The sequence below is a fragment of the Panthera pardus genome, unplaced genomic scaffold (genome assembly GCF_024362965.1).
Source record: "Panthera pardus isolate Hobbes unplaced genomic scaffold, ASM2436296v1 HiC_scaffold_15, whole genome shotgun sequence".
In the NCBI taxonomy this organism is placed as follows: domain Eukaryota; kingdom Metazoa; phylum Chordata; class Mammalia; order Carnivora; family Felidae; genus Panthera; species Panthera pardus.
The window spans coordinates 28,590,190-28,662,278 of record NW_026526710.1 but is presented as its reverse complement, the minus strand read 5'-3'; the positions used below and the strand labels follow the sequence as shown (position 1 = coordinate 28,662,278).

Here is a 72,089-nt window from a genome sequence, read left to right as displayed (position 1 = left end):
CAGATCTGTATCCTTACCGATGTTTTTTTTCTACTTATTCTGTCAATTACTTAGAGAGTATTGAAGTATCCAACTAAAATTTATATTTATATGTTATGTATATTTATATAAATAGAAATGTTTTACTTACAAATCAAATGTATAACTGTTTAACTTATATTTAATTTATAATAATTGAATATATTGTATGTATAAATAAAAATATATAATATAAATCATATAATATATACATATATATTTATAACTTGTTGATTTATTTATTTTTTCTCCTTTCAGTTTGTCAGTTCTTGTTTCACATGTCCTGGAGCTACATTATTAGAGTATCTGTTTATATTTATGATGGTAACCTTTCATCACTGTGCAATATCTCTCTGTGTTTCTGGAAATTCTTGCTTTCTTATCTTTTCTTATTTTTTTCCTTGTCTATTACTTCTGATATTAATAGAAATTTGTCAGCTTTTTGTGTTAAGTGTTTACATGATGTACACTTTTGTATGTTTTTACTCTTAACCACTTCATGTCTCTGTATTTAAAGCCCATCTCTTCTAGAGAGAATGTAGTTGGGTCTTGCTTTTTAAACCAGTTCAAAGGTTTCTGGAATTTCATCGAAATCTTTAGTTCATTTATATTTGCTTATGTGTTTATGTAATTTTATATGAATTTAATTATACATTTAACTGCATGATATGGTCTGCCATATGGTCTATTTCTTTTTTTTTAATTTTTTGATGTTTATTTTTAAGAGAGAGAGAGAGAGTATAAGCAGAGAGGGGCAGAGAGAGAGGTTGACGCATAATCTGAAGCAGGCTCCAGGCTCTGAGCTGTCAACACAGAGCCCGAGGCGGGGCTCGAACCCACAAACTGTGAAATCATGACCTGAGCCGAAGTTGGACACTTAACCTGCTGAGCCATCCAGGCGCCCCCCCATTTTGCTATTTCTTTTCTATTTGTCTCACTTATTTTCTGTGTATCTGTCTCTCCTTTACTGTCCTGTGTGTGTGTGTGTGTGTGTGAAGCAAATTATTTTTATTTATTGGTTTTTTAGCTATATTTCTTTGCATTGTTTTTGGAGGTTTCTCTAGAGACTAAATGAGCTTTTTAAACTTACTGAAATATTTTAAAAGTTAATACTGAATTACTTCTGTTAAAATATAAGAATTTTGCAATGGCATTGTATATTAAATCTGTCCAAAAATAGAGTATTATAAACTTCACTTTAAACATTTAGAAAATAAAAGAAAAAATAGAAAACATGTGTTCTTTTAAATTTATTCTATATATTTTCCATTTCTGGTGCTCTTGATTCCTTCTGTTTATCTAAATTAACTTCTGGTATCATTTATCATTTCTATTCAGACTGGAGGATTTTTTTTTTTTTCTGGTAGTCGGCCAGCAATAAATTCTCTGTTTTTATTTACCTGAAAATGTCTTTATTTTGCCTTCATTTTTGATGGATAGTTTTACTTCATGTAAACTTATTGCTCAACAATTTTCTTCTTTATAACTTTGAACAGACATTCCAAAGTTGTTTTTGGCCTCCATAATTTTTGTTTTTGTTTTGTTTTGTTTTGTTTTTACTTATGTTTTTGTCTTTTATTTTTTATTTTTTTATTTCTAAATTCTTATTTATCTTTATTTAGAGAGACTAAGTTAGTCATATAATTTAATGCAGTCAACTAAAATGTTTTTATTTTCATCTCTTGCCTTCTTGCTTGCTGGCTTTTAAACTGACTTTTTTTTTTTTAAATATATGAAATTTATTGTCAAATTGGTTTCCATACAACACCCAGTGCTCAACCCAAAAGATGCCCTCTTCAATACCCATCACCCACCCTCCCCTCCCTCCCACCACCCATCAACCCTCAGTTTGTTCTCAGTTTTTAACAGTCTCCTATGCTTTGGCTCTCTCCCACTCTAACCTCTTTTTTTTTTTTTTTCCTTCCCCTCCCCCATGGGTTCTTGTTAATTTTCTCAGGTTCCACATAAGAGTGAAAACATATGGTATCTGTCTTTCTCTGTATGACTTATTTCACTTAGCATCACACTCTCCAGTTCCATCCACGTTGCTACAAAGGGCCATATTTCATTCTTTCTCATTGCCACATAGTACTCCATTGTGTATATGAACCACAATTTCTTATCCATTCGTCAGCTGATGGACATTTAGGCTCTTTCCATAATTTGGCTATTGTTGAGAGTGCTGCTATAAACATTGGGGTACAAGTGCCCCGATGCATCAGCACTCCTGTATCCCTTGGGTAAATTCCTAGCAGTGCTATTGCTGGGTCATAGGGTAGATCTATTTTTAATTTTTTGAGGAACCTCCACACTGTTTTCCAGAGTGGCTGCACCAATTTGCATTCCCACCAACAGTGCAAGAGGGTTCCCGTTTCTCCACATTCTCTCCAGCATCTATAGTCTCCTGATTTGTTCATTTTGGCCACTCTGACTGGCGTGAGGTGATATCTGAGTGTGGTTTTGATTTGTATTTCCCTGATGAGGAACGACGTTGAGCATCTTTTCATGTGCCTGTTGGCCATCTGGATGTCTTCTTTAGAGAAGTGTCTATTCATGTTTTCTGCCCATTTCTTCACTGGGTTATTTGTTTTTCGGGTGTGGAGTTTGGTGAGCTCTTTATAGATTTTGGATACTAGCCCTTTGTCCGATACGTCATTTGCAAATATCTTTTCCCATTCCATTGGTTGCCTTTTAGTTTTCTTGGTTGTTTCCTTTGCTGTGCAGAAGCTTTTTATCTTCATAAGGTCCCAGTAGTTCATTTTTGCTTTTAATTCCCTTGCCTTTGGGGATGTGTCAAGTAAGAAATTGCTACGGCTGAGGTTGAAGAGGTCTTTTCCTGCTTTCTCCTCTAGGGTTTTGATGGTTTCCTGTCTCACATTCAGGTCCTTTATCCATTTTGAGTTTATTTTTGTGAATGGTGTGAGAAAGTGGTCTAGTTTCAATCTTCTGCATGTTGCTGTCCAGTTATCCCAGCACCATTTGTTAAAGAGACTGTCTTTTTTCCATTGGATGTTCTTTCCTGCTTTGTCAAAGATGAGTTGGCTATACGTTTGTGGGTCTAGTTCTGGAGTCTGTATTCTATTCCATTGGTCTATGTGTCTGTTTTTGTGCCAATACCATGCTGTCTTGATGATGACAGCTTTGTAGTAGAGGCTAAAGTCTGGGATTGTGATGCCTCCTGCTTTAGTCTTCTTCAAAATTACTTTGGCTATTCGGGGCCTTTTGTGGTTCCATATGAATTTTAGGATTACTTGTTCTAGTTTCGAGAAGAATGCTGGTGCAATTTTGATTGGGATTGCACTGAATGTGTAGATAGCTTTGGGTAGTATTGACATTTTGACAATATTTATTCTTCCAATCCATGAGCACAGAATGTTTTTTCCATTTCTTTATATCTTCTTCAATTTCCTTCATAAGCTTTCTATAGTTTTCAGCATACAGATCTTTTACATCTTTGGTTAGATTTATCCCTAGGTATTTTATGCTTCTTGGTGCAATTGTGAATGGGATCAGTTTCTTTATCTTTCTGTTGCTTCATTATTAGTGTATAAGAATGCAACTGATTTCTGTGTGTTGATTTTGTATCCTGCGACTTTGCTAAATTCATGTATCAGTTCTAGGAGACTTTTGGTGGAGTCTGTCGGGTTTTCCATGTATACTATCATGTCATCTGCAAAAAGTGAAAGCTTGACTTCATCTTTGCCAATTTTGATGCCTTTGATTTCCTTTAGTTGTCTGATTGCTGATGCTAGAACTTCCAACACAATGTTAAACAACAGCGGTGAGAGTGGACATCCCTGTCCTGTTCCTGATCTTAGGGAGAAAGCTCTCAGTTTTTCCCCATTGAGGATGATGTTAGCTGTGGGCTTTTCATAAATGGCTTTTATGATGTTTAACTATGTTCCTTCTATCCCGACTTTCTGAAGCGTTTTTATTAAGAAAGGGTGCTGAATTTTGTCAAATGCCTTTTCTGCATCGATTGAGAGGATCATATGGTTCTTATCTTTTCTCTTATTAATGTGATGTATCACGTTGATTGATTTGCGAATGTTGAACCAGCTCTGCATCTCAGGAATGAATCCCACTTGATCATGGTGAATAATTCTTTTTATATGCTGTTGAATTCAATTTGCTAGTATGTTATTGAGAATTTTTGCATCCATATTCATCAGGGATATTGGCCTGTAGTTCTCTTTTTTTTTACTGGGTCTCTGTCTGGTTTAGGAATCAAAGTAATACTGGCTTCATAGAATGAGTCTGGAAGTTTTCCTTCCCTTTCAATTTTTTGGAATAGCTTGAGAAGAATAGGTATTATCTCTGCTTTAAACGTCTGGTAGAACTCCCCTGGGAAGCCATCTGGTCCTGGACTCTTATTTGTTGGGAGATTTTTGATGACTGATTCAATTTCTTCGCTGGTTATGGGTCTGTTCAAGCTTTCTATTTCCTCCTGATTGAGTTTTGGAAGGGTGTGGGTGTTTAGGAATTTGTCCATTTCTTCCAGGTTATCCAGTTTGTTGGCATATAGTTTTTCATAGTATTTCCTGATAATTGCTTGTATCTCGGAGGGATTGGTTGTAATAACTCCATTTTCATTCATGATATTATCTATTTGGGTCATCTCCCTTTTCTTTTTGAGAAGCTTGGCTAGAGGTTTATCAATTTTGTTTATTTTTTCAAAAAACCAACTCTTGGTTTCGTTGATCTGCTCTACAGTTGTTTTAGATTCTATATTGTTTCTTTCTGCTCTGATCTTTATTATTTCTCTTCTTCTGCTGGAGTTAGGCTGTCTTTGCTGTTCTGCTTCTATTTCCTTTAGGTGTGCTGTTAGATTTTGTATTTGGGATTTTTCTAGTTTCTTGAGATAGGCCTGGATTGCAATGTATTTTCCTCTCAGGACTGCCTTCGCTGCATCCCAAAGCATTTGGATTGTTGTATTTTCATTTTCGTTTGTTTCCATATATTTTTTTAATTTCTTCTCTAATTGCCTGGTTGACCCATTCATTCTTTAGTAGGATGTTCTTTAACCTCCATGCTTTTGGAGGTTTTCCAGACTTTTTCCTGTGGTTGATTTCAAGCTTCATAGCATTGTGGTCTGAAGGTATGCATGGTATGATTTCAATTTTTGTATACTTATCAAGGGCTGTTTTGTGACCCAGTATGTCATCTATATTGGAGAATGTTCCACGTGCACTCGAGAAGACAGTATATTCTGTTGCTTTGGGATGCAGAGTTCTAAATATATCTGTCAAGTCCATCTGGTCCAATGTATCATTCAGGGTCCTTGTTTCTTTATTGACCATGTGTCTAGATGATCTATCCATTTCTGTAAGTGGGGTGTTAAAGTCCCCTGCAATTACCACATTCTTGTCAATAAGGTTGCTTATGTTTGTGAGTAATTGTTTTATATATTTGGGGGCTCCTGTATTCGGCGCATAGACATTTATAATTGTTAGCTCTTCCTGATGGATAGACCCTGTAATTATTATATAATGCCCTTCTTCATCTCTTGTTACAGCCTTTCATTTTAAGTCTGGTTTGTCTGATATAAGTATGGCTATTCCAGCTTTCTTTTGACTTCCAGTAGCATGATAAATAGTTTTCCATCCCCTCACTCTCAATCTGAAGGTGTCCTCAGGTCTAAAATGAGTCTCTTGTAGACAGCAAGTAGCTAGGTCTTGTTTTTTTATCCATTCTGATACCCTATGTCTTTTGGTTGGTGCATTTAGTCCATTTACATTCAGTGTTATTATAGAAAGATATGGGTTTAGAGTCATTGTGATGTCTGTAGGATTCATGCTTGTAGTGATGTCTCTGGTACTTTGTCTCACAGGATCCCCCTTAGGATCTCTCGTAGGGCTGGTTTAGTGGTGATGAATTTCTTCAGTTTTTGTTTGTTTGGGAAGACCTTTATCTCTCCTTCTATTCTAAATGACAGACTTGCTGGACAAAGGATTCTCGGCTGCATAGTTTTTTCCGTTCATCACATTGAAGATTTCCTGCCATTCCTTTCTGGCCTGCCAAGTTTCAGTAGAGAGATCGGTCACGAGTCTTATAGGTCTCCCTTTATATGGTAGAGCACGTTTATCTCTAGCTGCTTTCAGAATTTTCTCTTTATCCTTGTATTTTGCCAGTTTCACTATGATAATGTCGTGCAGAAGATTGATTCAAGTTACGTCTGAAGGGAGTTCTCTGTGCCTCTTGGATTTCAATGCCTTTTTCCTTCCCCAGATCAGGGAAATTCTCAGCTATGATTTCTTCAAGTACACCTTCAGCACCTTTCCCTCTCTCTTCCTCCTCTGGAATACCAATTATGCATATATTATTTCTCTTTAGTGCATCACTTAGTTCTCTAATTTTCCCCTCATACTCCTGGATTTTTTTTTAATCTCTCTTCTTCTCAGCTTCTTCTTTTTCCATATTTTATCTTCTGGTTCACCTATTCTCTCCTCTGCCTCTTCAATCCGAGCTGTGGTCATCTCCATTTTATTTTGCAGCTCATTTATAGCATTTTTTAGCTCCTCCTGCTGTTCATTAGTCCTTTGATCTCTGTAGCAATATTCTCTGCTGTCCTTTATACTGTTTTCAAGCCCAGCGATTAATTTTATGACTATTATTCTAAATTCACTTTCTGTTATATTGTTTGAATAGTTTTTGATCAGTTCGTTAGCTGTTGTTATTTCCTGGACATTTTTCTGAGGGGAATTCTTCTGTTTCATCATTTTGGATAGTCCCTGGAGTGGTGCAGAATGTGGGGCACTTCCCCTGTGCTGTGTTGAATAACTTGCGTTGGTGGGAGGGGCCCCAATCAGACCTGATGTCTACTTCCAGCCCACCGCTGGGGCCACAGTCAGACTGGTGTGTGCCTTCTCTTCCCCTCTCCTAGGGGCGGGATTCACTGTGGGGTGGCGTGGCCCATCTGGGCTACTTGCACACTGCCAGGCTTGTGGTGCTGGGGATCTGGCGTATTAGCTGGGGTGGGTAGGCAAGGTGCACGGGGGCGGGAAGGGCAGGCTCAGCTTGCTTATCCTTCTGAGATCTGCTTCGGGAGGGGCCCTGTGGCACCAGGAGGGAGTCAGACCTGCCAGAGATACGGATCCGCAGAAGCACAGAGTTGGGTGTTTGCGGGGTACAAGCAAGTTCCCTGGCAGGAACTGGTTCCTTTTGGGATTTTGGCTGGGGGATGGGTGAGGGAGATGGCGGTGGCGAGCGCCTTTGTTCCCCGCCAAGCTGAGCTCTGTCGTCTGGGACTCTACAACTCTCCCTCCCGTTGTCCTCCAGCCCTCCCGTTCTCCGAGTAGAGCTGTTAGCTTATAACCTTCCAGATGTCAAGTCCCGCTTGCTGTCGGAACACACTCCGTCCGGCCTCTCCGCTTTGCCAGTCAGACTCGGGGGTTCTGCTTGGCCGGTGGGCCGCCCCTCCAACCCAGCTCCCTCCCGCCAGTCCGTGTAGCACACACCGCCTCGCGCCCCTTCCTCCCCTGTTCTGTGGGCCTCTCATCTGTGCTTGGCTCCAGAGACTCTGTTCGGCTAGTCTTCTGGTGGTTTTCTGGGTTATTTAGGCAGGTGTAGGTGGAATCTAAGTGATCAGCAGGACACGTGGTAAGCCCAGCGTCCTCCTACACCGCCATCTTCCCAGCTCTGTCTGGATTCCTTTTTTAAAAAATAGTTTTTGTGTGATCCTAAGTCTTTGACAAAAGTATTTAAGCGCGACTTCAAAAGGCTCGAGGCTCGGATGGAGACAATCACCAGTGCGGGGCACGGTTGACAGTGTCTCAGGAAGTGAGCTAGTCCAGGGCGGGGCCGGTCCCCGGTGGGGACGCGAGGATCCGGAGGCGGTTCTGAGCTGGGCTGGGCAGAGGCGGAGGGCAGAGTGTTGACTCTTCCTTCTTTGCGCTTTACAGTCTTTGACTCACAGTTTGGTGTTGCAAGGACCCGAGAAAGAGCAGGGCTGGGGGCGGGGGCGGCGGGGGGGGCGCGGAACGGGGAGCAAAGCACTCCTGCCACTGTCACAGACTTGGGAGGCAGTTCTTCCTGGCCACGCAGCCGGCAGGGCTCGGGTGGGGTGAAGGCTTCAGAAGACAAGTTTCCCCTCTTCTCTCACCTCTCACCATCAGGCCAGCTCTCTGCACCCCCAGCGCCGCTGGCCAGTGGAGTGAAGAGGCAGACGAGCCGTTTCTAGAGAGATTCTCGGCTTGGACAACAGCACCTGTTGGGTGTGTTGGACTCTAGCATTGGCCTCTATTCCCCATGAGGCTGGCCGAAAGGGAGCCAGAGCCACGGGAGTGATTCAAACCCACCGTTCCCTGATTCTCCCAGCCATCCCTGGGCTCTACGCGCTTCTCTATGGGGAGATACCTACTGCCTTTCTTTCTTGTTTTGTTTTGGTTTTTTTTCCTGACTCCAATCTACTCTCTACAAAATAGTTTCAAAACTTAAAAAAAAATTAAACATCAAAAAGCAAACCAAAAAACCCAAGAAGCAGTCCTGGCATTTCCCATCAAATCTCCCTAACGTCCTCTTAGGCCCATGGGGCCTGTAGGCCAGGTCTGACATGGCCCCCTGGCCCCAGCTCTGGTACGTTGCCCGGTGGTCTGGGGCTGTCCGCCACTGATGGAGCCACCCCGCTGCTCCTGCCTCAGACCTCCAAGTCTGCTGCCTTGTCCCAGAAATGTTCCTTACCTCTGTCTGGGGCTCCTCACCCTTCGTCTGGGTCGCGGCAAAACCACCACTCCCTTAGAGGCTTTGTGACCGAGCTGGCAGCGTCTCCCCTAGAGGCTCTGTCTCGGTGTCCTGTTAATTTGCTCTCACCCCTCACCAGGTGTGCCGTGTATTTGCTCAGTCTGTGTCCCTAGAGGCGGTGGCCGTCACACGGGATTTCTCAGCCAGCACTCGGCACGCAGCGTGCACGGTATGTGTCTGATGAGGGGGCACCCGGACTCTTGGGTCTCCTGTTGACGTTACAACCTATGCATTCTGCCAGGAGGAAGGCTCCACTCCTGTGTTAGCCGAGTGCTTACAAGCGTTGGCAGCCTTGATTTTTACAGACTGAATCTGCAGCGTCTCAGTCAGGCTTGCAAGGGGTCCGGGCGTTTCTTCCCACTCTGGCCCGCTGGGCTGGGGAGACGGGTGACATCTTCCCATCCCTCTCTGAACGAGCTAGCTCTTCTAGACCATGTCTTCTGGCGGTGCCTTTTCCATATTGAACTCCTCTCTGTCTTCCCTTGACCAGCCAGTTGCTTCTAAAATTTGCTCTCTGTGTCCTCTCCTCTGAATTATTTTAAGGATTCGTTTTGAGACCATTAACTTTGGTGGCCCAGTCACATATCACTCGTTGATAACTGTTTCTGTGACTGTGTGCTTTGTCTATCTTCCCTCCAGTACTACCTTGAGTCGTGCCTGGTACACTAATAAGTATCGGTTGAATGAATTAATCTTTTAAAATGTGGTGGGGAAAATATCCTTATCCCATAAAATGTTCATATTTTGTAATAAGAAATTAATATGGAAGTAACATTCCACAGTTTTGAGTTATTTTGAATGTCCCTTCGATGTACCAGCTCATCTCGATCATGTCGAATTGGCTAACAGCGTTGCTTTGCCATTTCTGTCAAAAAGATCAATGAAAAAGTAGCATTTTGGTTATAGAAATTTGCTTTACAGTCCACCATTATAAGCCGATGGGCAAGTAGTGTATAGCTAACACAATCTGGTAGACAGGGGGAGTGGGATTCGTGAGAAAGCACTGTGGTCTGAGTCAGGAGACCTGTCCCAGACTGAGTTCTGTGGTGAACCAGCTGTGTGACTTTGGACCAAGAACTTAATTTCTCTGGCACTCTCCTGCCTCATGAAGACGAGGGGGTTATATTAGATTCTGTCTAGTTTTAACATTGGGGGGTTTATTTCTGGATCATATCAGCTGCTTCTGAAGGTGACCCTGTGGTAGTGGAAAAATATCTGGACTGAGATCCAGGACCCTTGAGACCGTGGGGTGACAGTAAGACATAGCGGGACCTTAAGCTTAACCTCAGGGACTTAGAAGTACAGAAGTCCATAATGCACAGATAAGACATGAAGTTAGCCCTTGCTAACCTTAAAATTGAGTTTCTGGGCCTTGAGTTTCAACCAGGAGGTAGCAATGATGAGGCCTCCAAAGATTTCGGGGAGATGAGCCATGTGCAGAATGGCACATAGTTAATTAAAACAATCTACAAAAGAAAGGCAGCAGGGAAAAAGAGGAATATAGTATTTTAAATTTAATTCTTTACCCTGTGACAGGCAGCGCCCCAATTTCACAATTAAGTGTATGGCATTAGAGTCGTTACTGGCGCAATTCACTCAGACATGACACTTCTCGACCTGGTTTCCTGTAGAGTAAGGGAGTTGGAATAGCCGGTCCTCAACCTCCCTTTCAGCTCTACTGATCTGTGATTTGATTTTGCATCCCTGAAATCCTAGGTAGCAGATGCATTTTGACCTGATCTTACCCTCTTTGGGATGGCGACTTGATACTCTTTGTTGGTGGCAGGCTCAGTGGAGGGTGAAGGGCCACCGCGCTGCAGAGCTAATGGTTGCATGAATGCTATTGGGCAGAGAGGCTCATCTCTCAGCCTAGGGCCTCCTTTATTGGTGATAGTTCGGAGAGAAATCTTTGTGCATCCAGAGTACTTGTCTGTTACTGATAGAACATACTGGCAGATATGATGCCCCACAGGTTCCCAAGCTTGCTTGGCCACCAATCCCCCTTTCGTGCACAACCAAAAGTGTCCTCATATAAAATCTGTCCTTTCCACGGAAGGACTGACTCCCGATCTTGCCTCCGTTCCTTCCTTCCTTTGGTGAGATGAAAGATGTTTTTTCTTTGCACAGCCAAGCTTGAGGCATGATTTTTGTAATCATGCTCCCCTAATTTACCAAGACAACATTTCTAGTAACAATTCTATTAATAGGAAGGATTAAGGCCATTTATAATAACCGTGGCATGGGGGTACAGTGGGGCCCGGGGGGCACGCATCCACTGAGCACGGGGCTCAGCCACTCCAAAGGCACAAGGACTATTAAATGGGAAGGGGGCGGGTCCCCAAATGGGGGTTGGGCAAAGTGGTTACATCCCTAGTTATACAATTAATGAATCTGATGCCTCTTCTCAAACCCCCCAGGAATGGGGGATGCTCTTGCACCGTAGGTTATAGTTGCTTTGATATTTGAGGAGGAAGGCAGAGGTGCCCAAGGTTCCAGGATGGGCTTAACATCCCATGGTGCCTCATGTGTTCCTTCAGGTGTTTTGTTCTCTCAGCTCCCAAAGTGTTTGTTGAGAAGCAACAAACCGTGGGACAGACATTCTTTGCAAGCGGGGTCAGTGCATTTTCTCATAAATGTTTAAGAACAAGCTTGGTGCCATTTTGTGTCCAAAGACTGCCCAGTGAAGCGGGGAAAGCCTGAGTTCTCGAGTCAGAAGCCTGGGGGTCACATTTAGGCCTCTGTTTTCACATCTGGGTAACTGCTGCTTGGGCATTTCACCTCTCTGTCCCGACTGGTAAGATGGCGGTGGGCCCATCAGTCTCCTCTACCTGAGAGGGTTTTGTGGGGATCAAATGAGATTATGCATGGGAGAATGCTTTCATAAAATCAAATAGTTACATGGATAAAGGTCATATATTTAAGAATTTAAACTAATATATAAATGGTATGCCCCCAAGTGTTTGTGTGAGTGAATGAACTTATCTTAAGTGGTTTAAATGTTTTGTCCACTTTATAAAGCCCACATCTCTGTTCAGTCAAGATATAACACCCTATTTTTGCTGCCTAAATAAGTTAGCACATCATGATTCTGAGCAAGGCGCAGAGTAGCACATGCAGGGGAGGGAGCCCACAGGGATGACTGGGGCCTCTCAAAAGCTTCTCATCTTGGGTCTAGGCACCCCACCAGATCTAAAGCAGATGTGTGATAGGCCAAGGAGTCACTCATGGCTGGGGTCTGGCTGAGATGAGGACACCACTTCTATAAGAGACATGTGAATTCCAGAAACCTCAGTCAATTTCTCCATTTGGAGGGACTATTTAAAAAAGTTGTTTTCTAGAAGCAAAAGATTAACGGGTCATCTTGGTGAGGAGCTCTAAAGGATCCCACGGCACCAGTATGACATGAGGTCGCGTGGTGGCTGGATGGGTCAGAAGTCATCTGTGACTCTGTGAGCTTCCCTGAGATTGGGGCAATCCTGGGGCACATACTTACGCCCGTGGTAGTAAGAGCAGAATCAATATTCCTTGAACTGAACTGAAAAGGACAACCTTTCGTCCTTCATCTTACAATGGTATTAGAGGAATTTTGTGGTCCTAAAACACCTGTATTTTGGGAGCTATAATTTAGAACTAAAACTTATCTACCCCTTTGTTGCCACCTTGCTCCCCATCCTTCTAAAAAACAAAGGGGGTGGGATTCTTAACTTTCTAAGGAAGACATTAACGAAAACATTAGTCTGAATGAAAATCAGATCAGTAGTCAATTTCAGGACAATCCTTCAATGTCTCAAAAGAGAGACAGAATAGATCCCTATTTCAATTGCATGATTCTGTGGGAATGGACTCCCACAGTTCCTACCGCAGGAAAATCATCCCCCTTGGGGTGGGGAAGTGTGTGGGTGCCCAACAACCTAAACCACAGGCAACGTGAGGGGCCTCAGTAGCAATTCATAAGCTGGCACCCCACCTGTCCACCCGAGCAGCAGAGATGAGTTGGTTGATCCACAGAGTATGTTAAGAAAGTGTGAATTGGCTGAAGACATTTAAACGTTGGGGCATTCTACACAAAAATATGTGTTTCTGACTTCCCTTGAAAAATCCAGAAGACCAGGAGGCCTGGGGCATGTATGTGCACAGGCCAAAAATGGACCTCTTTGCTGGGTGATGGCTGCCATGGGTAATGGCTGGACCCCTTTCCGTCTCCTGCCTGGCCCCGCAGTGATTTGAACTTGTGACTCTTGCTGCTAGGGTCTTTGACGGAGGAAGGGAGGGGTAAACTAAGGGTAAGTCATTAGAGATGTTGAAAGCTAAGCTTTCATGGTGAACAATCCAAGCAAGAAGCAATAATTAGGTATTTCAGGGCAGGAAACCTAAACTTTATAAACTTGACTTTTTTCGTTGATTTTCCAAGTGTATTCATATTATTAAAGTCCTTTAGAAAATTAGCAGCGTTTACAGATGGGCTGAGGGTGGGAAAAAAAAAAAAAAAGACCGAATGTGCTGAGTTGGAGGGGAGGAGGAAAGTTGCCCTTTCACTGTGGCCTTGCAAGGCTCCGCACTCTTGGTTTGTAACTGTTCCATGGGTCCTTGGAGAGTTTATATATTCTCTATCTGTAGAAGGTTGTGTTCCATAAATAACGGACACATCAAACTTCTGAGCTGCCTTGTTCAAATCTTATTTTTATTGCACTTGGTCTGTAGGTTTCTAAAAGAGCTGTAGGATCATCTCCCACTATGGCTGGGACTTTGGTTTTATCAATTTCTCCCTGCAATCATGTTTCTATATTTTGAAGGGGATATGATTAGGTCCAACTTATTACTATGTCGTTTGGCTCTGTATGTTTATCTCTACCAAAAATGATAAAATTACTGATCAAAAGGGTACATAAATTTCCTCCATCTGGCGATCGTCCCTAACTGACAGGACTTGGCACTAGTTAGCTATTTGTTGCTGATGTACATGCTTTCATTTTACCCTAACGCTATCGTTGTAAGGCCATAGACATATTGGTATTCCCGATTTACTCCAGCATACATGGATCCCGCACCGGAACCTCAAAGTCTGGGCTCTTTCCTAGGCCCATGCTGTCTCAAAAAAGGCATGCCGACATCTGAGGCCAAAACAATCGGGCAAAATCCGTTCCCCTCGGAAGCTGTTTTGACGGATCTCTGTGGGGCAAAAACTTGTACTAGCAATTAGCTGTTCCGGCTGTGTCTTGCCAGATTGCACAGCACCTGCCTGCTCTTTCATTTACCTGGACCCCGTTAGCACCTGGGAGCACACAGTGGCCCTCAGCCACACCGTCGTGATGAGGGAGAAAGGAATACGAGCTATGTAGTGGAGATGTTTTCCTAGCTTGTAAACCTTCCTCCTTCTAATTCCTTCCCTGAAATATGCATTCCCTTTGCTGGAGCACATTTCCCAGGTTATTCTCACGAGGGGTCCCATACATCAGCCCTGAGTCTGTTGATTCATGTTTATACCTCTGCCTCGTGAAGCTTTTGGCCCGATCCTGTGTTGGTGTTTCTGTGGAGCCTGCCTGACTCCGGTGCGTTCTCTCTGCCAGACCCCAGTGTGGGGAGGCAGCCTGGTGGCACGGTTAGGCTCCCAAGCCGACTGCTGTCTGCAAGCGTCTTTGTTCTGTCTGTTCTGCAGACAGGCTTTACTTTTAGTATATCAACTTACATCAGACGTTTTTTCTTTGTTTTCTGGCATTATTATGTTTTTTGTTTTTGTTTTTTCCCCTATTTAAAAAAAAAAAAATGTTTCCTGGGTTTCTTGTCCCAAGTGCAATGCAGGACAAAAGCTGGTTATTAACTGCTGCGGGCTCAGGGCAGGGCTGAACAATGTGAGGCACAGCCATCTGCAAGGTTCATGAATATCTCACTGCCTTGCATCAGTCTGGGTGCCACGAAGCAGCATAACTCATACCTGAATATTGCTGGTGTGCAGTTCCCTAATGCATCATTAGTGTTTTAGGATGGTCTGGCCCATGGAGCCTACGTTCCATATGTGCTGGCAACCTCAGAGGTCAGGCTCTGGGCAGCCCTTCCGCACCAGGGGAGGGGAGAACATGCTGCACAGAGCAGCCCAGCTGAGCTGTCCGCTAGCCAAAGGCACTGGGAGTTCAGGGAGGTTACCTCAGAACTTTCCATAGCTCAATCCACCTCGGTGTTTGCACGAAGCCTTCCTACACGGAGATGGAAGGAACAACATTCACGGACGTAAAATGTTTTCAGAAAGGACTTCGCTGCGATTGAATTCGTACCAAAAACATAAAAAGATGAATGCGTTATGAAAACAGCTAATAGATGAACACTGATTTTATTTAGGAAGATTTTAAGCAGTGATATTTCCACACTTGGAAGTATAGACATTTATGATTTGGCTTGGCTTTAGGCTTGCAAAAAGCCATCATGGTCCCTAAGTTTGTGTATTTGGTTGAATACTCCATCCTGTAGACAAGTCAGGGCGGGACTGTATTCTGCCCTGGTCCAGGTACTCTGGACATCACTCCGGGTGATGTCCTTCCCTGGTGACTCTAAGCCTTTTTTTACTCTCACCCTCTATTTCCTATTCATCTGCCCTCCATATATCAAAACGGATGCCTGGAGATGATCCACCCCTTGGCATAACTTCAAGACAATATGTCACCTTTCCTGGTGGGACTTGCGTATATGAATTCTCCCTAGCTGAAGATAGAAAAATTTATGCTTTCTTTTCAAAATCATCTCTCCTGTAATCCAAGGGGGAGGAGGCTGATTTCATGTGAGGTGTGAGAGCCTGCTTAGTATTACTGAATCTACTCCAAGTGGGAGACTCATGGCCTTTTCTAGTTATCTTTGAGGCCACGCTTAGGGCCACCAATTATGCCTCCTGGATTATCATTTATTGATGAGTCCAGCCAGACATTTCCAATTATTGGCTACTTGGTTCTGAGCCTAGAGACTTCCCTTGTCAGCCATCGTTTTTAGAAGGCTGCAAACATTCTTCACTCTTCTCAGTAAACTTGACCTAGTTTTCCCAATAGGCATTTGACCAACACCGGAGCAAGTATAACTGATTAGGAAGTGAATGAAAGGGAATGGACCCCTACCTTCTGTCTCTGGAGCTCTAGTTCCCCAATTGCTTCAGACATCCTTTTCATGGGGAGTGGTGGGGACAAAACTCTGGAGCCACCGTGGCTGGAAGGATGGCAGAACCAGCCTTTATCGAGCATCTTCTATACATTACCATGATGCCTTAGATATAGACGTATCTGGCAAGGCTCAACTCGAGGGCAGAAAGGAAAGGGAGTATCTTCTGACCTGGCTGAGGTTGAAATCATCTGAAAAGGTTTAGACCCTGGCCTTCTAAGTCAGAGTCCTATGGAGTCCAGAAGTCTGTATTTTTTAAAATTAATTTTTTAATGCTTACCTATTTTTGAGAGAGAGAGAGAGAGGGAGGGTCAGGGAGAGACAGAGAGAGGGAGACACAGAATCCGAAGCAGTCTCCAGGCTCTGAGCTATCAGTACAGAGCCCAGCGTGGGGCTGGAACTCACAAGCTGAGAGATTGTGACCTGAGCTGAAGTTGGATGCCCAACCAACTGAGCCACCCAGGCATCCCCAGAAGTCTGTATTTTTTAAACAAGAGCTGGAGATGATTCTAAGCAGTTTAGGAGCTAAGGAGTTTTAAGAGCCTTTGGGTTAGATGTACCGTCCTTAAACACAGATTCATGACCAATACTTCAGAATCAGCTGGGTGCAGGTAAAAAAAAAAAAAGGTATTTCTGGGCCCTAGATCTCTATGATCTGATGGTTTAGTCTTGTAGGCTTCTGAACTCTGTGGCTTTTCAAAGCTCTCTGTCGATTCTGATCATCAGAAAGATCTGGAAGCTGCTGGAACAGAGAGGACGGATGGAGAGTAGAAGCCTGGATGCCCAAAAAGGGGTCGCTGCGGTCAGCAAGAAGAAGTGTGGGGGCAGAGCCACAATACCGGCATAGCAGAGGCTTAGGGGACTGGACCAGACAGGTGTCCGCTCGACTCGGTGGCTTGAGTGAATGTCAGACTCTCTGAGGTCCTCAGCCTGAGACAGTATTAGTAACAAATCTAAGGCAGGAAAGTTAAAGAGAGCTGAGGTGAAAATCATGATTTTGGTTGGGGACATATTGCATTTGAGATGCCAATGGATTATTAACGTAGAATCCCTCTACGTAGAATCCCTCTGAGTGGTTAAGAAATCCCTCTGTGGTTAGTAAAAGAAAAAATGGATAGAAAAGAATTAAGACTATACGTCTAAAACTGCCTTCATGGTGAGGACATTGAATGTGGACAAGGGTGACATTCATCATTGATGGTGACATGCATCATCCACGAAGCCAACTTGGAAGAGAGAATCTTCAGAAGAAAAAGGGACCATAGGGAAGTAAACTTGGCATTACTTCCCATAAGTAAAAGGGTGACTTTATATCTTCAGTGCATGGGGATCTGCAGAAGTTCTGTCCCTGTTAGATGATGGCTTGTCTTGTCTATGACCTGGGACTTGGGTTACTTATGAGGAAGAGCTCATATAGTTGATCCTCCACTAAGAGCCAGGCTCTTTACATTCCTTCTGTGACACTGAATGAAACTCATGGGCTGTTCTGAGCTTCAGTGGTCACCTGTCAGTTAGGTTTGGAGACTGACCTCTTACCCAAGGCAACAATGCCATTAATCAGCCTCCAGCCTGATACCTCCTAAGTAATGGAAACACATCTTTTAAAAATATAACCCAACTATATATAAATAACTTATACAACTCTATACACACACACACACACACTCCTTACACAACCCAAGAAATAATCTGATTTAAAAATGGTCAGAACAGGGGCTCCTGGGTGGCTCAGTCGGTTAAGCGTCCGACTTCGGCTCAGGTCATGATCTCACAGTTCGTGAGTTCGAGCCCCGCGTCGGACTCCGTGCTGACAGCTCAGAGCCTGGAGCCTGCTTCAGCTTCTGTGTCTCCCTCTCTCTCTGCCCCTCCCCTGCTCATGCTCTGTCTCTCTCTGTCTCAAAAATAAATAAACATTAAGAAAAAAAATAAAAATGGTCAGAACACCTGCACAGACATTTTTCCAAAGACAACCTACAGATAGCCAACAGACGCATAAAAAGATGCTCAAAAATCACTCATCATCAAAGAAATGCAAATCAAACCCATGATGAGATATCACCTCTCCCCCATGAGGATGGCTAGAATCAAAAAGCCAAGAAATAACAAGTGTTGGCGAGGATGTGGAGAAACGGGAACCCCTATGCCCTGTTGGTGGGACCGTAAATTGATGTGGCCCCGGTGGAAAACAGTGTGGAGGTTCTTCAAAAAAATGAAAAACAATAATACCAAGTGATCCAGTACTGGATATTGACTCAATGAAAATGAAAACAGAAACACTAATTGGAGAATATTATGTTTGCTGTGGCATCATTTACAATAGCCAAGACGTGGATGCAGTGCAAGTGTCCATCCACGGACGGATGGATAAGGAGGACACGGTATAGATATACAACGGAATATTACTCAGCCATAAAAACTACAGAGATCTCGCCATTTGTGACAACCAGGTAGGACCTAGAGGGTCTTATGCTAAGTGAAATAAGTCGGACAGAGGAAGACAAATACCGTATGATTTCACTTATATGTGGAATCCAAAAAACCAAACAAACCAAAAGCAGAAACAAATCCATAAAGACGGAGAACAAACTGATGGTAGCCAGAGACAATGGGGGAGGGGATGGGCAAAGTGGGTGAAGGGGTGTAGGAGACATAGGCTTCCAGTTATGGAATGAGTAAGTCACGGGAATAAAAGGCACAACATAGAGAATATAGTCAATGGTATTGTAATAGTGTTGTGTGGTGACAGATGGGAGCCACACTTGTAGTGAACACGGCATAACTTGTCATCACCTTGCTGTACACCTGACATTAATGTGACATTGTCTGTGGACTATGTGTCTATTAAAAAATATGTGTCTCATCAGCCAGGAATGAGGTGGGAATTCTTTGTAAGACAGCACAGATGTGCCAGTGAGTGTGAATCCTCACATGGGGAGGGTCCGTCCTCTGTCAGGGAACTGCCTGGAGGGCAGATCATGTGAGGGTCTCTTCTCCCTCTTCTCCTCCATTCTGGAAAACCTAAGCTCACTTCCTCAGCCTTTGGCCAATCCGTCTCCTCTCTCTCCCAAGTGGCACCTGAAGCCCGACCTAGTAGAGGGTGATGGCCACGTACACGGAAAGCCGGGAAGAACCGAGACGGGGCCATGGTGAGGTAGGCGTGAGCAAACTAGAAAGGATGAGAGGCTGCGGGAGGGGGCGAGGCGTGTGGAGGGCTGACCCGGGTGCTTAGAGGTGTTTGAGACCGCACCCCTGCGCCAAGCCCGAGGATATGGGAAATATACTAGGTGGCTTCTTCCCAGTCCAACCCCTCCACGTTTCTCTATACATTTCATTGCTTGATGTAATTCAATGACTAAATGCCTTTCCAGCATCCATGTGTTTGCTGACATGAGGCTAGGCTCCGACCCCCAAGCCCGACGAGCTCACTGAAATGAAGCTGCCAGGCTGTTCTAGAGCACTTTCTCATAACTAATCCTCGGGCTCTTTCCAGAATTCCTACTCTGGTGTCTCAGCTCTGGTCACCTGGCCTGGGCCTCACCCACGTTGCCAGCGGTCCCTGGCCATGCCACTCTTCCGTGGGCAGATGGAAACACCTAGGCATCTGACAGCCTCCTGGGTGAAGGTAGCCTTTCAGAAGCACTTTCCCAGACCTCAGTGCAGGACAGAGGGCAGGAAAATAGGGGGCCCAGAGCTACCTAAATGACATCTGCAGTTTCCATTCCTCCCATGGCATCCTTACCTGAGACATTTAGCTTCAATTCCTTCCTTTGGCAAAAGGTTTCAAACTAATGTTTTGCTGTAGCTCTAAATCTTTGCCTACCGTCCCCCGAGACGATGAGAACTTGTCCTGAGTCCTAAGCTCTGGGGTACATGGGTGCTGCAGCCAGGGTGGAAGGAGGGCGCAGCAGGTGCTTGGTTGGGGGCTGTGGCACTCAAGGGCTGGGGAGCTGTGTCCCCCACCCAGCACCTTCTATCCTCCTGGCTGGTATTACTTACCCTCACTGCCAGAAAGAATGAGAATTAGAAATACGGATGGTGTGGAAATCAATGTTCAACAAAGACTTTGGGGAAAGTGTCCCTGCAACCTACTAAACAATTTCCCTAAAAGCTACCAATTTCCCTCACCCCGAAGGTGATTCTTGACACATTTGATGCATTGCTCTAGAACCGCAGAACAGCTTCATTCTATGGGGACCACAGAGTGCTGGTGACATATGCAGATAGCGTCAGGTGCCTCGACATTCCGTCTGCATTTGCTCCCAGAACGGGCTGTCGAGAGGCTAACCTTGCATTCGTGTAGCTGCTCCATGAAGGGCTGCACAGTCCACCCCTCCCGTAGTCTGGATAATTAACTGCACATGAGGAAGAGCCCTTGCGCAGGAGGCTGATTTTGGAGGTCCAGATAATTGCATGCCAAGGGGATGGTGGAAGCTGTTACCGCAGCTCAGGACTGATACCACCTCTTTGTAACTAAATAGAAAGTAGACCCAATAACATTCCAGCCGGTAGTAATATGGGCGTGAAGAACAAATGGGAACCGAGAAGTTACTAATTGACCGGGAGGGAAAGAGGAGCATCTCTAATGCATTTTATGGCTGGAGCCGTCAACGCTGCCAATCTCCACACTCTGTAAAAAGGGCAACCCCGGCTGCCTCCCAGCCGTGTCTCTCTGAGAGAGGGGATGGGGTGCAAATGTGGATTCCTCCCCAATATGGCAAATGCACCGAGCCAAAGGTAACCGCTCGTTGGGATAGATCTCTCTCTGTTAAGATCATGGCTGTGCATTTTGCTTCCCTGGTGCGGACTGACTGCCTTCTCAGCCAGTCTTGGATCAGCATGATTGTCTCCATCGGTTTCACTCAAGCTCCCCTGAGTTTCTGCTCTGGGTTTGCAGTACTCTTGGTGGTTCCGAGAACATGCTTTTGCCTTAGATAACTGGGGAGGCAGGACCTTTGATCATGATGGGTGAGTTCTGTGGGGCCTTTTTGATTTGGGGGCTCTTTAGAAAATGAAGCACAATCAGAAACCTGGTGTTGAATTGAATTGTTGTCTTTTAAATGGTTTTTTGAATTTATTTATTTTTGAGAGTGACAGAGGCAGCGTGAGCATGGGAGGAGTAGAGATGGAGAGAGCGAGGATCCTAAGCAGGCTCCATGCTGCCAGTGAAGAGCCCGATGCGGGGCTGGAACTCATGAAACCGTGAGGTCATGACCTGAGCTGAGGTCAACAGATGCTTAACCAACTGAGCCACCCAGGTGCCCCGAATTGAATTGCCATCGTAAGGACCAAAAGAATCTGTGAAGACAACACAAGCTGCTTTCCTGAAGTGACCTCAATTTCTCTAAGGGGCTGAGAACATCTCTGCCTGAGACTGATCAGAATCAGAAATGGAGGGCTTTAATCTCTTTGACTTTTAATTCGTGAAGATAAGAAAGCTATTAGTGTTCTTGGGTTCTTGGACATTGACTTGATTAATAGTTAATCAATAGTTAATTAATAAATGAATAGTTAATATTTTAACTTCCCTTTCTCACTGAAAAAGGACAGGAGGCTTATATTTCAATTTGGAACAATTCCATATTAGCATTTTACTTGTCAAGTGTCTTAATATTGCCACCTTATTTCACTGCAGAACCTCACCTAGGTGATGTCAGCCAAAGTACTGGGACATAGTTTGTAGTGGAAAATTATTTAGAGATTGAAATTTTGGTCTTAGGTATAGAGTAATGGAAATAACGAATAGAGTATTCTGAGCTACTTCAGAACCTTCTGGGGACAAAATCTAGACTAACCATTGGAGGTCCCATGAAGATGTCCCAAGAAGCAGTGTGGCTGGTGTTGAAGGATGGCCTCATTAATGTGGGTACACCCACATTAAATACCACAGGTATGTATAACTTGAAACGATGCTCTAAGCTAATGAAAAATAGCTTATTTTTTTACAAAAAATTCTTCTTCCTCCAAACAATGTAGGCTTCCAAGAACTAATCACTTGTGCACACTGTCCTAAAGCAACTTCATCGCAAATAATTCATTTAAGCAGGCCAGGGAAATGTAAAGCTGTTATCCCTAACTGTGAGATTAAATGTATTCTTCCTTGTTGAATACTGTGATTCTCTGTCTGCCCCTCTCTCCTGCTCCTGCTTGCTCCCTCTCCCTTTCTCAAAACAACAACAACAACAAAACTAACAGATAGAAACTGCTTCTCAGGACCAGGCCCCGTGCCTCGGGGACACTGCTAGGAATAGAGGGGGCAGAACAGGTGCCGATGAGAAGAGAGAACCATGTAGAGGCTGGGTGGGCCTCATGGAGAGGTGAGCAGAGCTGGGGGCTTCAGAATGGAAGACACATTTGTGGACACTCCGGGACTGTGGGAGGGGTCTCCAGAGTCGCAGAGCCAGAAGAGCCATCCCCTGACCCAAAAGTTGGGAAACCTAGTGCCACACCCCAAGGAGCCACAGAAAAGGGCTGTACTTAAATACAATATCAAATTCGTATCAGTAAAAAAGAATAAAGAGCAGAATCAGGTCCCTAGAGACAATACAAGTTTACCAGAAAGGCATGGCCGCAACAACACGGGTGAAAGCTATAACCCAGTATTTCAAATAGACGAAAATAAATTAGCAATTAATACAAGACACCAAAGAACAATAGAAGTCAGGATTTGAAAGCTAGTGAAAAAGGAAAATAATCATTTTAGAAAGGATCGCTAAACTAGAAGGACAATATGACAGTTCTGGCAAGGGACAGGGTCACCTTACACATTACAGATGGGGTCACCTTATGCACAGGGTCACCTTACGGAAAGGGTAGGCTGAGAGAGGAAGGCTGCGGCCATACAGTGGGGGAGGGAGGCAGACGCTGTGCTCAGGGGTCCCGGGGGGACCAGACTGAACAGTAAAAGAGGTAAATGCAGCAGCTGGGACCAGAGCAAGGCTGGTAACGAGGACGCTGGGCCCCTATGGCCGAGGGTCTGGCTCACCCTGCCCGGCTCCCTGCCTCATTGGGACAGGGACCAGATGAGGGTGAGGGGAACCTAGAACAGGTGGTGGACGATAGATGCTGAGTATTATGTCTGGCTTCAAAACCAGCTGCGGCAGCAGGGGCCGGATCTCCTGCGTCTTACTCTTCCCTCATAAGGGAACTAAGTCCTCACAATCTTCTTACAAGAAGCCAGCGGGTCTGAGTGGCCCAAGGATAGACAGTGATGGATACTGCAGTCTCCACGAATGCCCTCTGCACGCCCACACGCCCGTGCTCATGGGTCAAGGCTGTGCCCCTCCTTCCAGGGAGTAGGCTCCCGCCTCATCAGAGGTGAAACCCGCACAGGGAGTGGCGGTGGCAACAACTTGCTGTTCCAGCATCCAGTTGCCATGCCCTTGCCCGGGACGAGGCAGAACCACCCCAGATCTCAAGTGCCCTGAAGGGTTGGGTGACGTTCAGCTGCAGCTGCGTGATGGGGCAGCACGTCCCTCTGCTCAATCCTGCCTTCCTTGCTGACCAGTGTAACTCCCGGGACCACTGCCCCAAACGTCCTTGGTCCAGGCCGTTCATTTCGGAGGCCGTCTCCAGAGAACCCAATCTAAGGTGACAGGCCACTTTCACAAGGAGCGTCCGCTGGGCCGGGGCTTGGAACGTGGCTGGCTACAGTACGACGATCCCTTCCTGTTGTCAGATACGTGGGGCTGAGAGGGGACAGGGCCTGCTGGCCCGGGGGTTCCCTGCCCAACGGTGGCCTGGCCAGGCCTGCGGACCTCCTCGTTGTCTGCCATTTCCACTCTAGCACATGCCTCCCCGGAGGAAGCGCCTCCTTTCTACAATCCTTTACTTCTATCTTTTATATTTCCTTCTATACCCCCCCCCACCCCCCCTACACACACACAGGAAGCTTCTTCTTGAACCCAGGAAATTGCTCTCTTGAAGAGCATTACCATTCTGGTACAGTTTGACTTTCCACTTTCTTCTCGGGAGGATTTCCTACTTCTCCTCTTTCCTAAATGTGTCATAACTTGCTCTCTGGAAATTCCCTTGAGCTGCCCTGTTTTCAAAGAAAGAGTTCACAACCCAGAATACGCACAATGATTCTTCGTGTTGTTGGGAAATCAGAGTGTCGGCCACAGTTTGTGGTCTGAGTTTACTGCTACGACTGGAGGAGCTGATTGCCACAGGGTGGGAAGTACGCTGGCTTTCCCGCCTGAAGAAAAATATGCACCAGTTCTCTAGAAGACACCGAACACCGTCTGAGCTCTGTTTTTTTTTTAAAGCTGCATATTCCCTTACCATGATTTTTTTTTTAATGTTTTTATTTATTTTTGAGACAGAGAGAGACAGAGCATGAACGGGGGAGGGGCAGAGAGAGAGGGAGACACAGAATCGGAAGCAGGCTCCAGGCTCTGAGCCATCAGCCCAGAGCCCCAAGCGGGGCTCGAACTCACAGACCGCGAGATCGTGACCTGAGCCGAAGTCGGACGCTTAACCGACTGAGCCACCCAGGCGCCCCACAAATAACGTTTTCAACAGCACCTTCATTTACAAGGTAGCTTAGACTGCAGAAGGAAGTCAGCTCCTTTTGACCACCTGTCAGAAGAGAAACCATTTCCATCCAACTAGAAATGCTTAGCTCTTATGAGGATATTGTGCTTTTTTTAAAAATTCAAATGTTAATTTGATCTGCAGTCTGTGTCGTAAAGCATCAATTTGTTTTTTCTCTAGTCCATTTGATCATGGTTTCTGGTGAGTGGTACAGGAATATTAATTTGGCATAGAGATCTTCCTCGAGTTCCAGTTCCCCTGTCTCTCGAACTAAAAAAAATATCTGTGCACAACTTCAGAATTCGGTCCACATTTGGAAGCTCTTCAAACATGATGGAGTGAGAAATCCCACTGAAGAATTCACAGACAAACTTCCCAATCACAAGGACAACCGAAGCATACAATCCCATGATACTGGGGAAAAAAAAAAAAAGGTAGCTAGAAATTGTATCTACCAGTTAAACACAGTTAATAGAACACGTCTAAAAGAAAAAAATAGCAAAATTTCTCTAGAGTTTTTCCCTTTGGTGAAAACATTTACTCTGTTTATTAAAAAGGTAATTCAGGGGCACCTGGGTGGGTCAGTTGGGTAAGCAGCCAACTTCAGCTCAGGTCATGATCTCGCGGTCTGTGAGTTCAAGCCCCGCATAGGGCTCTGTGCTGACAGCTCAGAGCCTGGAGCTTGCTTCCGATTCTGTTTCCATCTCTCTCTCTCTGCCCCTTCCCTGCTTGCTCTCTGGCTCTCTCTCTCTCTCTCTCAAAAACAATAAACAATAAAAAACCTCTTTTTTTTAAAAGGTAATTCATATTCCTTGTGTAAACACACTTTATACATTACAGTGCTGTAAGACTTGAAAAATAAAAGTTTCAAAAAAATCTCAATTCTGGAAACAACCAATGCTAGTAGTCTCATGCATGAACTTCAGGGGGTTTTACTGCAAATATTATATAAAGAAACCACATAATATACTTGATAGAAATGCAATTGTACTATATATACTTTTCTGCACCAGCTATTTATTTTAATACTATAATTCTGCATAGACATTGACTTCTTAACAGACTTTCATGTCTTGTAGGGGATGCATGTGTCTTAGAATGTAAGCATCAGAACACGGTGAAATGATAGCATCAGACCATTTTGGACATTGGACCATGCCCAAAATTGCGATGCTTGACTGAGCATCTGCTCAGGTCAGAAGGCAATCTATACGGAAAAGAGATAACCCTACACCAATTTCTAAGTTTAAACATTGAATTACATCAAACGTAACAGGAAGACGTGGAGTCAAGAAACCAGAAATAAGACTTCTAGTTCTGTCCTTAATGGTGTTATTCACCCCAGGCATTTTGACTTCTTTGGGACTCTGGTTCTTGAAGGGCCAATGATCTATGAATTTTAACACTGCAGCTGTTAAGTTCAAGAATTTTAGGAAGGTACAAAGCTTCCCATCAACTTTATATGACACAGAAATAGGCTCTTGTGACTGCTAACTGAAATGTGTCCTTACCCATAGCCAGCCAGGAACCCCAGACTGGGCGGGCTGACTTTGTCATTGAAGACCACCAGTTCCAAGGCCTGAGCGTGCTGATTGTATATTCTGTTTCCAGTCAGGTTGAGAACCCACCACTCACTGTTAGATTTAGTTGTATTGTCTCTGGACAAAATGATGGTGATATTCATGAAGTTATTTTCTGCAAGACGAGAGAAATGAAACCAAGTTAGCATAAGCATATTAAGATTCAATGCATGCAAACAATTGTCAGATGGCAGAACCTGATTACCACTATCCGTAGCGTGTGATGCCAGGATGAGTAGGGCACATGTTAACAGTGTGAGTGGAGAAAGAAAAGTGGGCCGCAGGTGTGCATAAGGTTTCTTCTTGTCACTAAAGAGGACGCTCACTGTTGCTAAGTGAGCATGGCAGCCATATCACAGGGAGAGAGTGAAGACCCACGTGATATATACATGAGTATATATGTGAGTATCACACGTGCTTAATATACGTGAGTATATTTCTTTGCTAATAATTCCAAGCAACTAGTTAGGCATTTAAAAACCCAAATCACTGACTTTTTATTGACTTGACTAATCCAATCATATTACTAGCATTTATTGAGTGTCTTCTGGGAGGAAGGCCCTCTGTTAGGTGATCAGGGGTTACAGAGTTGAATACAGCACAATTCCATATCTCAATGGGAACAGGCCATGTACATGAGCACAACTTATGGGCACGTGGCAACCACTATTAGACCTGTGCTGACAAGGAGAGAACAATTCTGGTTGGTAGGATCCATGAGGGCTTCCCAGATGAGACGACTTCTGAGTTGAATTTTGCTGAGAACATCAGTAAAGTGGAGATGGAGAGGGAGAGGAGGTTATTTCAGGAAGGATTGATGACATGAAGCTCAGGAAAGTTCTGAAAACCCATGATGTGTGGTTAATGATTGCTTGTGTTGGAGCTTAGGGTGAATATAAAACAGTAAAAGGGCCAACAGAAAGCTTGGAGTTCTCTGTGTAGGCCTTTCTAAGAAAATACCACCACTGCCAATGATAATACGGCCTCCACTGAGAATCATGGTGGTGGACTATAAACTCCGTGAGGGTGGGGGCCGTGGCTGCATTATTTCCTGCTAAATTCCTAGATCAAAGGAATCTAGGACAGTGTGTGGCAATGTAAGTCTATTGGATGGATGGATGGATGGATGGATGGAGCGTGAGGCAGGAGACTCATAAAGATAAAGAAACCCCTCCTCAAGAAGAATGTGAACCACTGAGAATGCTCCGGAAGAAAAAGAACCTTGGTTCTGAAGTCTAGAGAGTTCTGAAGGGGGACATCTGGCCCATGTTTGGATCTAGTTTGTCCATGTACTGGTTGTATAACCTTTGCTGAGTAATTCACACACTGGGCCTTGGTTCCCCCTTTGTAAACTGGTGATAACCACCAACGTATGCTAAATAGGCCTTATGGTAAAGATCAGAGAGAACTCAGTAAAGCTAATCAGAGAAGTCGTTGTGTTGGCAGGACCTGAGAACACCAAGACCTGTGGTGTGGGGAAGGGGGACTTCACAGGCTGAACCTCATGAGGAAGAAATGCATAGAGATGTGGGGGCCCACCCACACTTGTCTTCGGAACCTCTATGCTGCCTCTACTTCTTGAGATCTCCATGGGGGCGTCTACCTGTTTGCCTACGCAATCCCCATCTTTCCAGCTAAACATGAACCATGTAGAACCTCGTCTCCAGTGCCTGGCATACTGCCTGGTGACAATGAGCAACCCATGTTGGCAAAGGAATGAATGTGACTTGGATATATACTGCACTGTCCTTCTACTTTTACCATCCACACCCATCTGTTCTGGTCCAGGCAACTGATGAAGTCAAACAATGCTTCATAATTAATGCTTAAGAATTCCAAAGCATCATCTTACTACCACCTCTGTTATTTGGGGTAAATACAGTCCCTAGAGACTACTGTTGATACTTAACGACCCTTGGGCTGAATCACGCACATTTCCTGCTACCTTTATATTGCTCTTATCGTGGGGCCTTCATATTTAATACTGCATGAGGCCATTTTCTGCCCAAGATATGGATGTTAATAGAAACAAGTAAACAGACTAAGGCACTAAATGTCGATTTAAGCCCATCAAGTTCTATATCAATGAAAACAATGAAGAATATGGCTTCTGGTGACTGACTGATTCCTTCTGGCTGTGGAACGCAGCTGGGAGTCTCATGCTTCCTATAAGCTCTGTCTCACAGAGACAGAAAACTGGAAAGAAGCTCAAGAAAGGTTGAAAATGCAAACTGTAGAAGTTGAATAAAAGAAGGTTAAAAAAAAGTTCTGAAACAATTCCTTCTCAGCCTTACCAGACAAAAGTTGCTTTATAGGTTTTGAATTCGAATCACTAGGTGCTTTCACGTAATATGGGTAGATCTTTTCTATAGTCCTGTATGTTAAAAAAAAAAAAAAAAAAGGAGGGGAAGCGTAATTAAGTTTTAGTTGTTTTACCCACATAAAATTGATTTTTTTGTTGCTACTTTGACCTCATATCAAACGATAATGGTGAATCTTTGTATATGTATACAATGTGATGTCATCGCAATTTATGGGTTCCGTTATAACTAGAATTCTCTGAAGCCAAAAAAATTTTACCTGTTTCTATTCGAATACTCAAGTAAACTCTGTACATGAGCAGTTTATGACTTGAAAACCGCTACAGAGATTTTCCATGTCTGTGACTGTTTCTGAAGCAAGGGACTGTTTTCTTGCTAGGATCTAGGTCTGTACTCTCTCTCTCTCTAGATATATCTATAATCAAGTGGACGGCATGAATCTATCTAGGACAAGACTGAGGCTTGAGGGGAGAACTAGTGGCCTGGACCTAACCCTCCCTCTGCCAAGGACAAGCTAAGTGACCTGAGCAGGTCGCTGTGTCTTTCTAGGCCTGCCTGTTCTCTCATGAAATAATGGGGGAGGAACTGACAGTCTTTGAGGTTCCTTCAACTTTAGTGATTAACAAAGGCTGTCTGTCGTAGGGAGCATGTCTGAGGACTGCATCATGGCGGCTTATATTCACTGCATTAAAGTGGGGCCAAGGCAGATTGGAGGTCAGAACTAGGCATTGGCTGGTGGACGTCTGGAATACTTCATTTAGTGGTTTTGCACCAATAGCATTTTTTCCCCCTCCTGCTTAGAATCTAGACATCACAGCTTATATCTGTTTGAAGTGGAGTACTTACATGGCAGGAGAATATATTAAGATGTAGATTGCCACCCCCCCAAATTTCCTTTTACCCCTTATCTTCCCCTCATCTCCCATCCATTCAATGACCCCAGGCCAGGAGTAATAGTAGAAGAGGGGTATCCCAGGGGCTTAATCTGGCTTTTGGTGATTATGGTCAGATAAGAGCAAAGTTTGCTACCCAGGAACAAGGTCAGTACTCCCAGGGCTAGGTGGACAGAGTACCGAGGGAGGAAAACAGAGCTGCCTTAACGTAACACAATGAGGCCTCCAAGTAGAGATTCACTTGAGTTACTGAAGAAAGTTGCATTTCTGGTATACGTGAGTTTGCAGATGCAGATTTTGTACCAGATATATCCATCTATTAAAGCTAATTAACAGGAGCAATCACTTACACCGGTGTTCTTGAACTTTCCGTGTTGTTGCCAGCTATCATTTTAGCTATATGCTCTTGTGTGGTATTTTTAAGAGGAAAAGAAAGCTTATCGGTTGCAATTTCTGCCTTTGCACCCAAACTCATGTTTCTGTGAAGAGAAATAAAAAGGCTCAATGTCAGTGATTACTTGGAAGTCTAGAAGAGACGTTCAAAAATTCACTTGACTCTTCATTTTATTAATCTCACCAAGTCTTCCTTGGATCCACAACTGTCACCCCCAACCTTTTCTGTCCACCTCACCTTTACGTCCAGCTTCTTAGACAACCAAGTTAGTAAAGCCCGGGGAGGCCACAAACACCTTTAAAACAGATGGCAGGTGAGAGGGCAGAGTCTGTTGACTAGAAGAGAAACCGTCTTGATGCTCTGATAATGAGTTTCTGAAACACTTTTTTTTTATTAATCTAGTGAGGTTAGTCTCCATGGTGACCAATAGAATCCATGCTTTTAAAAGAATGTTCCATCAAGAGTTGATCTTTAATGTTGTTATTATTTATTATTATTATTATTATTTTGGTAGCTCTTCAAAGAAAAGGCTAGAAAGTGAATTTCTGGCAGTACAGAATTTCATGTGAGGAATTCGGGATGTTCTAAAGGAGAAAATAAGATGAAAGAGAGTTCTTTCAATTCTGAACAGCCCCCTTTCAGATATTTCTTTACTGTTTCTTTGTAAATTCACTTTAGATTGGAGAAGCCTTCTTCTGTACCTATCATAATTCTTTCTTAATTTTATCCTAGAAGCCAGGAACCATGAACCCGATGAACCTATCACTTGACTGCTGGCATAGAATCCTGGATCACAAGACTATGACAAATACAAACAAACAGACACTAAGCCAACCAACTAGTGTATTGTGTTGAGGTTCCCCGATTGCTTCACTAGCACATTGGGCTTCTGAATGCAAGAACTTTTCTTAAGACACGCTCATGAATGGATAAGGAAGATGTGGGGTGGGGGGGTGGTGTGGAATATTACTCAGCGGTGAAAAGGAATGAAATCTTGTCATTTGCACAGACACGGATGGAGCTAGAGAGTATTATGTTAAGCAAAATAAGTCTGTCAGAGAAAGAAAAATGCCATATGATTTCGCTCATGTGCAGGATTTAAGAAACAAAACAATTGAGCAAAGGGGAAAAAGAGAGAGAGGCAAACCGGGAAAGGGACTCTTAACCACAGAGAACAAACCGACGGTTACCAGAGGGGAGGTGGGTGGGGGGATGGGGGAAATAGGTGATGGGGATTAAGGAGGGCACTTGTGAGGTGCACCGGGTGTTGGATGGAAGTGAAGAATCCCTATGCTGTACAGCTGAAACTAATATTACGCTGCGCGTTAACTAACTGAATTTAAATACAAACTTAACACAGATCAACAAGTGCAGTAGTGGCCACGTGCTGGCCATGGGCCCAGGTTAGGTGAGAAGGAATCTCTCTCAGCTCTCCCCATCTTGGGACTCCCAGGCTGCTCTCACATCTCCTGCTTAGAGAAAAGATCTGACAGGACCTCCCTACGTCGGAGGGATTCGAGTGAGAATTCGGGTTCCCGAGACTGCCAATTCTTGATTGCTCAGACCAAATCTTAGATCAGGGAAATCTTACAATCATCCAGACCATTTCATTTTATAAGTCATGACACTTTTTCTTTTTGCTTTACCTCTCTCTCTCTCTCATTCACAAAACTCACTGCCAGCCTCTCTTTAAAAACTGGAGTAGAAAAAAGGAAAACTAAGAAGTTCTTATTTCTGTCAGAGATTCCTAGGCAAACTGTTATTTAGTAAACGCAGATGTTAGCTGTAGCATCGAATGAATGTTCCCAAAGTGTAATGTCAGCTATAAACCACATCCATCGACTTTTTCTTTACTTCTATCCACCCACCCCCACCCCGAGTTTAGATTGGGGGGAAAGGGGAAATTATGCATGGAAATACAGTAACTACCTCTGAATACTCCATGAAAAAACAACAGAGAAGCTACTATTGGGGTCCATGAGTTCGCTTATCATTTTCTGCTTACTGGGAGGGCTGATGGTCCACAAAGAATTTGAGTTTCCTTCCAGTTCTGCTACAGTTATGTCTTCTTTTTCATAATTTTCCAGAAATTGCATAGCACCCTGTATGCGCACAAATACACATGCATAAATAGATCATATATATGGTGATGTACAAATAAAATTAAAAAAAAATGTTTGTTTATTTTTGAGAGAGAGACACAGCGTGAGTAGGGGAGGGGCAGAGAGAGAGGAAGACAGAATCTGAAGCAGGCTCCAGGCTCCGAGCTGTCAGCACAGAGCCCGACATGGGGCTCGAACCCACCAACTTTGAGATCATAACCTGAGCCGAAGTCAGAGGCCCAACCGACTGAGCCACCCATGTGCCCCCTGTGGTGATGTACAAATACAGTGATTACTCTTCTTTGTAACTGGCTACATGAAGGGGAATTCTTAGTAAGGAAGGGCAATTTTTACAGTGCACGGTCTTCATGCTCTATCGCACTATTCTGTTCCCCTCCCCACAGGGATGGGCAGCCCGAGTGCCGTGGAGCAATCTTGGTGATGTTGCCGCACCAATACAGCTATGGGATCATCCCAACTCATCAATAAAGAAAAGACAAATGACTTGGTGTCATTTTCCTCCCCATTAAGAAGGAAATGTATCAACTATTGGGGTGTTCCCTCTCACCACCCAGTCAAATTTAATCCACCCACAATATCCTGGTCCTGTCTCACAGCTGCACATCCCTCAAGATTAGTTTTGGCAGTGTGCATTAGAGGCTGATAATTTTATAAAGGAGATAAGCATCTGTGTGCCTAATCATTTTCTTTAAATACAAAGTATTATTTGTAAAGCAAATTTTAATTCTGAAAGCTCGATTTATCATGTGATTAAAAGTTTGTAAGATAAGGAAGAGAATACATGAGCCACAACTTTACCACCAGGGCATCACCGCTGTGATATATGGTAGGACATGTAGATTTCATTTGTTTTAATTTAAAAAATAGGAATGTGTGTCCTTTTTCACTTAGGTTTTATCTTGAGAAATGTTCACGCCATGCAGAGTCTCTGCAATGACTATTTTGTATTATGAAAGACGCTGCTCGGAAAATATTCAGACGACATAGCACGTAAATAAAATGCAAAGCGGTGGTCCCCTTCTCCCACGCCGACCGCCCTAGGGAAGCCAGTGCCTATCAAATTCACTTGATACATTTGCCATAACTTATTTAACCGGTCCCTAGTTATGAAGCCCTCAGTGGCTTCCAGCTTTTACTAATGCAGAGAATGCCAGCACAAGCAAGGGCCTTCATAGAGCTTTTCCAACGTTTTGAATGACTCCCTTAATATAGATTCTCAGATTAGACCTACCCATCAAAGGGGTCAGTATCTACTACGATTTAAAAAAAAATTAAAAATATGAAAGAGGACCTACATCTGTTAAGCTTACATTAAAATGTCCTGAATTACAATTATGTTTATTAACACATATCCAACGATACGGACATAATGGCTCAGAGTATCGAAGGGGCCAGTGGCCAGAAATGCGCTGCGAACCCCTGGTAACCCCTGACAAGTCCCTGCCACCACCACAGGCCACGACAGAGGAGTGAACAAAATGACAAGCAGTAAGCTCACCTTTCGTCTAGAAAGGTCTTCACAGAGATCTACTACACGCATTTACTTACAGTGTCCCTAGAAAAAGCTTTCATAAATTTATTAAACTTGGGCTGATCCATAACTTTCAACTGGCTTTGCTGTGCACTCATTGTGAAAATAGGCTGGAAAACAAAGAAACAAGGTGCCGTTAGCCCTCCAAGGCCCGTCTCTGCGTCCTGGGTTAAAAGAACAATATTTCCGCCGCGTTATCGCCCCCCCCGGGCACCCGAGGGCAGCTGGCCTCAGAGATCTCTTTTTGAAGTGATTACCCAACCAGAACAAAACGATTCTTTCACTGTCTTCGGTGCTTTACTTATCTCATACATCACGTATTTGCTGACCAGCCGAAATGTAGGGAGGAATGTGGAGCACCAAAGCTAACTCCACATCCTGTGGCTGTTTATTGGGAAAGGCACCGGCAGGTGAGTGAGCCCTGGGGGAGGTGCACAGCGGTTACCTGGTACCCTCCCAGGGTGATTGTGACCGAGACGTCCAGGGGCTGGTTGATGACCCCCGCCACAGATTTGATCAAGGACATGAAGAGAAGGGGAAACCAGACAATGCAGATGAGCAGAACGATGATCATGCCTCCCATGCCATACTTCACCACTTTCTTCTTCTTCTGCCCCCGGGGCTGCGGGTATCTCTGCAACAGAGGGGTCACACCGGGCTCAGGCTTCTGGCCCCGAGAAGCAGGCGGGGTCTGGGTCGGGGAGGAGGGGTGCGCGCTCTTGCCGCGGGACCCGACTGAGTCCTGATTCTGCTCAGTTCGCTCAGGTCACTCTACGAAATTAAGTAGTGATGTGAAGCTCTAATGAGCACCCAACACGTCCCCACGGTGGTGCCACGAGGGACCAATGGACCCGAGGGACTTTCTCCTTAAAACTGTGTTGGTTTTGGCTGGTGATGAACCTATAGACCGATGGATCAAATACCGCTGAACAAAGCCTCTGCTTTCAAGGGATCATGTGGGAGAAAGACATTTTACTGCAAATTCCTGAATATTCCAAAGCTGTGCCTATCAACCACCTGCTCTTGGTGGGTGGAAAAAAGTTTCTCACTTCATTCATGACACACGTTGTCAGAAGGCAGTGTGGTTCAAGCCCTGCAATAAGATCTGTACGATCAGAAGAGCCCTCTCTCTCGGCCGCCAGGACTCCACGCGGGTCCTCAGCGGGGGCTGTGCTGAACAGCAGGAACTGGGGGTGGTGGCAGAAGTGTGCGTCACGTGAGGGACCTGCTCTCTCCTACAAAAGCAGTGCGTTTGGTAGGGATGGGATCACTTCCATCAGCTTTGTTAGGGACCCACCAAGCACTGCTCCTAAGCAAGGCACCAGGAGCCGGCTTTGCTGTCCGGAATCAAAAGGGCTTCAGATATGCACGTGTAATCCTGGCTTAAATGTTGCTTCTCCGTGACCTTTTTGCCTTCCAGGGTCACCCCCTGAAGCTGGGCTGCACACACAATATGGGGGTTACCCCCACTCCCCAGCCTGGCTGTGAGATTTATCCTGGGGGGCACAATCCCTCAGGAGGCAGCCATTCATTTCACTAGAGGTGAGGTAAGGAAAACTCATCCACATTCTGCCTGCAGGTGCTGAGCTCATGTGACAAGTGACAAACAAGGACAGAGGTCTGGGAGCCAGTACTGCTACAATGGCTCTATGGGCCCTGGCCGTCCGTGATTGCTGAAGTCAGGCCTGGAAGTATAGGGCGGGGGCTGGACGGGGGGGCACGGGAGCCAGTATGGGCAGCATTATGGATTCTGTGCTCAGGAGATAGTGCCTCTCAGTGGCTGTGCTCCGAGTTAGGGCATGATGTTCAGATCCAGCACTGTATTTCGGTATCTTTGCGCTGGAATTTGAGGCCACTGATTATAATTTTCTATTGCGAAAGAAAAACTGCAGTATCGGAGAATTTCAGATATATATTCACACACACACAGGCTTGCTTTTTCATCTTTTTCTCCGGGAGGCAAGTTTAGACAAGCGGCCTCTCATCCTCACGCAGGAGCGCTCAGGCATAAGGTGGCGAAGTGTTTTGTTGGTTCAAGACTTTTCTCTGCTAAGAACAGCCTGGGTCTCTTCTGACTGTAGTGGTGCCATATCGGTTCCTCTCCTGGAGGCCACCCTTTGAGGCTCACTGCTAAAATCCCCAGAACCTCCCCCTCCGTTCTCCCCCTTCTCCTGCTCAGCCCTGGGGCAGGACACGGCCAGGACCTTTGGACCTCTCTCTAACTCTGAGGCTACTTCCCCCTTCACCTTTCAAACGGACCGTCCCCTTCCTGCCCTGCACTGCCTGTCACCCCTTTCCTGGGTAAGTCAATGCTCTTCTGGGTCTCCCAGTCTGCATAACCTTCCAGGCTACATTTCCAATCAGCTTCCTAAAGTGTTTTGGGACGTGGCTGCCTGGAAATCATTGGAAACGAGGACTGGGACCCAATGGCCTGCATTTGTGTGTGCTCCTGTGCCAACACTCTGCCTTTTAGGAAATTGTTCTGGCTTCATAAAGTGTGTTCATAAAGGCCCTGGAGCACAGCACATTCGACTTGGAAGAATCCCCAAGAAAAGTTACTTAAATTTTTTCTTTTAACATTTATTTACTTTTGAGAGACAGAGTACGAGCAGGGGAAGGGAAGAGAGAGAGGGAGACACAGAATTTGAAGCAGGCTGCAGGCTCCGAGCCGTGGGCACAGAGCCCGACATGGGGCCTGAACTTACAAACCGCCAGATCATGACCTGAGCCGAAGTCGGACACTTAACCGAATGAGCCACCCAGGTGCCCCATGAAAATTTACTTTTAAAAGAAGCTTACTCTTCTGCTTTATACTGGACAAGAGACGGTCACTGGTAACATTTCTGTCTTTGATGGGACGGAGTAAAAACGTGTGCCAGATTCGCCTGGACTCCCCTGACACTGACCTCCCACACACCTAAGTTTCTTAGCAAATTGTACTACGTGTGATTTAAAAGGCTCTTATTCTGAAATAGCCAGCGACTGAGCATAAGATAGAAGTATATATTGAAGTAGAGGTGATGCATGTATCACCAAAGGTGATACACTGAAATGAGGCTTTTTATTTCTTGAAGATAAAATGACAACAATAATCGTAAACACTTTGTGGGGAGGAATGCTTCGTGTTCTATGGCAGAGCAAACCCTGTCCTTCACAAGGATGACGGGCAATGGCTGTGACTTCCTCACTAGAGTATTAAGAAGGTTGTCGGGGCGCCTGGGTGGCTCAGTCAGTTAAGCATCTGACTTCAGCTCAGGTCACGATCTCACGGTTTGTGGGTTCGAGCCCTGCGTCGGGCTCTGTGCTGACAGTTCGGAGCCTGGAGCCTGCTTCAGATTCTGTCTCTCTCTCTCTCTCTCTGCTCCTCCCCCGCTCACGCTCTGCCTCTTTCTCTCTCTCAAAAATGTATAAACATTAAAAAAAAAACTTGAAAAAAAAAAGATGGTTGTCACCTGTTGGCTCAAAGGCAGTGAAAAGCTTGTAAGAGCTAACAAATGGGGCAGACACAGCTGCTCCCATGAAAGGTGGCCCTGTATCGATGTGGGACAGTAAGTGAGCTCTGATTCAGAAACCCCCACCTGAGGACTCCCCTCCCATTCATCCAGAGGAAGTAGTATCTCACGGTTTCCAGTGCTCAGTGGACAGGCTCTGGGTTTTAGGATGCCGTCCTTCCCTCCTGCCGTCAACAGATAAGTTCGTCTACTTCATGCGGAAGCCAGGCTATGTGGTGTGCAGTCGGCTCACCACGTCTTTCCCCAGCTTCCCGTAGGACGGCCACTCCTCTTTGCCACTACTAACTTATTCACCCACGCCTCTGGTCCCACGCTTCCCGAGGCCCCCACCCAGACCTTTATCCTTTGGCTTCGATGCTAAGAATTTCTCTTTTTCTTTTTTTCTACTGTTCTTTTCCTTGCCATCTACAGAGGTTCAGATCCTCTCTATTCCGAAATTACCCTCTCCACTTGCCTGTCTCTTGAACCGCTTCTCTCTCGGGCCTTTCTCTGGCCTGTGCCTGCTCCCTCTGGAACAGCAGCCACAGGATGACCCTGGGCAAGTCTGTCCAGCGACATGCAGCCCAAACTGCCAGCCCACAGAATTGTGAGCAAAGAAAATGGTTGTGATTTTTTAAAGTTTATTTATTTTGAGAGACAGAGCACGAGCAGGGGAGGAGCAGAGAGAGCAGGGGACAGAGGACCTGAAGTGGGCTCTGTGCTGACAGCAGGGAGCCCAATGTGGGGCTTGAACCCACATGACCTGAGCCGAAGTCAGAGGCTCAACCAACTGAACCACCCAAGTGCCCCCAAAACGGTGGTTATTTTTAAACCACTAAGTTTGATGTAGTTTGATAAGCAGCAATAGACAACTGATATGATAAACTGCTGAATGAATAGATCTAGGACCTACGCTTCCCAGCACAGAGGTTTCTGGATGTAAGTTCTCCTCTGTGTGACGGTGTATATGTGGACACCTCTGGGCAGCGGCCACCTCCTGAGGCAGCCAGTCTGTGATGGGGTAGCTTCGACTGTTAGGAAGTTCTTCAGATGCCACTGAAGCTTACTAGAGCTTTTGCCAACCTGTCTCAACTCTGTTATCTTGCATCTTCCAGACAAATTCAAACTTTCCCCCTATTTCCCACTATTTCAAGTAGTTAAGAGCAGCTATTATCTTTGCTTCCTTCCATTTGTTTTTCTACTTCCGACAGAACAATGCTTGGTTCTTCCCGCTTTTCTTCATTGGTCACGATTTCTGGATGCTTTATCGCCATGACTGTTACCTTCAAAGTCCCTTTGGTAGAATATCTGCCATATTCTGTCATTTTATCAGCTTCTCTGCTCCTTACAAATGAGGACAAGCTAGCAGATTTTAAGTTTACTGCCAGCCCTGTCTCCTTTACTCTCACAAACCCCACAAATACAGGAGCCGCAGGTCAGTGGGACCCGTGATTATGAAACTGGAACTCCAAGAAGCAGCAGCAGAACATACTAGAAATTATATACACTGGAGGGAACTTTTTCAAGGAGGGTATTATTAAGAAGAGAGAAAAAAAAGGGATACTTTCTACCACCTCAGCCAATGCTTGTTGAGCATTTCCACTGCTGTTATGACTCCTGTTTCTGACATTAAGCTTTTGCAAAAAATCCAGTAAATAACAGTAATTGTAACCGTATTCAAACTTCAATATTCAACCTAACAGAATAAGCAAATATTTGCACTTCGATTTCCTTTGCACAAGGAAGTTATATTGTCCCGTCGCTCATCAAAGAGTGAATCAGAGGGTGAGCCTGAGTCCAAGCCACCTGACCCCACTTTTCTCCATCCTACCACATTCCCTTCTGCTCCCAAATGAGCCATTTAAGAATTATGGGGTCACAGAGCAATATATCATTTCTTCTTTTAAAAATAACTACAATATAGGCTGGCCAAAGAAGAACACATCTGTATGCCATTGCTGACTAAGGCAGCAGTGAGTCCAAAATTCCCAAGTCCACTGGGGTGGAAACCAATGGGACAGTCACAGGTCCTCACCATTTTTGCCCCCTGCCTCCATGTATTTGGCCACAAAGCTTGCAGAGATTCATATGAATCTTATACCCGGCCTGGATGGAAGGGAAACGAAAAGGGGTAAGGCATTTTTATTGGCTTACTTTTTCAGACTCCCGCCAACACTTCAGGATGAATATGTGAGCGTAGATGTCCTCCACACAGATCCAGCTGGAGAGGCTCAAGGTCGTGTCTGTCCACACCCAGTCCATCACAGCCCTCAGCTCAGTCAGAAAGGGAACGAGGCGGAACCTGCCAGAAACCACATCTTGCTAGAGAGGCAGTTGTGGGGTGGCCCCCGTCATCCTCCCAACCCCGGGAGCTCATGTAGTTCCTTATCGTTTTAGCCCCTATGACTTGGGAAAAATTCTCAAGGTGACCCTTATGGTAAAATTAACTTGGAATACAACTGCTTCTCATCTTAAGTCAATGTATGAATTAGTATTTTCCATTCTTTTTTCTACTTTTTCTTTTTGCTGATGGTCTTAACAAATTAGGATTGCCTTTTAAATAAGTTTGAAGGTGTCCTCTCCCATGCCTCTCATCAAAGTCTTGTGGTTCTCATTGCCCAGATCTTTTCATTTCTTCGATTAAATTTATTTCTAAGTATTTCATTGTTTTTGGTGCTATTATGAATGGGATAGTTTTCTTTATTTTTTTTTCTGATGTTTTGTTTTTAGCGTATGGAAACACCATTGATTTCTGCATGTTGGTTTTATGTCCTGCAACTTTACGATGAATTCATTGATTACTTACAACCGTGTTTAGGTTGATTCTTTAGGACTTTCTACATTTAAGGTAATATCTTCTGCAAAAAGACCCATCATTTTACATTTTAAAACGTGTATGTGTTTATGTTATGAGAATCTGTCGGTCGCGGGATTATTGAGTACTGGGGTTTTGTTGTTGAATGAGCTAGGAAAAGTTGTACACCTGATACGTGAAAGCTGAGGGGAGATGAGAGATGTCAGAGGGAGCAGGACATGGGGTTGGGGGCACACAGTAGACTTAGTAGACGGTGGACTGAGTAGCTGCCTCAGGTTAATAAGATTCTGGCCTTACGTTCTCATATTTGGGAATGGGTTGGTGTGGGCTCCTCTCTGGCCTAGGAACTATTCCCTGCTTCTTGACTAACACAGAGCTTCTCCCAGCTGGAGACCTAGGTTCACCCTAGGCTCTTCAGAGCAGCTTGGGTTATACTCGGAAATTCTCCCCTAGGCCACTCAGCTCTGCCAAGTGAACACTAATCCAGCCCATTGAAGAAATATCAGGCCATACACAGAGAACACCACTAAGTGACTGACCGAGCACACTCAACACCTCTTCTGTGACTAAGTCACCTGTCGCCAGGTCTGGTACAACCAAGGAGCCAGCGGTGCCATGAGCAGCCTCACCTTCCGGGCTGTGGTATGATCTTCATTGGAACAGAGAGGAGATACTACCAACGAAATTCTTACACGGAAGAGCCAATAGGCCTTGTCTAGTAGCTAACTTACTACCAGGGACAAGCAAGTCATGTGGCATTCAGGTTGACGTTAGGTGGAATAAATGGCCCTCTTCAACGGAGGAACTCATTATATACGCAAAATTCCAAGGGGATCTTCAAATAGTACAAATGCCGAATTTCTGTTCCATTGTGCCCAGAAATACATTAATACCTAAGGATCGTGTATCCCTGGTTTTCATCCTGAAATGTTACCACAGTAATTATGCAGGATCCAGTAATTGAAAATTAACCCATGTGGATAATTCTAGAACTCTATGCTGACCAGGTGTGTGGCAACTACACCTAGAAAGGCTATTTCAAGAGGTGTATCTGTCTTTTGCCAAAAGTCGTAAGAGTTCTGTGATGATCTAAATTGCCACATCAGCCTTTTTTCACCTTCCTGTTTCTTCCCAAGGAAACAAGTGCCTTTCTATTGCCAGCCTCCCCTCTGTGAGTGACTGTGACAACACAGAGTGTCCTTCCTTACCCTTGAAACAAGAAGAGGTTGACATAATTGTAGCTCTTGGTGAGGAAGTTTCCAAGGACTCGCGTTGGGTAGCCGCAACGGATTTGGTAGGCAGACAACCCAAAGTAAACACATTTCACAAAGTACCAAAGCTGAAAAACCAGGTTCTGGCTGAATTTCCTAAAGCGCAAAAACATAAAAGTGAAATAATGGAATATTCTTCTGGTATAAGAGCATACCAGTTTAGGATTAAAAAAAAAAAAAAAAAAAAAAAGTCGAATTGCCCCTCTGGTAGGTAGAGCCAGTGCAGTCAATTGTAAGGAATTCTCTGCACCTAGTAGTAGATCACTTCGAAGGCAAACAGTAGGGTAAGAAAGTCTAATAATTAAAAACAATTCTACAAATGGTGCCTCCAATGTGTTAGTGCATAATTCAGTTGTTTAGGTCATGAATAAACTAATTTCTTTTTAAGCGAATTTACTAATGAGCATTTTCTCACAATGTGAAAGATGCTGCTACCATGATCTAAATTAAAGTTCATCAAAAAGATGTATTTTTTTTTTTTACTTCAAAGGACCTGTCATTTGGAAGGTGTAGGAGGAGGTATCCTGAGGAATGAATCCCCCCCTTTTTTTGCTATCCATCTATAAAGGCAGGTCGTGGATTAACAAAGTTTCAACACCCTTGGTTCCAGTTGTGTTTATAACCTATTGCGTTTGTTCCTCCAGCCATCATGCTCAAGACATCTGTCTTCATTTGAAGACTTTCCCTAGCTCTGAAAATCTATGATTCCATGATCTAACATTCTTTTCTCCAATGACATCTTCAGCAGTCGAAATGTTAGTCCCTTTTGCCAAGACTTCTGTACCATCTTCCCTGGGTTTCAAGTTAAGAGCAACACTTAAAGCTTCCTCTTTATTCCTCTTTATGTTTCAGATTCGTCGCCTTAACTTTTAATTCTGACATTAGAAGAAGACATGTGTTATTTTTTTTTTACTGAAAATACTATTTAGTTGACCAGATCTAAGAACCAGCCGGGGATGCACTGGCCTATGTATCTCAAGGACCTAGGGACCTCTACGTGGATCTCAACAACTGGAAATCTTAAAAGTAGTTCTTAGAAGTGTCTTCCCCTGTAGAGAAACCAGCTTTGGTATTTCAGGTCCTAATGTGTTAAATACACTTGACCATGATCTAGCACTTGACAAGTTATTAATAAACATATCAGAACTTTACAGAGAGCCAATATCAACTATTCCTTCCCTTTCCCTTTCTAGGGACTGTCTCTATTGGTGTAATAGTAAGAAAGAACATTCTTTCAGCTTTCCAGGGAAATGTCCTTGGATTTTACAAATAATTTATATGAAAACTGCATGAGGAAAAATTGTTGTCTATCAAAATTATAATCAAAATTACAAAACTGTGGGGCGCCTAGGTGGTTGAGTTGGTTGAGCATCCGACTTCGGCTCAGGTCATGATCTCACAGCTTGTGAGGTCGAGCCCCACGTCGGGCTCTGTGCTGACAGCTCAGAGCCTGGAGCCTGCTTTGGATTCTGTGTCTCCCTCTCTCTCTGCCTCTAACCCACTTGCATCCTGTCTCTGTCTCTCTTAAAAATAAATAAACATTAAAAAAAAAAAGGTTATAAAACTGTGTTGTCTTCTATCCCTTATAAAAGGACCAACCCATGTTGTGATGAGTACCGGGTGTTGTATGTAAATTTCAAAATCACTAAATCATACATTTGAAACTAATATTACACTGTATGTTATGTTAACTAACTGGAATTTAAATAAAAACTTGAAAAAATAAATGAGCATTTCCCTTCCTTCAACCTTAAAGTGAATCAACTTGGAATAAGTTAATCAGTAGTTCCTGAAGTAATCTTGTTAAATCTAATAGGAACATTAAGGTTGTCCCACAGTGAAGGACTTTTTCTTTTGGTGGTCTCTCCATGCTTTATTACTAGCAGCTGGAGGTATGCCTTACTCACTAATCTGTCCCCCATGGCACCAGCCACACAGCACTTTGTAGACTATAGGCAACCACTGAAAGTTTGTGGACTAAATAAATCACGTGCCCACGCACAGAAAAAATCGCTTATCAGATGAATTATTTAAAATATTGGAGCTTCCTGATGCTGCATATTATAACTGGTAGCCATAATTTTTTTTTTCTGTATAGTTTCAACTCCTAATCTGTTCCTTCTCTTATTCTTTTCCTGTTTTGAAAAGGATTTAGATAACATAGCTATTAATGACTGCTTTCTTTTGCACAGTAATGAGTAAAATTTTTAGCAACAATATCTGGAGGAGGAAAAATGAATCTGGGATGTTAACAAGTGATGGCAGCATGGCTTGAAATGACATGAAATTATATTTTCACTGACATGCTGACAATGTAGACTCAAGGCTCACCAGTCCTAATATATCTTGAATCAAATGTCCAAAAATAAAGATAGGGTAATCCATTGCACTAGGAATGACCATTAGGTGAGGCTCAAAAGTGAGATCCAATGAGACAGAAATGATCTCTGTGGCCATTTTTTTTTTCTTTTTGGTAATATTTATAGCAGCTTTATTTGTAATTGCCAAAGAACTATAAACAACCCCAATGTCCTTCAACTTTTGTATATTTAAACACTCTTTGGTACATTTACATGATAGAATACTACTGACCAACAAAAAATAATTAAGTACTGATACATGCAACAACATGGATGAATGTCAAATATATTATGCCAAGTGAAAAAAGCCAGCCTTAAAAGCCATAGGATGTGTGATCCATTTAAATGACATTCTGAGAAAGGCAAAATTGTAGGGACAGAAAATGGATGTACCAGAAGCTAGAGGTGAGGGTAAGCCTCTGTCTACAAAGGGCATAGGAGATTTTATATATAACATTACATAATATATATAATATAATTATACTAATTATACTAATATAATATAACATTATATTAGTCTTAGGTGTGCAGCTATGGGCATAGTGTTAGTATTTATCATAGTGCCTCAATCTCTGGAATCCCATCATGTGGTCCTTCCCAGATGGGGATAGGTCTCTGCTTTATTCACGTTAGTGTTATGCCCCGTTTCACCTGGTCTACTGCCCTGGACATAGCAGGTACTCAATAAATGAGAAACCGAGTTGAAGTTTTCATTAATTCAGGTATTATAACAAACATTCCAGCTCTATTCGGTTTGCAAGGTATTGTTGCTTAATCCCCAGAACCTGTGAATATACTACCTTTCATTTTTTTAAAAAAAAATTTGTTTATTTAACATTGATTCATTTTTGAGAGACAGAACATGAGTAGGGGAGGGGCAGAGAGACAAGGAGACACAGAATCTGAGGCAGGCTCCAGGCTCTGAGCTGTCAGCACAGAGCCCGATGTGGGGCTCAAGCTCATGAACTGTGAGATGATGACCTGAGCTGAAGTAGGACACTTAACCAACTGAGCCACCCAGGTGCCCCTGTTAACTTTCAAAGAAAATGAAGGCTTTATAGTTGAGATTAGATTAAGGACCTTGAAGTAGGGAGATCGCCTAGGTTATCCAGGTGGGCTGAATCTAATCAATGAGCTCTTAATGGAAGAAATCTTTCTCAGCTGCGGTCAGAGGGAACCATGATGGTGGAGGAAGGGAAAGAGTGAAGTAATGAGAAGAGGACTCCACTCACTGATGTTGGCTTTGAAGACTGAGGCCGGGCCATGAGCCAAGGAAGGCTAGCACCTCAAGAAGCTAGAAAAGGCGAGGAAAGGGATTCTCCCCTAGAGCCTTTAGAAAGGAATGCAGCCCTGCCTACCCCTTGATTTTAGTCCAGCATAAGATGATAAATTCATTCTGTTTTAAGCCCTAAGTTTGTGGCAATTTGTTACAGCATCAATTGGAAACTCATACCAGCAGGAATAACCCAACTATTTGGTAATTTGATCCTGCTGAAGGATTCTCCATGGCTTCTCCATTGCCCTATTTCTGGAAACACCAGTCTCTATGAACTTTTCTATCAGGACACGGCAACATCCATGCTCTGGAACTCTGTTCTGGGGATGGAAAAATCAAATCCTTTTCACAACTGCACAACGAATTGTAGGTTGTATTATTTCAAGAAATCTGCTTGGTAGTGAGCACCCCCCCATGGGAGGTGGGGTGTAGCATACAGTAGGGTCAAGAGGTCTGTGATTGGGATCTGGTCTCACCACTAGCCAACTGAGTGACTTTGGGGACACCACTCTTCTGTATGGGTTTTACCTATCTTCATCTGTGAAGTTAGCAGGTCTAGAAAGCTTTTTAAGGTCCCTTTCATCTCTGAAATTAAGAGTTTCTAGGAAGGCTGGTGGAGAATGCCCATTGATGCTCTTAAATGTCACAGAAATAACATTCATCATCTAACTACCATGGCTTTTGAATGTGGTTTACTTCTCTGAGTTGATATGTATATAGAATTATTTATAGAGAAAAGCGCATTTATTTCACTTTAAAGACTAACAAATAAGATCCACAATGTCCTTACAAAGTATTTTAACAAAATACTAGTATTTTAACAAAAAGCTTGCCTTAATCTGAATTATTTTTATCAGCTGAGATATGTTTACTCTCCCCATACGCAGTAAAGTGTGAAGGACTTATTTGGCTGTTGGTATTTTTCTGGGTAACAATTCTTTATTTACTTAGTTTTACTTCAGACTCATGGGAAATATCCTAACTCCATTTTTGCTTTTACAATATTTGCATTGCCACCAAAATCAAAAGGTCACAGCCTAACCATCCAGGTGAGAGTAGACAGGTAGCTGAAGCATTGTCAGGAGAGAGTTGAATTTCCTCGTTAAGAATGCCATTTGAGTCAAGTTATGAACCACATAAGTGAGAGCAGTTTCATTACTTTCTAGTCACTCTTCGGGAAACGGCACTGGCCAGCCAGATTGCCATGTTATTCACAAGGCTTGGCCAGGAATGACCCTTGAGGTATGATAAAAAGATCAGCTTCTTGTAAAACATGAAGACTTTTAATGATATGTTCATTAAAAAGATCATTCCTATTACATTATATGGGTGCTTCCATGTCCCCTTCTGTTCACCCTTTGTTCCCATAATCTCCTATTTATAGCAGTCTCCCTTGTTTCTCTTTCATTCATTGGCGCATCCATTTGTTCACGCGTTTGGCACCGACTCGGTCCCAAGTAGTGTTTCTGGTGGAAGCAACCTGGGAAATCTAAAGGGTGAGGAGGAAGAGTGGGTTGGAGGCAGGAGAGAAGGGCAGTGAACAAGGTCCCATGAGGTGTAGGAGGACATGGCGCCCTCAATATGACTGGACCTTAGAGCTCAAGGAGACAGGGAAAGGCAGCAGACAGCCACCTCCAAGGATCTCACTGGCCCTTTCCCCATTGAACTTTAGGCTGCTCTTTTTATGTCCCACTTTCTCATAGGACATAGTCTGAGAGCCTCTCATTCTCTTAGCAGTGCCTGTAAGACCATCTCTGGTTCATCTCTGTCTACTAAGGGGTAGAGACAATCACAATGGAAGGCCTCCGGTTTTCTCAGATCGCCAAGGTCATCACTTCTCCCACCCTGAAAAACCAGATTTTTATGAATGCGTATGAACACACAATGAAAATGTGTTTGAGGAATCAGTTCACGTTTTGAGCCACACTGAATTTGATAGTGATGAAGATCTCTGACTTTTCCAACCCATGGTGCTGTTCGGCCGTGCCTCTGCCTGTACCTGGTGATTTTGTTGTGGTGATGTGTGTGGCATGATAACCTCCTGGAACAGATTTGCGTTAAAGTGGGAGCGTGCCTCCGGCTTCCACCTTACCTCTCAGTCACACCCGGCAAGATGAAGAACATCCAGAAGTGAATTCCAAACACAAGAATGACCTGGAAAATGACCTTTCCCAGGACGGTCTTCCTGAGGTATAGTGCTCGGTCCACGACCATGGTTCCAAACTGAATTAGGACCATCACCAAAAAAGGCCCAGGGACCTGGTCCTCTGACAGCGAAGAGGTAATGTCTGCTGCTGCTGAGTGTTTCTGGGAAGGAAACAACAGGTTTAGGCACGAGTGGCACTTCACAGGACAGCATCGCTCTTACTCGTTAGAAGTGTGGTGGCCTTCACCCCCCAACCTACCCCAAAGGCCCAGAAGCCAAAGACGATGATGACAAAGTCAACAGTGTCAGCCAGGAACATGAGCACATACACATCGGTCACAGCACTGTAGTCTGGATGGATGAGGTTGTAGAAGAACTGTCTGATGGGCACATATATTTGCAAAGTCCTGCAAAACAGAGACCCCCAGCACTTGCTTCAGGAGGGCAGGATGGGAGGGATGACCGGGTATTTCCATCATTCCATTCCTCCGTATCCCTCTCTCCCAGCAGGTCACACCTCCCTTTTCAGCCTCAGCAGAGCCCGGTGTGGGGTGGGGAGGCTTCTGCTCTAATGGCAAGTGCAGACACTTTCAAGTGCCTTCCTTGGCACTCTGCCTCCTTGTGCTGATGAGACCACAGGCCTCCTCTGTTGTTCGAAGCACAAGAGAATGGTCGAAAGCCCCAGAAATGAGGTGTTGGGTTTGTCACCTGATTCAATTACTCCCTGCCTGTGAGCCCCTGAGCATGCTACTTACTTCTCCGTGTTTTTGTTTCCTCTGTTGTAAAACCCCACAGGGCTGGGGTGAGAATTAGATGGGACTACATAACGGTGCTTAGACCTGGAGTCTGACCTGAGCACGCTGAACACATGAGGTAGCCCCTGCTCCTCCCCTTTATGGGTCCTGTGCCCCTTCTGATTCCTACATAGTGCCCTGGGCTTTTGACTTGTTGTGTCCAGCCTCTGCTCTGTCTTCCTTGTTTTCTGGGTTCTGCCTTCAATTCAAGGCCATGTTCACATTGGATGGCCCTCCTGGTCTCAGAGGCCACATTCAAGGCCAGCCTTGCCGAACCTCCTCCGTTCCCATTGCTTGTCTGCTGCCTGTCAAGGTCCCTGGCACTGGAGGAGGGGCTCATGCATTTTGCTGGAGACCAGCTGTGTGCCAGTGAACCTCAGTTTCCCCTCTCCAGGATGAGAGTGTTTCTCTAACCTTCCAACTTTGACATCATACACCTCTCTGTCTAGGTGGGATTTAGCATGATGATGCTTGGAAATACATACTGTGAATCCTTGAAATTATTTATTCTATTCAAATAGGAAAACTATGTTTATAAATGTAATGGATATAAAAATGAATCACACTGAAAAGTGATTTTTAAAAACAATACATTACCTCACACAAAAAGACAGAAAAATAACATGTTGGTGAGGAAGTGGAGAGAAGGGAACCCTCGTGCACCGTTGGTGGGAATGCAAATTGGTGCAGTCGCTGTGGAAAACAGTAGGAAGGCTCCCCTCCAAAATTAAAAAACAGAACTACAATATGATACACCAATTCTACTTCTGGGTATTTATCTGAAGGAAATGAAAACACTAACTCAAAAAGATCTCTGCACACCAGGTTCAGTGCAGCATTATTTATCATAGCCAACTCATGGCCCCCAAGTGTCCCTCAATGGATGAATGGATAAAAAAAAAAGTGTGTGTGTGTGTGTGTGTGTGTGTGTGTGTTTGCACAGTGGTATATAATGAAGTATATATATTATTGGGATGAATACATACACACACACACACACACACAAACACACACACATGGAACAAGTCTGAGAAAGTCAAATAACATATGATATCACTAATACGTGGAATCTAAAAAAAAAAAAAAAGAAGAACCCACACTCAGAGATACAGAGAACAAACAGGTGATTGCCATGAGGGAGGGTTGGGCAAAAGGGTGAAGGGGGTCAAAGCATACAAAGTTCCAGTTATAAAGTTAGTCCTGGGTGCACAGCATGGTGACTGCAGTTAATAATCCTGCACTTTACATTTCATTAAAAAAATTTTTTTTAAGTTTGTTTATTTTGAGAGACAGAGAGAGCAGAGGAGGGGCAGAGAGAGAAACCCAAGCAGGCTCCATGCTGTCAGCAAGGAGCCCGATGTGGGACCTGAACTCATGAGCCGTGAGATCATGACCTGAGCCAAAACCAAGAGTCAGACGCTTAACCGACTGAGCCACCCAGGTGCCCCGTGTACTTCACATTACAAAGCTGCTAGGAGAGTAAATCTTAAAAGGTCTCATCATAAGAAAAACTCTGTAACTACAGGTGGTGATGAATGTTGACTATTGTGATCATCCCACAACGTATACATCTATCAAATCATTATATTGTATGCCTGAACTTAATTTATACGTCAATTACATCTCCATTAAGAACAATACAATAACAAGTCATTTCCTTATGTTTGTGATATGAGAGGTAACTTCTCTGCTCTGCACCCCTGGTTTATATGAAATAATTGATATCAGCTCCCTGACCCTAAAATAAAACACCCCACACCAAGTGTCTTCATGGACTCACTTCTTTATGGTAAATGCTTTTGCTTTGATTAAATGTTCTTGAAGCTTTTCCATATAAAGTTCCCTTTTACTTTTCTGCTTGATGCTCAAAACACTGCTTCCTTTTTGACTGCTGTTTCGGGTGCTTGTGCTGCCTGGAGACAGAAAAAAAACCAAGATGTGCTGAGTTACAGGTTTGTTGACATAAACACCACAGAAGCCCCTGGAACCCACAGAGCAGAGGATGGCTTGAAGCAGATTGAGAGGGTGACTATATACTATGGACTGTAAGAATAGTGACTGGGGATTTGCAATCTGCAGTTTCAACTCTGCCTCCACAGTGAAATGTATTTGGGTTTCTACACCCAACACTGGCTCCTTCTGGGGTTGTTATGCCGTCTTTTTTTTTTTTTTTTAAGTTTATTTATTTATTTTGAGGGAGAGAGAGAGAGAGGGAGCTCAAGCAGGGGTGGGACAGAGAAAGGGCACAAGAGAGAATCCTGAGCAGGCTCCATTCTACCAGTGCAGAGCCTGACATGGGGCTCAAACCCATGAACTTAGAGATCAAGACCTGAGCCGAAACCAAGAGTTGGATGCTTAACAGACTGAGCCACCCAGGCGCCCCTGTTATATGATCTTTATTCCAGGAAGAAATAGATTGGAAGAATAGTTTTTATCGTGCTAAACGGGGTCCCAGGTTGTGGGTTTTCCAGATTGGGTCCATGCCCCATGCCTTTTTCATGTCCAGATTTCTCTAACTGTAAAACGAATATGGATGACTGCTGGTGCCTGCCTGAAAAGTGTATTCTGAAGATGAATACACGGGTGTTTGGAAAGCTTCAGGCAGGAGCACTATAAATACAAAAACCCAATTTCTCCAAGAGTGGAAACTGGAAAGCTTGTCTATCTGCTGATAATACCCAACTATTTAGTTAGAAATTAACTAGCTTAGGGAATAAATAGGTGGTTTTGCTAAAAGTTTCCACTGATAAAATCTAAAAATATTTTCAAAATAAATTGTGATGTATAGCATTCTGGACACACCCTGAAATATCTCATATCTCTGGATATGATTTAAAAACTAGCATGTGCCCAGCACTTACTATACGAGGCAGTGTGCTGGCCACTTTTCACAACGACCCCAAATCCTCATCCTGGGAAGGAATCAGATGTTTTAAAGAACGATATGACTGCCCCAGGTCACACAGTTGAGCTACGAACTGAACTTGAGTCTGTGATGTCAAAGCACTTTCTTCTCACATCACCACATCTGTCTCCTTGAGAGCACCCCGTAAACGCCCCTGCCCAAGACCCAGACCCACTGGCACCGGAACAACCAGAAAACTCAGAGTTTTTCCAGCCTAAGGAAATCATGCGACAGATACCTCTTTTGGACCTATTGGAAGAAAAGCTGGATCTGGGGGATATCTGGGAGCTACTGCCCGATCGCTTCCTCCGGATGGCCGTGGGCTGCTCCGGGAAGGACACGTGCACCGACTCCGCTGACGCGGCCAGGTTGATAGATTTCAGAGAATCAGAGGAGGCTCTCCTGCCATGACTGAGGGACAGCTCATCATCCGACTCTTCCTTGTCTGTGCCACTGTCGGTGATGTCATCTTCATCCCATAAGCCGTGGCACTGAGAAAGCATAAGGGACAACTCAGACGGCCATTCCCGGTGAGGTAGCATCGCATCCCCCACGATTAGAAAGCCAAATGTGAAATACGGTGACTGTGGCTGTGATATTGCATCATAAAACTGACATTTGCTAGATAGTTAGAATTTAAATGTTCTCACAAAAAAGAAAGAAAGAAAAAGAAGAAAGAAAGAAAGAAGAAAGAAAGAGGGAGGGAGGGAGGGAGGAAGGAAGGAAGGAAGGAAGGAGAGAAAGAAGGAGAGAAGGAAATAAGGAAGGAAGCAGGGTGGGGGATGGGAGGAAGGGAGGAAAAAAATAACGAAAAAGAAAACAGATATATACGGGAGGCGATGGGAACTAATGAACCCTATGGAGGTGATCCTTTCACTGTGTCTACGTGAAACACATCACCACAATGTATACACTTTAAATATATTACAATTATTTTTGTCACTCATACTGCAATAAAGCAGAAAAAGGATTGGAAAATGAAGGGACTCTAGGATAGCTTATTATCTAGGTGTTTATGATAGTCCCAGAGAGCGGGGACGGGCTGGTGCAGATCATGAGTTTGGCTAACTAATTGACATGGATGCAGATCATGTCTGGCAGATGGAGTAAAGGCGAAGTTATAATCACTTAACTCGTTCCTGAGGGAAAGCACTTTCTAGAACATATTTCTCTGTGCTTACAAGTAGCATTTTAAGTATCAGTGGGTGAATTTAGCCCCACCGTCCATGTTCACCAAATACCTACACTTGAATACATACAAATGCTGTGTCTCCCTGAACATCCACGGTAAGCTGTGAACCCCTGCATCACCCACGGCTGGGTCAGGAACAGAGCTGCAAATACTCTACTCAAAAAATGTTGGCCCACATATGAGACAGAGATTGTGATGCACTCTGTAGAGCCTGCATTTTGCTTCAAAGAAATGGGCAAAAGGGGCTGGTAGGACAGCAGGAGGAAGGATAGCAGGAGAGGCTGAGAAAAACCAGGGGTCTTGCTGGTGCAAGAGGTTACCTGGACAGCAAACCCACCTTACAATGACCTTGCTGCCATTTCTTGAAGCTCCCCAGTGAGCCCACTGCCTCCTGAGTGCCCAGACTGCCAGGCTATGCATTTATTCCCCAGGAGCTCACCCAGTCCTCCCTCTGACACATGCTGTAGAGGATAAGAGCTCCAGTCCAATTTGCCAAAATTCAGTTGGTCAAAAAATAACTTGGAGCATGATCAATTCACTAAAAGACAATGTCACCTAATACACAGATTATTCTTTTATTTTTAATTTTGTAAAGTTTATTTATTTATTTTGAGGTGGGGAGGGGCAGAGAGAAGGGGAGAGAGAAAATCTGAAGCAGGCTTCATGCCCAGTGTGGAGCCTGACGTGGGGCATGATCCCATAAACCATGAGATCATGATCTGCACCAAAATCAAGAGTCTGACACTTAACTGACTGAGCCACCCAGGCGTCCCTATTCTTAAATATTAATAGGTATATTATTTCAAGAAGAAAAGTCAGTGGATGCATTCTTGAAAACATAACAAACATTCTAGATTTTCCTAATGGGATTTTCCAACTTATATTGATTTCTTTTAAATCATTTTTTTTCTTTTAAATCGTTTTAAAAGTTGTTTTCTCTTTGGCCAACATTGGAACATGTTTAGATTCCTTTACTACTTTCATAGTAGTGTATTTGTTAGTGAATTCTTCCAATTATTTATAAGATCTATAGCAATTCATACCAAATAGGATAGTTTTAACCACATTTGAAATTTCCATGTAGTTTGAACTGTTTGGTTTCCTAGATTTCCAAAGCTGTAGGGTAGTTTTGTCTCCTTATGAAAAGATTTGTCATTCTAAAAACGATTTTTCATATCATTAGCCAAAATTTCAGCATAAGAGTACCTCAAATACATTCACCATAGATATGAAATTTTCTAAGAAACCAGAGTAAGTATATCAATAGGAAACGCCAAAATTTTGTTTATTCTATGCTTTAAATATTCAACTGTAGCTGCTAAACCACTGAAATATTAATGAGAAGGCAGCAAAATGCCTAAAGGTTTATATACATTTTTTAAATGATGTGAAAAAGGATACAAGTTGCAAGAGAGTTGTGAAGTGACCAAATTTGTACAATCATGTCTTTTTTTTTTTAAACGGAGGTGTAGTTCACATACAACATAATACCACCATGTCTTAAATGCAGAAATTTAAACTTCAATTTCTAGAACTGAAAACATAATGTTAACACATTTGTTAATATATTCATAACAAGAATTAGTAAACTGCATGAATTCAGGTAATTTGTCAGAAGAACTAGAAAATTCAGGCAAACTCAGTTTTGGCTAAGTGGTTTCCTTGGATAACATACCTTTGCAAGGTTATGCATTTTCTCTAACATAATTCCCACAAATATGGATTAATTATGGTATGTTCATAATAGAAGTAGAAATATGGGGGAATTCTCTTCCAAGTTTATTACAGTTTCCCTTATTGAGCCCCATATGCCTTGGCCTCATCGCCAATCGTAATGTTCAGGTTCTCCAGGAGTATCACGGGGGCTGCAATGATCAACATGACCCGGTTAAGTGTTAACGTGCAGTACCTTCAAAATGGACCGATGGAAGAAAAGAGCCAAGAGCTGAATGAGATCATAAAGGACATAGCCTTCTTTCTTCTCCACTCCTATGATATTCGGTGGGTGGAAAGGTTTATCTTTGTTCAATTCCACGTTCTTGTTCCAGGGAAAGAAGCCAAATTGGAAGAAATACTTGACCACAATTGCCACCTACATGCAGATGATGGAAAAAAAAAAATCACTCCTTTTAAGAATGGTTCTATATGAAAAATAGTGATATAAAAGCTTTTATATCACTATTTTTCATATAGAACCATTCTATGGTTCTATAAAAATGAAAGAGATCATTTCACAGTTTTGGTGATAAGATCACACACAATGATGTGGAAAAATAACATTATCATTCGTACATGGACTTTAGACCAAGAGCAATATCTTACTGCTGCCAGGGCAGGACTGTAGATACATCAGTGCTGGCCAGGTTACTCACGGCACCTACTTATGATTTTTTCTATTTTTCAGGACTTGGCTAGTTTATACTGATTTAATAAGGTTTAATTACTCAGCTATTAAGATATGGTAACGAGGACAAACTTGAACAAAAAGAATTCTATATTTTACATATTGCTTTCATTTGTAATCTTCCTGAGCATCTCAGGCAGTTTTGATGCCTATTTTCATTTTCCTCTGACCTCTTTGTTCTCACCATTAAAACAAATTTTTTTTAATGTTTTATTTTTGAGAGGCAGAGCGGGTAGAGCGTGAGTGGGGGAGGGGCAGAGACAGAGGGAGATGCAGATTCTGAAGCAGGCTCCAGGCTCTGCACTGTCAGCAAAGTCCGATGCAGGGCTCGAACCCACGAACCGCGAGCTCATGACCTGTGCCGAAGTCAGATACTTAACCGACTGAGCCACCCAGGTGCCCTTGTTCTCACCATTTCGTTGCTCCCTGGAAGTTCTCCTCAAGAAGAAATAAAAAGAAATAAAAACTTGCCGGTTGTGGTGACTAGTTAAGGGTACAAATGTTGGGGAGAAGCGGTCTGTGACAAAGACACATGAGAAAATTGACAGGCCTCATCTAAACATCCCTCTGACAGCTGGGTCACCGGGAATCAATTGCAATTCACGCAATTCATCCATAAAAAATATTTTTCGAAGTCCTCTTTCGACCTAGAGTCACTTTACCCTCCTCCCGTCTCTCTCCTTCTTATAGCCAAGCTTCCGCAAAGAACAGTCCTGTGTTTCTTACCATGCTGAGCAGCACTGCCACAAACGGATGCCAGAGCAGATACCTGAAGACTATCTTTGCCTCTTTCCTTCTCACTCGCACCCCCAACCCGTTTGGGTCACTTACTAAAACTTCTCACTTACCCCATTCATCTTCAGCCTCGTGGCCATTGGGTCAGTTCACATCCCATGACCTCTCACCGTCTTTTCAAAAACTTTCATACCAAGGGGAGAAAGTCCTGAGCATACACCCTGTTGACATTCCCAAGAGCCTACTACCGTGCCGTCCACTCACGGCCTGCCTCCCAGCCATCACAAGCCATGTGTCATTCTGGGCACATGTCAGAGTGTCTATACCTTTGTTTGACCCTTTGCTTTTTGTCCTTTGATGACCTTACACTCATCCGTTAAGACTCAGTTGTCTTCTACTGAGAAGATGCTATGATGGCCTCTCTCCACACCACCCAGGCTGCATGAGGCACAGATCATATCCGTATTTCTTGTATGCTCTCTAATGCGGTTTTGTGTTGTACTGTAGGGCAATTCTTTGTTTACATCCTATGTGTCCACCATATTGGTTTGTGAGCCATTGAGAAACAGAAACAACTTTTTTTTAAAAAAAGTTTTTTATTAAATTTATTGTCCTCTTCTTATGCTTGGCATAGTTCCTGGGTTTTGGTGCATAGTCTAACTTGTAGAGTGAATTAACATCACCTTAATCTTCTACTTCCTCCCTTCTTGGTGTGACAGAGAAAATGGGGAACCCCAATTTAACTTAACTAGGAAGATTTCATTTTATGATGAAATAACATAAGTAGCTCTTGTTCCCTTCTCTAAATTTTTAGAGAATTTCCTTCTTCCTTCACTTCTACATTAGAAACTCCCTTCCTTCACTTCTAGGTTAGAAACTCCCTCACCTCTGTACAGAGGTGGTACAGAGAATGGACCCATTCCCCAAATAGGGGGTCATTTATGTCCCGGATCACAAAGTTTATGTGATGGAAGTAAGACTTAAAAATGATTATTTTGGCAAGATCATGACAGACAGTCTACTTAAAGTGATAGCTAGGTAGTTGGCTTTCCACCTTTTATAAGTATTTAAATATATTTAAATAATTACTATGGAAATAAGATACATGATACTTTACACTGATACTTTCGAGATGCTTTGATAAAAGCTTTGCTTTATTTTACTGGCGAATTACCTATAAACCTACAAAATTTCTGGAATCTCAATGTACATCCATCATGAATTCCATCCTTTAAGAAGCAACTACACTACCAGTGTTAGTGAAAACTTTCCTATATGAGCCAGGTAAGAAAATTCGCCTTCTTCAAAGACCTCAGAACACAAAGAACTACAATAACCCAAGGAAAAAAAGGCTATTGAGCCTCCCTTTTAATTCCCAATTTTATGGTTGTCATGGGAGTTTGTGACATTGCATATATTTGATGGGGAAGGATAGAAAAACAGGTTCGTATAATTGGGAAGAGTGTCTCCTGTCCCCTCACACGTGATGAAAATGAAATGGTAATTTACCCTCGTGTTCTTCAGATTTTTAGGTAGGTGCTTATGTGACTTTGTGTTTTTGTGTGTTGAAACTGGCTTTAAGCTTAAAAATGGGAAATATGCATGTTGTATCAAACTACATTCAAATTGCTTACTGTGTTGTTTAATTCAGCATCCATTCACTGGACATCCATCCACTGGCACGAGACACTAATTTCTGCATAAATAACACATTATTTCAGTAGTTCCTATCATAGGACAGATGACCAGATTTCAAAAGCCTCCCCCATCACTTGCCAGTTGGGCAGCCTGGGTCAGTTATTTCATCTGGCTAAAGCTGTTTCCTTATATGTTAAACCAAACGATATTGGTGCCTATCTTGGTGTGGTGTGACCTGTGAAAAGACATGTACAATCGCCAGCACTAAATAACTGTTAGTTTAGTCATTTGCCTATCTAAGAACATCCATTTACTTGAATGTCCTGCGCGAAACTGTCTGGGAGACAGGGCTGGCCTGCCTCGAGTGAATGCCGGAAGCGATTCATTAGCAATTCCCACTCAAGGCTTACCTCTGTGTAGACAATGGCCATCATCCAGAATCGTCTACTGGGCCTGGGCACAGACAGCATGGCCCAGAGGAAGATCAGAATGGGAAGCACAAGGGTGATCATGGAGGCAGAGACCATGTGGTTGAGGATGATCACAAAATAACACACCATTTCTGAGCGGGCCACCAGAGTGTTGTACATGGCATAGAACAACAGCAAGAACCGGGGTTGGCCAACGTAGAATTTTTCGGACTCTTCCAGCTCGTCATCATGGAACATCCTGTTCAAATAAACAACATGAGAGGGGCGCCTGGGTGGCTCAGTCGGTTAAGCGGCCGACTTCGGCTCAAGTCACGATCTCACAGACCGTGAGTTCGAGCCCCGCGTCGGGCTCTGTGCTGACAGCTCAGAGCCTGGAGCCTGTTTCAGATTCTGTGTCTCCCTTTCTCTGACCCTCCCCCGTTCATGCTCGGTCTCTCTCTGTCTCAAAAATAAATAAACGTTAAAAAAAAAAACAAAAACAAATAAACAACATGAGAATAAACTCGTCTTCATTTCTCCAAATCACTGATTTCTGCTTTGCATGATCCCTCTTGTCCCTCCCCTCCTTCCCATGTGGCCAGAGTTCTGGCGGAGTCAACCTAATAGCCTACTGGAGGAAGAAATGTGTGCACAAGTGTCTATCACGGACGGCTTTGGCTAGTTCTGTGCTTCACGATGGGAGCACTGAACATTGGGTCTGTTTGCTCTGAATGTCCAGGTGGACGGTTGTCCATGGGAGTTTGTCTACCCACAACCTGCGGAACAGCCCCCCCCCCCCCACCCGCCCAGCACTCTTACTTGTTCAGTAGCAGCTCACTGGCCGTCAGCTCGTGAGTCAGGGGCGGTAAGATGCTGGACTCGAGCCTGTCTGAGCGGCTCTCGTCAGGGCTCACGGCCATGTGGCTCTGGCCTGCAGAGTCGTCCCGCGAGCCGAAGGACAGGCGCTCGAAGCTGACCGCCTTGCTGTAGGAGGGAGGCGCCTCCACGTCCCCATCCTCGGTGGAGTAGTGCGGCAGCTCGGCATCTGGGGTGAGGCCGGCCTCCGAGGCCTCCGAGGCCTCCTCCGGCCCCAAGTCCGCGGCCTCCTCCCCTCCCTGGTCGGCGTCTTTGGCCACCGCCTCGTCATCCTGCTCGGCCTCCACCTCCGCTATGGTTTCCGTGGTCCCCTGGCGCGAGTACAGCATGGTGCACTGCGTGGGCTCGCTGTCGGGAGAGAGGGAGGGCACACACCCCGCTCTTAGCATCCTCCCGATTCTCGAGACCCCTTCCCGACACTCCCCAATACAAACGTCAAGGCGGGCGAGAAAATTACCACCCCGTTCCCTCCCCTGCCCCCACCACCCCGCCCCCGACATTCCATCCACCTGCTTTGTTCCTTCAGAGTATTCATGTCTGGTCTGCAGAGACTGCAAACAGCAGCCTCCAAATGCAAAAGCCCACAGTGCACGCGCACGGTTGAGACCCTGAACAAGTCACACGACATGGCTCAGACGTTGCTAAAGCCACCTATGCACAGAGGTTGTCTAAATCGTATCAAGATTTGCAGCCATGGTTTCCAGTGTTTCTTTTCAAATGGAGACAGCATAGCATACCTACCACTATATTAAAGGATGGTGCCTATGGAGACGAAACTTTGCCAGTTTGGGTCCGTGGGTGTTGGCCAGGAGGTACTCTACTCCCAATTCTACGTAATGGACCCACTCCTACCCATAAGGGGAGGATAGGAATGAGAAAATATTGGCTGAATTAAACAACCTGCATGCTTTATGGAAAAAATGCCTCATTTCTTGGATATCTGTTCCTCCTCCTTATTTTTCCATCCTTTACCTCTTTCTTACTGGTGCTTATTACATATGACTGAATTTTCACCATCTCTCTGGCTCCCAACCATCCCCCGCTGGGTTCTTTGTGTTGCACATGGGAAGGCCTGCCATTTTGTCCTCCCCAGTGCTATGGACTCTCCCCAGGGCTATGGATCCTGCAGGCTGCACCCTCAGGGTGTACCCCTGCTATCTCTGTCCCCAGTGACTGCAACTTATCTTTTCTACTTGTTCCCCATGGAGTATTCATTCTCCCTAAGCTTCCCTACTTATCTCCACCCTCTAGTTTTGGCAACCTGACCATCTCTCTTGTACCTCTCCTTCTCTGTCCTTTATCTCCTAACTTTCTCTGCCATGTCTGTGTAGGCGACTTTGGAAATGAAATACAGCAGCCGTAACAGTGAAATTCATGGCCTGCTTGTCTTTATTGTCTACCCCAGCCCATGAAGGGCAGAAAGGCAAAAATGTTTTGGAGATGTGGAATCTGGTAGATAGAGGACCGTACTATGTTAGACTCTGAAATTGTACTGTTATCTGAATGGCATACGGTGAGCAGCTTGGGCCCATAAACATAGAGATTCTTAAATATACAGGTCGTACCCACTTTTCTTGTCATGGACGACAGTAGACATGTCAATAAGTGAGTGGATGGGTGGGTGGATGGACAGATGAACAGGCCTTGGCAGAGCCCTTCATGGCATCCTGAGACCGAGGAACTTTTATGTGAACCCCTGGTGCCCACTCATGTGTTTATGTTCCCAGGACCTTGGACTTCAGTACGGGACATCGCATAGAAAGCTCTTGGAATGCCAAGGCAAACTGTGTATTTTTCTAGGACTTACCTCCTAGGAAGGCCATGAAATTGATCACCCCAGGCAATTTTCAGAACAGTGGAGCCAACCCCACATCAAGTCTAACTTCCAGCTGGACTCTAACCAATTACAAGCACGTTCTTTATGGTTTTGGGTCAGGTCTGGCCCTGAAGGGAGTCAACGAGTCTTGGTACCTTCAGGACTCAACCGAGTGCAATGGAAGAGAATAAGTTAACACCCCTCTGATTTACCACTGTGCACGGTCAAAACTGAAATTTGTCTTGGTTCGGGTGATTTTCTGGTGTCACGAGAAGCGCAATGCAGCTGATGTTTCTGTGCCCCCGTGGACCATTCAAAAAGGCAATTCCACAAAGAGCTTTGGGACTGTATGTAAATCATTTCATTTCTAAATGAGTATTGTCTTACGGTAGGACTTAATGAGAAAACTCAAGCCCAAAGCAATAAGTTCCAGTCGGCAAAGGCTCTATATTCTACCGCACGATAATATTCTTTACAAAAGCCAATGGTAAAGTATATTCTAAGTTCTGTAGATTTGGTCTTATCCACTAAAAATGACTCCATGTGGCAGATTTAAAATTTTTTTTTCTTCTATTACATGTCTCTTTTGATGAAATCATGAGAAAAAGTCTTCTATATTTCCTGGCCCCTTTTCCTCTGTGAGGACTGCCTACACGAGCTCTCCATCAAGGAGGGAGCATGCTTATCTCTTTACGCCTAGGGAGTGGAAGATACTTACAAAATGGAGGACAACGTTTGTAATAAGGATTTTTAAGAAACTCCTAACAGACAAAAACCAAAGAGCGGTTAGTGTAAGAGAACGCTGTCCTGGGAGTGACCAGTCATGTCCCAGAATGAGCGGCGGTTATGCTTTTGGTTAGTCATGCAAATTCTTAAAATAAAAATTAAGAAACCAAAACCAAAACCAAACGGACATCACGAGAGCTTATGTTTGCAATGACACGAAGGGGGAAAAGTGGTAACGTGAGGGAAAAAACAAAGCATGCACGAGTTAAGCACCTTGATGCTAAACTGCCACTGTCAGCTGATGAGGAGGACATATCCATGCTGAACATTTTACGAAGCCTAGGTCGAGCACGCTCACTTGTTTTAGGAACAGTTTCTGGTCCATCTAAATCGTCAAGGGTAGACTGCCTTGAGAACAGCATGGTTGCTTCAGTGTAGCAGCTAGCAGCGCAAACAGTTACAGAGACACAGTGTTAAAACACCAGCGGTACATCAGTTTACGCACGGCTCAACTGACCAACACACGGTCATGCAGCAAATCACACACGACACCAATACTACGGACAACGAGCGCCACAGCGGGGCTCAAGGATGGGGAAGGACCTGTTTGGCCGGACGAGAAAACACAGCAGTACTACGTTTTTATAAAAGTATCCCGGCTGGCAATAAATCAGGAAACGTCACTCTCTGGGTGGGACAGGGAAATAGAAGAATCACAAGTCCCAATATTTCTTTCGCAGAGCAGAATTCGTACTTCATGACTTTGTAGCTGAGTTTGGTTTTGTTTTTAAATTAGAGAAGATATGTTTTATTTGGAGCTCCCAATCCTGAGTTCATTGAAACCATTTGGTAACCAAATGGCTTAAGCAGAAATACCTGCTTGGGTAATATTTATATAGAACATTTCATTTTTAGAAAGAACGTAACAGTCTCCAAGACGAGAGAGGGAGCGAGGCTCAGAAATGACCATGACAAACTGAATTATCCACCCCATTTTCTGAGTGGTATTCAGTGAAGCCAAACTAGATGCCTTGCGTGTGAAAGAGATGCTGGTTTGATCTGCAACCAGATATAAACCAACATCGGAAAAAAAGAAAAAGAAAAAGAAAGAAAGAAAGAAAATGGTACAAAGAAAACAACAGAGGAAGTCTAGCAATGGCAGGGTCATTTTGTCTGTTAACTTTTCATTTTGCCTAATGAATTTTTTCTTCTGGATCACGTTTTAGGTCTTGGCAGATGTTATTTAGGGCGAGAACCCATGGGCTAAAATCCTCACTTCTTGTTACCCCACGGAGCGACACTGGGGGAGAGAAGGCTGGTTGATTCAGGACTGGGGACTGCGTGAGCAACTGAGGAAGAAGCAGACAGAGTTATGACGTGGGCAGAATTTCAGTGCTGACATATAGTTTAACCCAAAGGGGTACAGGCACCCGAAGAACCTCTGCAGGAGACTACTGGAATGAAGAATCTTCTAACCTGAGCACTAATGACCTGGCTGACCCAGCGGGACAGGACTTTGTGACACAGGATGGCTGATCCCCTGGCCGAACACCATTATCATGTGAGTGACTGAGGCCTACTGTGTGCCCAGCCCACACAGCCAGATGTGCTCAGTCAGACATTGTGAGGCAGCAATGGAAACCATTCAGGAAGTGACAACGTCCAGGGCTCAGGGAGTGTAGGGATATCTGAGTCACTCACTCGCGGGACCAGTTAAAGGGCTTTTCAGGTTCCGAGAGCTGTGGCACCAAGCCCATGAGTGCTCGGTGGGGCCCCCGTGCAGTGCAGGTAACATGCTGTGCGTGTGGTCAAGATGCAGGGCAGTGACAGAGGAGAGTTGGGGAACAACCAGATGGTCTCTAATAAGGCCATAGCGACTGTTTTTTTTTGTTGTTTTTTTTGTTTTTTTAAAAGGCCCCAACTCCTCTAGATATCACCAAATCCTTTATACAATGAGGAGAGGAGGACAAGATCGAGTAGAAACGCACTGGCCAAGTGCAGTGAGGGCTGGGCTCAAGTCCCCACGCTGACATGAACTGGCTCTGGGGGTTTAGAGAAATTCATTCTCCTCTCTGAGGTCTCCCTCTCTCTCTCCCTCTCTAAGAATCAGAAGAGGTTTCATTGTGATGAAAATAACTACAGATATTATTGCTTATTTGATAAAGTTATTCGGTAGAAATTTTTGACTTTAAGTTTATAGAATTGATAACATATAACCTGTTCTCTCTCATTTATAAGATGAGGGAAATGGATCTTTGGACTTCTGTATTTAATTTTCTAGTTTTAGGGGTGCACCCTTACCGCCATTTAGGGGTTAGCATGCAGGCAAAAAGATACCGTGTGCCCTCTCCTGTGGCCCTGCTCAGATTTTCTGCGTGGGAACCACTGTTCTAATCCCAACGTCGGCTTCATCTTGTTAATTCCTGGGTCCGCTGTCACACTGGCTGACCCTCAGAGCCCACACCATCCCACCCAGTTTGGTTATTTGGAGTGTGACCAATCTGTCGTCCAATCCAGGGCATTTTAAAAGTGAAAGGGAAGATTAGGTGCTTTCTGATAACAGGCCCGGATGACAAAGGTGAAAGGGACAGTTGCTGTCACCTCCCTGATCAGCCCACGCCTTTTTGGTGACACATTTCAAGTGATGACCACTCCTTTGGTATCTAGGAAAGCTCTTTGGAATGTCATCTAATGCTTCTTGCAGCTCTTTAAAATACTTTATTTTCGAGGAATGTAGACGATATCTGATTTCAGGAAACAACCATTAACATAAGTGCCGTTTTACAGCCGGATTTGAAGGAAATCGTGACTTTTGCAATAAGTCAAGGGAATAAAAAGTCATTTGTTAGGCTTTTATCCCCATTCCATCTGCAGTACGCCCAAAGGTGAAAACGGGTGACGTGGAAGCCAGAGCATGTGTGGCAGGTGCGACAGCCCCATCCAGGCTGGGTCCTCTGCACGGGGAGGGGGGGCCGTGCGCAGCCCCACTGGGGGACGATGCTAGACCCTGTCTAATGACACAGGTGTCTCAGAGTGACCTTCCACTCGGAATCCCTTCTAGGGAAGATTCCTGCCTTTCTAGTAATCAGCATGGCTTCCAGCAGACTTCAGTGTAGACAAATTTTGTCTGCAGATTGGATAGTTTCCTAAAGCAAAAAAACCAGAAGGGGAGGTCAGCCACTAAGAAAAAGGCAGGTATGTTAGCTCATTTATTTACAACATAATGACCTCTACTGCGCCTCCCCTTTCTTTAGGTTGAAATAAAAAGTAAAAAATACATTAGGAACGAATTGTAATTCTTTTTTTTTTTTATGTTTTTATTTTAGAGAGAGAGCGAGTGGGGAGAGGGACAGAGGGACAGCGAGAAAGAGAGAGAGAGAGAGAGAATCTTAGGCAGGCTGCACACTCAGTGCGGAGCCCAACACGGGGCTCAATCCCACGATCCTGGCATCACGACCTGAACCGAAGTCAAGAGTCGGACGCTTAAGCAACTGAGCCACCCCGGCACCCCAGGAACTAGTTTCAAAGGTACTCGTTTGCTACTAATAAATTTATTGACTGATTGACTGGTTTTAAGTTTGGAGGATATTTTGCCAGTCTTTGTTAAAAAGCAATCAATGGATTTAAATAATTCCTACCTCACGGTTTTTAATCACGGGAAAGGTTTTACACTTGTAATCTTGGGTCCAACTTAAAGGTAGTTTACTTGATTTCATTTTGATCAATCTTCTTCTTCCTTTTTTAGATCCCTCTTCTGTTGTGATTTATAATATTCAGTTGATTTCTTAACTGGGCTTGTTGTCAATTAGTATGCAGTTATAAGTCACTAATACAGGCATCACGTGTTTATTTTATGGACAACTCGTCGTCAGTCTACTCTCTAATTCTCTTTGATTTATTTGGTTCAGTTTGGTTCCTGGGCAGCTATTTTCCAGCCAGGCCAGAAAGCCTGTAAAACCCTCGAAAATGTATGGAAAAAAAAATTCTATTTCTGGGTAGTTTTCCCCTTTGGGAGATAGGACATAGCTTCATGACACTTCAAAAGAAAAGCGGTTCATGAAAAATAATGTTGCCAATTACTAGCAGTGTCATTGCAAATTATTGAGGGAAAGTTATTCCATCCATTCTCCTTTTTACTTGCCAAGCTTAGGGACCCAGGTAACAACAGCAACAACAACACCCTCTGTATTATGAAACTAGGCGAGGGAAGAGGTTAAAAAGACGTTCATTTGAAAAAAATAAGTCTTATTATGGGCATTATTATTATTATTTTTTAAGAACAGATGCAAATAAATACGCAATAACCACATTATATACCCTGGGTGGATGTTAAGTGTATTCTTCGCTATGTGGGAGGAAATCATCCCAGTTGAATATGAACATGACTTTCTGTTAAGTTAACCAGAGCTGACTGAAGCCTTTTATTCTGGAATGCAGATAAGGGAAAACGGTTTGTGTCAGACCCAGTGTGCAATACACAGCAGTGCTGTCCGAAGCTGAATGCAGCAGGACATTTGTACATGGTATGCAATAACTCACTAAGTAACTAAGATGTATCTTGAGAAGTATACATCTTACCATTCTCCTTTTTTTTTTTTTTTTTTAAACCAGTTGTTTGGTCATGAATAGGTGACAGAGTGTGTGGATCTGGAAACTGTGTGATCCCCCGGGGGCCTTCGTTGACCCCTCTCACTAGAAAGTAGCATCTGTCAGCATCTTGAATATTCACTACCTTCAAACAAATCTTGCCTCCCTCTGCCTCCCTGTTGACACATTGTATACTTTTGTACCCACGTTCATGCAGGCTTTATTCATTATTATGGGAATAGCTACCACGAAGTAACGTGGGATATGTAAGAGCCTGGGTAGAAGGTAGACAGAAATGGATTTTCAGTTTTCGCATCAAAATGAATCGAGAGAAAATAATTCTGTTTAAATGACTGATTTGTAGATAGAAAACTGTTGCAACAAGAACAAATTTAAGAAGTTGGAAGCTTCCAAATAGACGAGTTATTATGATTTGCAGAAAATGAAAATAAAATATAAACCATAATGATTTTTTGTCTCAGTGGAGTCTGTCCAAAGAGAATGAAGTTCCCGTTTCAAAAATGCTATTTTTCTGAAAGTGAAGGCACACAAGGGGGCGCTGTCAGCACTTGCCAATCAAAGGACATGAAAACTAAATTTTCACGTTGTAACTTTGCTATTACTAATGGTTTCGAAAACTACTGATTGAGAAATGTGTGTACGCCTGGGTGGAAAGAGAATGAGAAAATTTTATTAGCATACCCACTGTTCGAACAATTAAATATTTTATTCTAGAAATTAAAAGCATCTTGAACAGCATCTCAATTAGCAAATAAATGCTTTGACCTTGAAACTTTTTTTTAATTAAAAATTAATGTTTATTTATTTTTGAGAGACAGAGAGAGAGAGAGAGAGACCGAGCATGAGTGGGGGAGGGGCAGAGCAAGAGAGGGACACAGAATCCAAAGCAATCCAAAATCCCAAAAGAAACCAGTTCCTGCCAGGGAACTTGCTTGCACCGCGCAAACACCCAACGCTGTGCTTCTGCGGATCCATCCCTCCGGCGGGTCTGCCTCCCTCCCAGTGCCGCAGGGCCCCTCCTGAAGCGGATCTCGGAAGGAAAAGCGAGCTGAGCCTGCCCCTCCCACCCCTGTGCACCTTGCCAATCCACCCCAGCTAATACGCCAGATCCCCAGCACCAGAAGCCTGGAGTGTGCAAGTAGCCCAGACGGGCCACGCCACCCCACAGTGAATCCCTCCCCTAGGAGAGGGGAAGAGAAGGCACACACCAGTCTGACTGTGGCCCCAGCGGTGGGCTGGGGGCAGACATCAGGTCTGACTGCAGCCCCGCCCACCAACGCAAGTTATTCAAGGCAGCACAGGGGAAGTGCCCCACAGTCCCGCACCACTCCAGGGACTATCCAAAATGACGAAACGGAAGACTTCCTCTCAGAAAAACGTCCAGGAAATAACAACAGCTAACGAACTAATCAAAAATGATTTAAACAATATAACAGAAAGTGAATTTAGAATAACAGTCATAAAATTAATCGCTGGGCTTGAAAACAGTATAGAGGACAGCAGAGAACCTATTGGTACAGAGATCAAGGGACTAATGAACAACAGGAGGAGCTAAAAAATGCTATAAATGAGCTGCAAAATAAAATGGAGACGACCACAGCTCAGATTGAAGAGGCAGAGGAGAGACTAGGTGAACTAGAAGATAAAACTATGGAAAAAGAGGAAGCTGAGAAAAAGAGAGATAAAAAAAAATCAGGAGTATGAGGGGAAAATTAGAGAACTAAGTGATGCACTAAAGAGAAATAATATACGTATAATTGGTTTTCCAGAGGAGGAAGAGAGAGGGAAAAGTGCTGAAGGTGTACTTGAAGAAATCATAGCTGAGAACTTCCCTGATCTGGGGAAGGAAAAAGGCACTGAAATCCAAGAGGCACAGAGAACTCCCTTTAGATGGAACTTGAATCGATCTTCGGCATGACATATAGTGAAACTGGCAAAATACAAGGATAAAGAGAAAATTCTGAAAGCAGCTAGGGATAAACGTGCTCTAACATATAAAGGGAGACCAATAAGACTCGTGACGGATCTCTCTACTGAAACTTGGCAGGCCAGAAAGGAATGGCAGGAGATCTTCAATGTGATAAATGGAAAAACTATGCAGCCGAGAATCCTTTGTCCAGCAAGTCTGTCATTTAGAATAGAAGGAGAGATAAAGGTCTTCCCAACAAAAACTGAAGGAATTCGTCACCACTAAACCACCCCTACAAGAGATCCTAAAGGGGATCTTGTGAGACAAAGTACCAGAGATATCACTACAAGCATGAAACCTACAGACATCAAAATTACTCTAAACCCATATCTTTCTATAATAACACTGAATGTAAATGGACTAAATGCGCAAACCAAAAGACATAGGGTATCAGAATGGATAAAAAAACCAAGACCCATGTATTTGCTGTCTACAAGAGACTCATTTTAGACATGAGGACACCTTCAGATTGAAACTGAGGGGATGGAGAATTATCTATCATGCTACTGGAAGTCAAAAGAGAGCTGGAGTAGCCATACTTCTATCAGACAAACTAGACTTTAAATGAAAGGCTGTAACAAGAGATGAAGAAGGGCATTATATAATAATTACAGGGTCTATCCATCAGGAAGAGCTAACAATTATAAATGTCTATGCGCCGAATACGAGAGCCCCCAAATATATAAAACAATCACAAACATAAGCAACCTTATTGATAAGAATGTGGTAATTGCAGGGGACTTTAATACTGCACTTATAACAATGGATAGATCATCTAGACACATGGTCAATAAAGAAACAAGGGCCCTGAATGATACATCGGACCAGATGGACTTAACAGATATATTTAGAACTCTGCATCCCAAAGCAACAGAATATACTTTCTTCTCGAATGCACATGGAACGTTATCCAAGATAGATCACATACTGGGTCACAAAACAGCCCTTCATAAGTATACAAGAATTGAGACCATACCATGCATACATTCGGACCACAATGCTATGAAGCTTGAAACCAACCACAGGAAAAAGTCTGGACAACCTCCAAAAGCATGGAGGTTAAAGAACACCCTACTAAAGAATGAATGAGTCAACCAGGCAATTAGAGAAGAAATTAAAAAAACTATGGAAACAAACGAAAATTAAAATACAACAATCCAAATGCTTTGGGATGCAGCGAAGGCGGTCCTGAGAGGAAAATACATTGCAATCCAGGCCTATCTCAAGAAACAAGAAAAATCCCAAATACAAAATCTAACAGCACACCTAAAGGAAATAGAAGCAGAAGAGCAAAGACAGCCTAAACCCAGCAGAAGAGAAATAATAAAGATGAGAGCAGAAATAAACAATATAGAATCTAAAAACACTGCAGAGCAGATCAATGAAACCAAGAGTTGGTTTTTTGAAAAAGTAAACAAAATTGATAATCCTCTAGCCAGGCTAGAGAAACAGGAACCCTCTTGCACTGTTGGTGGGAAGGCAAACTGGTGCAGCCACTCTGGAAAACAGTGTGGAGTTTCCTCAAATAATTGAAAATAGATCTACCCTATGAACCAGCAATAGCACTGCCAGGAATTTACCCAAGGGATACAGGAGTACTGATGCATAGGGGCACTTGTACCCCAATGTTTATAGCAGCACTCTCAACAATAGCCAAATTATGAAAAGAGCCTAAATGTCCATCAACTGTGAATGGATAAAGAAATTACGGTTTATATACACAATGGAATACTACGTGGCAATGAGAAAGAATGAAATATGGCCCTTTGTAGCAACGTGGATGGAACTGGAAAGTGTGATGCTAAGTGAAATAAGCCACACAGAGAAAGACAGATACCATATGGTTTCACTCTTATGTGGATCCTGAGAAACTTAACAGAAACCCATGGGGGAGGGGAAGGAAAAAAAAAAGAGGTTAGAGCGGGCGAGAGCCAAAGCATATGAGATTCTTAAGAACTGAGAACAAACTGAGGGTTGATGGGGGGTGGGAGGGAGGGGAGGGTGGGTGATGGGTACTGAGGAGGACACCTGTTGGGATGAGCACTGGGTGTTGTACAGAAAACAATTTGTCAGTAAATTTCATGTATTTAAAAAAAGAAAAAAAAGGCTTGAGGCTCAGATGGAGACAATCACCAGCGCGTGGCAGGGTTGACAGTGTCTCAGGAAGTGAGCTAGTCCAGGGCGGGGCTGGTCCGGGGTGGGGCCGCGAGGATGCGGAGGCGGTTCTGAATCAGTGGCAGTTGCCTGCAAGCGGTTGATGGGCGGGGCAGCCGTTGGAACCCCAAGGCAGTTAGGAGAGGCGGTTCCAAGGCCAGAAGCAGCCTGCGGGGAGCTGGGCTGGGCAGAGGCGGAGGGCAGAGTGTTGACTCTTCCTTCTTTGCGCTTTACAGTCTTTGACTCACAGTTTGGTGTTGCAAGGACCTGAGAAAGAGCAGGGCTGGGGGCGGGTGCGGGGGGGAGGGGGGGGCGGCGGGGAACCGGGAGCAGAGCGCTCCTGCCACTGTCACAGGCTTGGGAGGAAGTTCCTCCTGGCCACGCAGCCGGCAGGGCTCGGGTGGGGTGAAGGCCTCAGAAGACAAGTTTCCCCTCTTCTCTCACCTCTCACCATCAGGCCGGCTCTCTGCACCCCCAGCGCCGCTGGCCAGTGGAGTGAAGAGGCAGACGAGCCATTTCTAGAGAGATTCTCGGCTTGGACAACAGCACCTGTTGGGTGTGTTGGACTCTAGCATTGGCCTCTATTCCCCATGAGGCTGGCCGAAAGGGAGCCAGAGCCACGGGGGTGATTCAAACCCACCGTTCCCTGATTCTCCCAGCCATCCCTGGGCTCTACGCACTTCTCTACGGGGATATACCTACTGCCTTTCTTTCTTGTTTTGTTTTTTTTCCTGACTCCAATCTACTCTCTACAAAATAGTTTCAAAACTTAAAAAAAAATTAAACATCAAAAAGCAAACCAAAAAACCCAAGAAGCAGTCCTGGCATTTCCTATCAAATCTCCCTAACATCCTCTTAGGCCCATGGGGCCTGTAGGCCAGGTCTGACATGGCCCCCTGGCCCCAGCTCTGGTACGTTGCCCGGTGGTCTGGGGCTGTCCGCCACTGATGGAGCCACCCCGCTGCTCCTGCCTCAGACCTCCAAGTCTGCTGCCTTGTCCCGGAAACCTTCCTTACCTCTGTCTGGGGCTCCTCACCCTTCGTCTGGGTCGCGGCAAAACCACCACTCCCTTAGAGGCTTTGTGACCGAGCTGGCAGCGTCTCCCCGAGAGGCTCTGTCTCGGTGTCCTGTTAATTTGCTCTCACCCCTCACCAGGTGTGCCGTGTATTTGCTCAGTCTGTGTCCCTAGAGGCGGTGGCCGTCACACGGGATTTCTCAGCCAGCACTCGGCACGCAGCGTGCACGGTGTGTGTCTGATGAGGGGGCACCCGGACTCTTGGGTCTCCTGTTGACGTTACAACCTATGCATTCTGCCAGGAGGAAGGCTCCACTCCTGTGTTAGCCGAGTGCTTACAAGCGTTGGCAGCCTTGATTTTTACAGACTGAATCTGCAGCGTCTCAGTCAGGCTTGCAAGGGGTCGGGGCGTTTCTTCCCACTCTGGCCCGCTGGGCTGGGGAGAGGGGTCTTCCCATCCCTCTCTGAACGAGCTAGCTCTTCTAGACCATGTCTTCTGGCGGTGCCTTTTCCATATTGAACTCCTCTCTGTCTTCCCTTGACCAGCCAGTTGCTTCTAAAATTTGCTCTCTGATGTCCTCTCCTCTGAATTATTTTAAGGGTTCGTTTTGACACCATTAACTTTGGTGGCCCAGTCACATATCACTCATTGATAACTATTTCTGTGACTGTGTGCTTTGTCTATCTTCCCTCCAGTACTTTTAAGTTTTTAAAGGGCAAAAGCTATGAATTTTGTACTTTTCACAGTGCCTTGCAAGCAAATCAAACCTCAATAAAACCTTGAGTTTAGGAAAAAAAAAAAAATGTGATTCCTACTGGACTATAAGAGCATGCGGTTGCATGAAAAAAATGATTTTCAAAACTGTTTTGATCACTCTTGTATCTTTGGAACCTTGAGTCGTGCCTGGTACACTAATAAGTATCGGTTGAATGAATTAATCTTTTAAAATGTGGTGGGGAAAATATCCTTATCCCATAAAATGTTCATATTTTGTAATAATAAGAAATTAATATGGAATGTTCATATTTTGTAATAATAAGAAATTAATATGGACGTAACATTCCAAAGTTTTGAGTTATTTTGAATGTCCCTTCAATGTACCAGCTCATCTCGATCATGTCGACTCGGCTAACAGCGTTGCTTTGCCATTTCTGTCAAAAAGGACAATGAAAAAGTAGCATTTTGGTTATAGAAATTTGCATTACAGTCCAACATTTTAAGCCGATGGGCAAGTAGTGTGTAGCCAACAAGAGGGGGAATGGGATTCGTGAGAAAGCACTGTGGTCTGAGTCAGGAGACCTGTCCCAGACTGAGTTCTGTGGTGAACCAGCTGTGTGACTTTGGACCAAGAACTTAATTTCTCTGGCACTCTGCTGCCTCATGAAGACGAGGGGGTTATGTTAGATTCTGTCTAGTTTTAACATTGGGGGGTTTATTTCTGGATCATATCAGCTGCTTCTGAAGGTGACCCTGTGGTAGTGGAAAAATATCTGGACTGAGATCCAGGACCCTTGAGACCGTGGGGTGACAGTAAGACATAGCGGGACCTTAAGCTTAACCTCAGGGACTTAGAAGTACAGAAGTCCATAATGCACAGATAAGACATGAAGTTAGCCCTTGCTAACCTTAAAATTGAGTTTCTGGGCCTATATAGCTGATGACCAGAACTTAGGCCTTGAGGTTCCACCAGGAGGTAGCGACGATGAGGCCTCCAAAGATTTCCGGGAGGTGAGCCATGTGCAGAATGGCACATAGTTAATTAAAACAATCTACAAAAGAAAGGCAGCAGGGAAAAAGAGGAATATAGTGTTTTAAATTTAATTCTTTACCCTGTGACAGGCTGTGCCCCAATTTCACGATTAAGTGTATGGCATTAGAGTCGTTACTGGCGCAATTCACTCAGACATGACACTTCTCGACCAGGTTTCCTGTAGAGTAAGGGAGTTGGAATAGCCGGTCTTCAACCTCCCTTTCAGCTCTACTGATCTGTGATTTAATTTTGCATCCCTGAAATCCTAGGTAGCAGATGCATTTTGACCTGATCTTACCCTCTTTGGGATGGCGACTTGATACTCTTTGTTGGTGGCGGGCTCAGCGGAGGGTGAAGGGCCACCGCGCTGCAGAGCTAATGGTTGCATGAGTGCTATTGGGCAGAGAGGCTCATCTCTCAGCCTAGGGCCTCCTTTATTGGTGATAGTTCGGAGAGAAATCTTTGTGCA

The 72,089-nt window shown here is 44.1% G+C and overlaps 1 protein-coding gene across 2 annotated transcripts; it reads right to left on the bottom strand.

Annotated features, from left to right (window-relative positions):
* Positions 1–24,423: 24,423 nt before the first annotated feature.
* Positions 24,424–60,992, bottom strand: LOC109261483 (piezo-type mechanosensitive ion channel component 2-like). Of its 2 annotated transcripts, XM_053902388.1 has the most exons (17): positions 60,397–60,989; positions 57,525–57,929; positions 56,706–56,964; positions 53,428–53,610; positions 50,565–50,817; positions 49,202–49,334; positions 46,887–47,034; positions 46,574–46,788; positions 40,783–40,941; positions 38,914–39,061; positions 33,714–33,902; positions 33,286–33,378; positions 31,544–31,716; positions 29,571–29,699; positions 28,301–28,380; positions 25,938–26,121; positions 24,424–24,840 (listed from the first exon to the last, which is right to left on the bottom strand). In XM_053902388.1, exons 1-17 carry the CDS (start codon positions 60,543–60,545, stop codon positions 24,603–24,605), a joined length of 3,138 nt encoding a protein of 1,045 aa, XP_053758363.1. In that variant the 5' UTR covers positions 60,546–60,989; the 3' UTR covers positions 24,424–24,602. The 2 variants fall into 2 exon arrangements, with proteins under 2 accessions (XP_053758363.1, XP_053758364.1); XM_053902389.1 differs by lacking the exons at positions 24,424–24,840; positions 25,938–26,121; positions 28,301–28,380 and having other exon boundaries at positions 29,601–29,699; positions 31,620–31,716; positions 60,397–60,992.
* Between the last annotated feature and the right edge of the window lie 11,097 nt (positions 60,993–72,089).

Bases quoted from the DNA above. Each gene is read 5' to 3' on its own strand.
- LOC109261483 (XM_053902388.1), bottom strand. From the start codon at position 60,545: ATGCTGTTCTCAAGGCAGTCTACCCTTGACGATTTAGATGGACCAGAA. The intron at 57,930-60,396 runs GTGCTTAACTCG...CTCTCCCGACAG, and splicing joins AGTGGCAGTTTAGCATCAAG to CGAGCCCACGCAGTGCACCA. The intron at 46,789-46,886 runs GTAGGTTGGGGG...TTTCCTTCCCAG, and splicing joins TTGGCTTCTGGGCCTTTGGG to AAACACTCAGCAGCAGCAGA.